Below are 72089 nucleotides of genomic sequence, written 5' to 3' on the forward strand. Positions count from 1 at the left end.
AATCTTCCTATTAAAGAGACTGTTGTTGATTTCTTTTTTTTCTGTATGCCTGCTTTTATAAATTCATTCATGCTATCAAAACCTTCTCAAGGGATAAAATCCAAGCAATCTCTGTAAGATAATGGTGTTGTTACTCTCACAGTTTTATCCATGTGGGACATTTACAACCTGCTTTAGTAAAATTCTAACTGCACCTGGAGCAGCAGAGGAGCATGTTTTCTACAGACTGGTGTAATCCTTTTACATCACAAGCTATTAAAAATTGCCAAACTCACTTCTGCATTTTAAACTTTGTTTACTTTCAACCAGAAACATCAAACTATTTTAGAAGCAATCTTCATAAAAAATCAAAATAACGTCTTATGGCAAGCTAACAGGTTCATGCAAAATTCCAATGTTAAAAAGTGTGAAGAATAAATAACTTAAGTTCCCTTTATTAATATTTTTGTGCAGAATGAATATATAAAAATGATACCAAAACAAACAAACAAATAACTGTTCCCATTGCCTAAGGACTAAAAATCCCCAGGAATTGAATAATTTGATTTATAAAATTTTAACAGAAATATCCTAAATATTTATAACCTAATACTAGCTATCAATGGATTTACTTATTTTTACTTGCAATATATGTCTCTAAAATTTGTTTTAAAAATCTTTCAAAACAATGTAACACTTGTCTCACCCAGTATATACTTTCACTAAGAAATTATTTTCATTAATTACTGCCAGTTTGCATATTTCCTTCTCACAGAACTTCTGATTCCTAAAACTCTGAATTTTCTCTGAAGGTCATATTCTCGAAGACAAATTTTATGTTTATGGTATTGGCTGTGTGGATGATTTCACAGGTGTGTATTTATCTGAGCTCATCAAATTGTATGTATTAAATACATTAAACTTGTTGTAAGGGCTACCATACCTCAATAATTGTTTTTAAAAAGTAAGCAGAGAGTGCCTGTTTCTTTGCCATGTTATTTCTAGCAGCCTTTGTCTATTTACCATAATCAGACAAAACAGTTCTTATCCCAAGACATAAGCTTATAGGCTAAAGAGTTCAAACACATTAAAATTTTTAAAAAGTGTAAATAATACATAAAGCATTAAGCAAGATTATTAGAACACTTTGATAAATATAATTTCTATAAAATATTCTCAAAAATGACAAGAAATTATATTTTTAAACAAAACAGGGTTAAGAAGTCATACAAATATCCAAGTAAAATATGAGTTATGCATATAACAATGATTGAAATAAAGAGCAAAGAGATGTGATGCAATAGAAAAAAATATGAGCAAGATGATCAGTGTGAGTAACTCTCTAAGAAGGCAAAAGAAAATAATAAAAAAGTAAAGTTTAAGATATGTGCAGACTAGAAGTAGAGCAAAGTAAAGGTCATATACAAATAATGTGAGTTCCAAAAGAGAATGGAAACAAATGAATAAATACATATATATGTATATACACACATGCATATATATGCTTCAGTTCAGTTCAGTTCAGTCGCTCAGTCTTGTCCGACTCTTTGCGACCCCATGAATCGCAGCACGCCAGGCCTCCCTGTCCATCACCAACTCCCGGAGTTCTCTCAGACTAATATCCATCGAGTCTGTGATGCCATCCAGCCATCTCATCCTCTGTCATCCCCTTCTCCTCCTGCCCTCAATCCCTCCCAGCATCAGACTCTTTTCCAATGAGACAACTCCTCATGAGGTGGCCAAAGTATTGGAGTTTCAGCTTTAGCATCTGTCCTTCAAAACAACACTTAGGGCTGACCTCCTTCAGAATGTACTGGTTGGATCTCCTTGCAGTCCAAGGGACTCTCAAGAGTCTTCTCCAACACCACAGTTCAAAAGCATCAATTCTTTGGTGCTCAGCCTTCTTCACAGTCCAACTCTCACATCCATACATGACCACTGGAAAAACCATAGCCTTGACTAGACAGTCCTTAGTCGGCAAAGTAATGTCTCTGCCTTTGAATATGCTATCTAGGTTGGTCATAAATTTTCTTCCAAGGAGTAAACGTCTTTTAATTTCATGGCTGCGGTCACCATCTGCAGTGTTTTTGGAGCCCCCCAAAATAAAGTCTGACACTATTTCCACGGTTTCCCCATCTATTTCCCATGAAGTGATGGGACCGGATGCCATGATCTTTGTTTTCTGAATGTTGAGCTTTAAGCCAACTTTTTCACTCTCCTCTTTCACTTTCATCAAGAGGCTTTTTAGTTCCTCTTCACTTTCTGCCATAAGGACAGTGTCATCTACTTACACACATACAAATAGGAAGAGACATATGATCAAATGATTATAAATGTCAAATAAAGAAGATTAAGTGTCTCAGATTTACATTATTCATAGAATACAAAGCATTTTATATAAAGAGAAACTAACATACACTTGTAAACTTAAAATAAAAACTTCCAGAAAAAAAAAAAAGAAATGTTACCTACAGAGCAGTGAAACTCTGACATCACAATTCTCAACAGCAATCCCAGATGTAAAAATTAAATTGAATAATATTTATAAAGTACCTGATGTGAAGAGCTGACTCATTGGAAAAGACCCTGATGCTGGGAAAGATTGAGGGCAGGAGGAGAAGGGGACGACAGGGGATAACATGGCTGGATGGCATCACTGACTCGATGGACATAGGTTTGGGTGGACTCCGGGAGGTGGTGATGGACAGGGAGGCCTGGTGTGCTGCGGTTCATGGGGTCACAAAGAGTTGGACATGACTGAGTGACTGAACTGAACTGATAGAAAATAGCTTTAAATCTAGATTTATATATCCAAATGATTTTAAGTGATAGGTACCACAAAAGACTCCAAAATTTGGCATTCAAAAACCCACTTTGAAAACAAAAATTCAAGGAAATGCTCCAAAAAAGTAAAAATGATTAAGTAATTGTACAAAGTATATTGCTGTCTAACTTGTCAAGTAAACATTCATATAATTATATATATAAATATATATGTATGTATACATGCTATTTAGTCGTTAAGTCCTGTTTAACTCGTTTGCAACCCCATGGAATATATATGCAAAAAATTTGTTCAGAACAACACAGAACTATATTTCTAGACAAAAGAAACAAGAAGAGATATGAAAATGGAAAAATTGTGAACATGTTAAATAAATAGTGTTCTTCTGGGGAACAAAAAGAAGTAGCAGGATATGATATAAGTAAATGACAGATATGAAGTGCCCTTTATGCCATGTTAAAACAATACGGGTTTTCTGAAGCCTTGGAAAGATTTAAGTGGTAAAGGATTTTGATGTGTAGATTTTTAAAATGATAATTCTTCAGTAATTGAGATGAACTTGAGCTTTATTGGAAGAAGCTATAGTGAAATTAAAGTTAAGAAGTCCATTTATTATACTATATCATATCATATATCATCATATCATATTAAATTACACAAATATATTATTATATCATATATTATACTAGCTTTTTTGGTAGGCAACTTGGCCAAAATAGAGCAAAAGCAGTGAGAATGTGTAGGTGAGAGACTGGGAGATCAGTTGGTTTAATAAATGAATGGTATTTATTAAAGATATTGACTTATCTTCGACAAAGGAGGCAAGAATATATGATGGATTAAAGACAATCTCTTTAACAAGTAGTGCTGGGAAAACTGGTCAACCACTTGTAAAAGAATGAAACTAGATCACTTTCTAACACCGCACACAAAAATAAACTCAAAATTGATTAAAGAGCTAAATGTAAGACCAGAAACTATAAAACTCCTAGAGGAGAACATAGGCAAAACACTCTCCGACATAAATCACAGCAGGATCCTCTCTGATCCACCTCCCAGAATACTGAAAATAAAAGCAAAAATAAACAAATGGGATCTAATTAAAATTAAAAGCTTCTACACAACAAAGGAAACTATAAGCAAGGTGAAAAGACAGCCTTCGGAATGGGGGCAAATAATAGCAAATGAAGGTGAAGGTGAAGGTGAAGTCATGCGGTCGTGTCCGACTCTTTGCGACCCCATGGACTGTAACCTACTAAGGTTCTCCGTCCATGGGATTCTCCAGGCAAGAATACTGGAGTGGATTGCCATTTCCTTCTCCAAATAGCAAATGAAGCAACTGACAAACAACTAATCTCAAAAATATACAAGCAACTTATGCAACTCAATTCCAGAAAAATAAACGACCCAATCAAAAAATGAGCCAAAGAACTAAATAGACATTTCTCCAAAGGAGACATACGGATGGCTAACAAACACATGAAAAGATGCTCAACATCACTCATTATTAGAGAAATGCAAATCAAAACCACAATGAGGTACCATTTCAGGCCAGGCAGAATGGCTGCAGTCCAAAAGCCTACAAGCAATAAATGCTGGAGAAGGTGTGGAGAAAAGGGAACCCTCTTACACTGTTGGTGGGAATGCAAACTAGTACAGCCACTATGGAGAACAGTGTGGAGATTCCTTTAAAAATTGCAAATAGAACTGCCTTATGACCCAGCAATCCCACTGCTGGGCATACACACCGAGGAAACCAGAAATGAAAGAGACACGTGTACCCCAATGTTCATCAGAGCACTGTTTATAATAGCCAGGAACTGGAAACAACCTAGATGTCCATCAGCAGATGAATGGATAAGAAAGCAGTGGTACATACACACAATGGAGTATTACTCAGCCATTAAAAAGAATACATTTGAATCAGTTCTATTGAGGTGGATGAAACTGGAGCCTATTATACGGTGAAGTAGGCCAGAAAGAAAAACACCAATACAGTATACTAACACATATATATGGAATTTAGAAAATGGTAATGATAACCCTGTATGCAAGACAGCAAAAGAGACACAGATGTTTAGAACGAAATTTTGGACTTTGTGGGAGAGGGAGAGGGTGGGATGATTTGGGAGAAAGCCATTGAAACATGTATACTATCATATAAGAAATGAATTGCCAGTCTATATTCGATACAGGATACAGGATGCTTGGGGCTGGTGCACAGGGATGATCCAGAGAGATGATATGGGGTGGGAGGTGGGAGGGGCGTTCAGGATTGGGAACTCATGTACACTTGTGGCTGATTCATGTCAATGTATGGCAAAACCAATACAGTATTGTAAAGCAAAATAAAGTAAAAATAAAAAAATAAACAAAACACCCCCCCCAAAATAGTAAAATAAAGATTGACCCATAGATATAATCTGTTTTGACATTAAAAAAAAAAAAAGACATTGACTTAGAAAAACATTAGAAAACCAATGCAGGGTTAAACCCTTGGTTTCTTCCTTTAAAAATTCAATTCTAATTTCCACTTATTCTCTCACATAAGGGTCTCATTCCAGAAACCCATAACCATACTCATGTTCCGGTTGTCTTGACATTCAGAGGGACACCTTCCTGGCCTGGAGACCATGAAGCACTGGAACCCGTGACTGGACAGTCCTGTCTGGGCTTCCAATTTGTTGAGAAAGAGACATGGACATGGACATCTATCTAGTCCATAAACAATGGCCTGAGGTCACGAGAAAATGTGGGGGGATGGAGACAATGTTTTAGGAAAACTTAAGGACTGAGAGATCAAAAAGCGGTATAAAATTGACAAACTCTGCATGATGACTTTAAACTGATTGGTCAGGGATTGAGTACATTGGGACCCCTGAACATCCGAAAGCAAACAGATCAATATTGGCGAAGATATACACTGTTGTGATTCTCGCTGTCTCGGGGCACTTTTCCCCCCTCAGTGTCTATGCTGGGAGCTTTGTTCTTCTGCTCTCTGGAATAAAATTCTGCCTGTGTGAGTGTCTGCGTGTCCATGGATTCCATTCTTCAGCTTCATGGGCAAGAGCTCAGATTCCCATTTCAACATGACATTGCAAAGACTGGTTGACATTAGAGGAGGTGTGGAGTAGAAATACTGAGTTCTTAATATTTTGTACTTTATGCTTACAAAGCCTGTGAAAAAGTCAAGTTGACTTTTCTCTAAGCCATCTGGAGGTCAATCAGAGTGGTGCAGATGTGAAATGTAGGTTTGACAACCTTAAGGCAGAGTGGATAGAAGTGGATAATTACTATCACAGTAAGCGACTGGTCAGCAAGGAATGTGAAGCAAGAGAACAAGGCTGCAGGTGGGAGCCTAGAGGGTATACATGCATTAAGGGTAGAAAGTGGTAGTTGCTCAGTCTTGTCCAACTATTCATGACCCTATGGACTGTAGCCCACAAGGCTCCCCTGTCCATGGAATTCTCCAGGCAAGACTATTGGAGTGGTTAGCCATCCATTCCCTTCTCCAGGGGATCTTCCTGACCCAGGGATTGAACCCAGGTCTACTGCCTTGCAGGCAAAGTCTTTACCATCTGAGCCACCAGGGAAGCCCTAAAGTGAAAGCAGCAATTACTCAGTCAATTCACGATGAAAGTGGAGGGTTAACAGGTAGAGGATGGACCCTGCTGTATCACATCTACTTCCACTGCAAAGTCAAGTCATGAGTTAGAGACTTTATCAGTTTTACTCCGTAGAACCTGGAGTAGTTCCTGGCACAAGTAGTTTCTCAATTAATCCACCTGCTGTCAAATGGAGAAATGAATGAAGCCAGATACTCAGGGGAAATTCTCAAAAATACAGATATTTTTTATAACATACAAATGAAAGACACATTCTTTGGTTTTTTGTTTTTTTTTTGTTTTTGTTTTTTTTTTTTTTCATTTTAACCTTCAGGAATATCCACCTTTATAATGCAGGTATGTAAGGAATGCATCTTTACTTTTCTCCCTTTCCTTTCATGTCAGCCAAGTCATTCAGAAAACAAAGGAACTGCAACAGGGAAGTTAAGTTTTGGGAAGTGAATTACTTATGGTGGACATTCTCAGTTTGGAAGCAAATGGTGAACTGAAGCCTTCTACTCCACTCCAGAGCTCATCTAATTTATTTTAGGTTAAAAAGTTTCTTTTGCACTAAACTTATTTGGTTAGTTTTATAATTCTCCCTTCCTGGCAAATAAGAATACAGTATCTCCCTAAAGGGAAACAGAAAGTGAAGGTGTCCGTGTCTCAGTCACGTCTGACTCTTTATGACTCCATAAACTGTGGCTGCCAGGCTTTTCTGTCCATGGGATTCTCCTCTGTCCAGTGGGAATGGCTACCCGCTCTAGGCAAGAACACTGGAGTGAGTAGCCAGCCATTCCCTTCTCCAGGGAACTTTGCAGACACAGGAATCAAACCGAGGTCTCCTACATTAGAGGCAGGTTCTTATAGTCTGAGCTACCAGGGAAGCCCAAAGGAACACAAACCACAGTTAATTTCTCTCCTAAAATGAGTTAGAGAAATTAATGTGAAAAAGACATTCTAAGGAATACACTATAAGGCTTTAATCTATATAAACATGAAATGTAAATATGGTTAAATATGCCAAGAAAACTAATAAGCAGTTCTTACTGAAATAATTTTTCAGTTCAGTTCAGTCGCTCAGTCATGTCTGACTCTTTGCGACCCCATGAACCACAGCACACCAGGCCTCCCTGTCCATCACCAACTCCCAGAGTCCACCCAAACCCATGTCCATTGAGTCGGTGAGGCCATCCAATCATCTCATCCTCTGTCATCTCCTTCTCCTCCTGCCCTCAATCTTTCCCAGCATTAGGGTCTTTTCAAATGAGTCAGCTCTTAGCATCAGGTGGCCAAAGTATTGGAGTTTCAGCTTCAACATCAATCCTTCCAATGAACTGAAATAATTTTTAGGGCATTGTTTAATCTGCTAATATCCATAGGAATTTTATACATATATGTTTCTAAAAAGTAGTAATAAAACCGATTGATATCATGGCATCAGTTTAACAAAGGATTAGAATCTTAGAGTCTATTTACTAAGGTTGCTAATTCATGTAGAGATGACTGGCTTCCAGGTAAGAAAACATGAATATTTAACATAGTGTAGAAGTGGGCCATGTTTTTGTTTTCATAAGTATATTAAACTAGTATTTCAAGATAGTGTATAGTCTGTATAACTGATGCAATATTTAATAATATTATTTAGTGATTTAGCAATGTACCCATCTTAGCTACAGAGCTGTTCTAAAAAGTTGATCTTTACCAATATTTAAAAAATTGTTACATGGATTGTAACTGGGGAAGAAAGAAGCATGGTTTGCACTGATATATGCAAACAGGTGCTCAGCATTGCTTGCAGACACAACCAGAAAAGGTGTAAATCTGCAAAGGAGATGGAAGAATACCTTGAAATGACGTTAATTGCATATATTACTAAAACAGAAGCATTCATCCTAAATGTTCATGGACAGAATTGATCTTCTCCCCTTTCATGTACTCCCTCATCCTGCATCCCTAGTGTATTCATCAGTGCGAAAGACTGGGAGAAGAAATAGGTTTCAAAAATATGATTGTAATACCTCACCATCCTTCAGGGGACCCATGAGAAAGCATGGAGCAGAGGATAATAATTATGCATTTAAAATGATTAAATGCTAATGCTGCAAACCTCACAAGTGATGAAATGATGAAATAAATTACTGGTACTTTAATCCAGACACATTTAGATTAACAGGATGTCTGTAAGACAGTTTGATAAATGCCTTGTTCTTGCTCAGTACAGCACTGCCCAGAATTCAAGAGCCTTTGCCTCTGGTACCCTCTTTATTAACTGGCTGGTTTCTGTACATGCGTTAGACCGTGTTGTGAAGTTAACAAAACTTCTTATTCAGACACACATAAATAATTCAGAGTTTTAAAATTTGTCAGAATGGCACAGTAAAAATAATAGATATGCTTTGGACATTAATAATAATTTTTAAATGGAAAAATGCTTTTTCTCTAAAAGATGTGTCTGCATCAGAGGAAGTTATAATTTAGATACAATAATGAAATGTTAAGTCAGCTTTTCATTAAATTTTACTGTTAAACTATTATATCAAACTTAGATATATCATAGTTTATGTAACTTTTTACTATAGACATTTATCATTTAATACAGGATGAAAACAGCTATAGATGAAATATACTTTCTTAAAATTTTCTTTTCAAGTTGACATTAAAACTCTACATTACCACAAAATTCTTCTGAGACAAATAAACACTCTTGGCTTTTGTGCATTGTGGGCAAATACTTAAAATATTTCAAATAATCTTACATTGTCAGAGGTTGCATGTGATAAAGGAAGGAAAGAAATTTCCCTTGATTCCAACACCAGATGTACATCCTTATTCCAAAGCCACTTCATACCAGCCAGTCAGTTCAGTTCAGTCGCTCAGTTTATTTGACTCTTTGAGACCCTATGGACTGCAGCACGCCAGGCCTCCCTGCCCGAGTTTGCTCAAACTCATGTCCATCGAGTCGGTGATGCCATCCAACCATCCATCCTCTGTTGTCCCTTTCTCCTTCTGCCTTCAATCTTTCCCAGAATCAGGGTCTTGTCCAATGAGTCAGTTCTTTGTATCAGCTGGCCAAAACATTGGAGTTTCAACTTCAGCATCAGTCCTTCTAATGAATATTCAGGACTGATTTCCTTTAGGATGAACTGGTTGGATCTCCTTGCAGTCCAAGGGACTCTCAAAAGTCTTCTCCAACACCACAGTTCAAAAGCATCAATTCATCACCACTCAGCTTTCTTTACAGAGATTAAAATCATACTCTACTTCAGTTTCTACATCTACAAAAGAGACCTATCACATTGCATATAATGATTAACTTCATTACTTTATTTGTTGTATTTTTCTATTCATTTTTACCAAAGTGGAACAAAACATTGCTTTAAACAAAGTTGTATATTTATTGTCTAGCTGAAAAGTATAATACTATTTTCTTCAAAGAAAAAGAACAAAAATCCCCTTGAAATGATCCAAGAAAACTGTGAGGAATAAGAAACTAATTTAAGTGCTCTTTTTCCCCTAAATAGAACAAGACACACTCCTCATCCTCACTTCCATGTCCCAGCAATGATATATACTAATATTCTTCGTGCTGCCAAATGCACATTTATCCTAAAGAACAAGATACAGCTTGTAAGTAACATGCCCCCACCTGACTTCTGGAAAGCAATTTACCTGAGGTTTTTACAAATCTTCTAAAAAATTATCTCAATAACATATCAGAACTAGTAATCCAATAGGATTTAAGCATTGATTGATGCCTGGATAGATTAGCAGGTAAAGTGTCATACTAGTCGTCTTGGATCACTTGTACAAATGATTGTCATTGAAGCACATCATTAAAATCATTAAATTTGTAATTATCAGTAGTTGATAATTTATCAATACTTATAATTTTGAAAAATTCATTTCTCTAAAGTACTATAAGAAACAGAGACAATTACTCCAATAAAGAAGAGAGATGGGCAATATTCCAAATGTTTTTGATGCTAAAGAAATAGGCTTAATTTGCATTTGTTCTTTCTGCAAGTATTTTATCCTTCACCTCTCTCCCATGCTTCAGCTTCTGCAGGACAAACTGGACTGAGTAGAAACAATTATCAGACACATGACCGCTGCTTCTTATTTTCTGAATGTACTCGTTCCTTGAGAAAGGAAATGACCCTGAATAGGGTCAAAAGTAAGGCTTGGGGGCATTTTCAGAACTATATATCTTCTGCTCTTACCTCCCACAAGACTGTAGAGCTTTACATTTTGCTTCACTTCAATACTCTATTGCTTCTTTTCCCACCCTTATCTCTCTAACTTTTCTATGATTTCTGGCCCCCTCACTTCCTCAGGCTCCACCACGCAGACATCTTATTATTCTATAAGGATGGGCAAGGGTTGCTTGCTTTCAGTCTTTGAACTAGAAATGATGACTTCAGTCCAGAAAGCTCTTTGCCTCTTACCACCTTTCAGTATTTAATTATCTGTTTGAAGTCTGCTCAAGTGTCACTTTCTGAAGGAAGCTACTCTGACAATCCTATTTAAACCATAACCTTCTCACTTGCTTCTGCTCCTGAACCCCTTTTCCTACTTTACACTTTTCAACAGCCTCAGAACTTTCTATCTTATTAGAACTTTATTTTATTGTCTTTATTTATTTACTATCCAATAATTTGGTCACAGGTCATGTGAAGAGCCAACTCATTGGAAAAGACCGTGATGTTGGGAAAGTGAAGTGAAAGTCGTTCAGTCATGTCCAGCTCTTTGTGACCCTATGGGCTAATGGAATTCTCCAGGCAAGAATACTGGTGTGGATAGCTGTTCCCTTCTCCAGGGGATCTTCACATCCCAGGGATCGAACCCAGGTTACCCGCATTGCAGGCGGATTCTTTACCAGCTGAGCCACCAGAGAAGCCTGATGCTGGGAAAGTTTGAAGACAAAAGAAGAGGGCGGCAGAGGATGAAATGGTTAGATAGCATCACCGCCTCAATGGACATGAACTCGAGCCAACTCTGGGAGATCATGAAGGACAGGGAAGCGTTGTGTGCTGAAGTCCATGGGGTCGCAAAGAGTTGAACATGACTTGACAACTACATTAGATGTGTCTAGATTGTCTATTTGATATGTCTGCCTTAAATCTTTCAAATTCCTAGAAGAGGGTCAAGCTCATAATGAAAACTCAAAAATACTTCTAGAATAATGAAAGACCTAGCTAAACTCAAAATGATAAAATGAGCACAAAATCTATTATAAAATACTAGAAACTTTAGAATGTCTCAATTGTATGTGATTGCAGTTACCATTTATTCCACTTACTTATTTTGTAGCTAAAGCATCAGACCTTGTGAGGTTAACTGATTACTAAGAATCAACAAGCATTTGACTTTCAGTCTAGGTATTCAGGAAACGTCCAATTTCCTAAAGCACATTACTCAAATCACAATCATGTGTATTCAGTATTGAAAATAACACAACCTGTTATTTTAAACTTATTATAGCAGATTTTAACACATTTCCACCTGGGTTATTTTTAAGCATCTCTTTTTTTACCTTTAGTTGTAAGGTTTCTTTATGTTTTGGTATTTTTTAACCTCTTATTTTACATCTAGTAAAATCCAAGATTGCTTCTCCCCTTGATTCTATGTTCACTAAGAGAGCATACCCAAATACACACCTTGTCTACACAGCAAAATTCCATTTTCTGGAAATTGTTTATATTAATTAAAGTTCATAAACATAGAAACTGAGTTTGGATAGTAAACATAAACATAGCAGTGTGATAAGCTGGACTCCGGTGAGAGCTTCAGCTGTGCATACGGAGGGCATGAAGAACACAACAGGTGCCAGGAAGACCTATAGTTTGGGATGCTGGATTATCTGCTAAGAGATACACACTGGTTTTTCTGCCCTTAACTTCATCCTCTGTAGTAAACTGTAAGAAAGGAGGCAGAAACAATTCAGGAGAGAACTCCTTTGCAGCAAGTTGCCAGAGTGATGTGCAGTCTGGAGTGGGAGGTGGTGTTCTCGTCTCTAGGATGAACGAGAGGGACTTAAAGGTGATTGTTCAAAGACATACATGACAGGAATCACCTGAAGGCTGAGGTTCAGGGGGCCTTGTAACTGACCCACACGTGAGAGCCTGAGGCTAGGACTGTGGCTGAAGCTGACTTGGTGCAGAATAAAGGAAGTTACATTGGAAGGTACTGTATTTCCATTGAACGAGGGCAAAGGTACTAGTACTGAAATCTGATTAGTGTACAGGAAGGCTGCTAGTGTGGGAAAGCTCGAAAGGGATTGTCCCAAAGAAACAAGCCAAGAGCCATAAAGGTTACAAAACAAAGTCACATAGATACTGGAGCTAGAATGAACCTTGCACTTTTTGGCCTACTGTGAAATTAAATGTTGCACAATATATTTCATTCTCACAATACCTCATCCATTTACAAGTGAAATAATGAGAAAAATGTGAAAATCTTTTGATAATATACTATTAAATAAAACCTTTAAACATATATTGTTTATAGGTCAAGATTCAGACATTTGTCATATAACCATCATTCCTTCATTTATGACAATTTTCTGTTTGATAAGCTGCAACTATATTCCTAGGTCTTGATACCACACCCGCTTTTCTTATTTCATCCCAAAAGAGTTTATATAAGATACAACAAGAGAAGAAAACAAATTATGCATAGTTGTTACTTTCTAACATTTCTATAATAGAGGAAGCCCACCTGTCATTGTCCCAGTTACATTTGTATATCGTCAAATAAAAATCATTTAGGTCGTAAATCATGGAGTCAAAACATCTCATGTCTTTGAAAGCAGTAATAAAGTTGTATCCACAGAGCTTGACTATGAAACAACAGCATTTGTCTCCCCTGTCTGACCTTGAATCAATTTGAAACAAAATTAAAGAAATATCAGAGACTGAAAACAGAAACATCAGTATTATCTTCAGTAGGAAAAAAAAGTGGGGGATTTTTTAAAAAAATAAGCACTTTTAACCAATTATTGCATGTTCATTCTAAATGATAATCTCATCACAAGATGAAAATGTTCTGTTTATTAATTATAAGAAAAGCAATATATGGCTATCATTTATGATACTTATCAAAATTCTAATAAAAATACAATATTTTATCATTTTAGGATTTATTCAGTGACTTCTGTTAGTGAGGCTTTCATATATAAAGCATACTGGCCTATTTATCATTTTTCTTCTCTTATCTGCTAGTGACTTTTATTTTTCTCTTCTATAAGTATTTTTATTTTATGACCAGTTTTTTTTTTTAATTTGAAAGCTATACATGGACAGAACAGTTGCAACAATAATGTAATGAACTTCCGAATATCTTTCACGCACTGTTATTACTTTATCTTCTTTGCTTTCTATCTCTGATAAAAGTAATACAAATATAACAGTAAGTACTATTACTGTGTGTGTGTGGTTTTTTATGGAGCCATTTATGTTGCAAATTTCATGGCCTTTTATTCCAAACACTGTAGCACATGTTTCTCAGGAATAAAGATATCCTCATTATATTTGTAAGCAACAATGGGCTCCTACTTGCTGAATACTAAAATTAGACAAACATCCATGCCTAGTCACAGGCTATAGAAGGTCTTTTTTTCAATTGGCATAAAAGTGCTTTACAATGTTATATTGGTTTTTGCTATACAACAAAGTGAATCAGTTATGTTGTTTCTGTTTTGTCACTAAGTCATATCTGACTCTTTGAGATCCCATGGACTGTAGCCACCAGGCTCTTCTGTCCATGGGTTTTCCCAGGCAAGAATACTGGAGTGGGCTATATGTGTATGTATGTATGTGTATATATACATATATATGTGTCTTCTCCCTTTTGCACCTCTCTCTCTCCTTGCCCATCCCACCCCTCTAGGTCATCACAGAGCACTGAACTGAGCTCCCTGTGTGTACAGCAGCTTCCTACTAGCTATCTATTTTACGCATCACAGTCTTTACCACTACATTTACAGGAGGTAAAATTAAGAGCTCATCCACTCTGCAACAGGTTCAGAGGAAGAGAGTTAAGGAGAAGCCAGCTGCACATGCCCAATTTCTCCTTCTTAACTTGACAGTATGTTAAATCATGGTTTAACCCCTTGGCAAAAGAGTATGAAGGTGGTGAGCTGCCAGAAGGGTTGTGCAGTACATTAGTGGAGGTATGTGGATAAAAACCTCAATAGCATGAAAGAAGCTTGTGTTAAAAAATGTATCATATATTTTCAATGTTGTAAAGTTTTAATGTGTTGCTGCTGCTGCTGCTAAGTTGCTTCAGTCGTGTCCGACTCTGTGCGACCCCATAGACGGCAGCCCACCAGGCTCCCCCGTCCCTGGGATTCTCCAGGGAAGAACACTGGAGTGGGTTGCCATTTCCTTCTGCAATGCGTGAAAGTGAAAAGTGAAAGTGAAGTCGCTCAGCCGTGCCCGACTCTTGGACTGCGACCCCATGGACTGCAGCCCACCAGGCTCCTAGATCCATTTTCCAGGCAAGAGTACTGGAGTGGGGTGCCATTGCGTTCTCCTTTAATGTGTTGAGGAGGCTAGATATATGAAAATACCTTTCACTAAAAAAAAAATATGTATGGTCCTTAACCACAGGTAAGCTACTAGGTCACATTCATAATAAAATAAATGTAAATCAAAATTGCACTATGATACCATTTCTCACCTGTTAGTTTGGCAAATATTAAAACTTTGAAAACATACTCTGGTGACATACCAGTGGAAATATAGGCATTAATACATCACCAGAGGGAGTACAAAATTTGCACAGAAATGTCACATTGTCCATCAGAATTACAGAGCCTTTTACTCTTTGATCTCACTTCTAGAAACATATCTCAAAGATGTACAAGCAAAAGTACCACCAAGAACATCATCTAGAGACAAAAAGACTTGAAAAGAAATTATCTGCTTTGGCGTTAGTGTTGCAAATATCATTTTGAGTGTGTTGCAGATATTATGGAATAATGCAAATGACTAATAATATTGAGAACTAAGATGTTCTATGCAGAAGTACAGAGGAACAGATGTAAGATTAACAATATTAAGTAAATATCCTTTAGAATTTAATTTGAATTATAACTATCAGGAATTAGTAATATAAATCTCATGAAATATGTGTAGCTCTTAATATATACTCTCTATTATATATTACAGAAAACAAGTCTGATTTGGAGATATATTAATATAGCATGAGCTTGGGACATCTTTTCACACCAGAAAGCAAGTCAGATAAATTATTTGAGCTAACAGAAACTATATTCACACTCTTCTGCCTAGCTCTCAGGATAGTAATCCACCACACCCACTACCAAACAATCTGAGGAATCCTCATTAAAAGCCTGCTGTGCTGGACTACAAACAATGGGGGAAGGAAAGAGAGCTACAGAGAGTTGGACATCTGGCCGTGTTCTCAGGTAGTTTTATCTGATGAAAGATGTTAACAATTAGACCATGCTTTTAAGACAACACCATGCCTCCATCACTTTCTGGGAAAGATTTGGCAATAATGAAAATAACGTGTAACTAGCATTTCCTTTGCCTGGAAAATCCCATGGACGGAGGAGCCTGGTCGGCTGCAGTCCATGGGGTCGCTAAGAGTCGGACACGACTGAGCGACTTCACTTTCACTTTTCACTTGCATGCATTGGAGAAGGAAATGGCAACCCACTACAGTGTTCTTGCCTGGAGAATCCCAGGGACGGGGAAGCCTGGTGGGCTGCCGTCTATGGGGTCGCACAGAGTTGGACACGACTGAAGTGACTTAGCAGCAGCAGCATTTCCTTTGTGCAAGAGGGTTTTGAAGACTTTTCCTATATCTACTAATCTAAAGCTCACACTGACCCTGGACTGTTAAACATTATTATTATAATCACTTTACAGATGAATAAGCTAAGACACAGATAGATTAAGTAGTTTACTCCAGGATATAGCTAGTAAGTGGCACACTCAGGTTCTAAATCCAGGCGAATGCAGAACCCATACTGTTAATCATCATTCCATACCACCATCCAGCACCTCTCAGTCATGCTTTATGAGGAGCCATCGACCCTATGCATGCCATAGGAAACACTCATCACTTGGGAAAGAAGGTCGAGAACTGTAAAAAATGCTTTAACCTAGTGCCGTGAGTAAAAGAATAGTTATCACTGCCATTCTTTCTCTGTTCATAACACTCTCACCGCAACACATACACACAAAAGTCCCTTCCTTTCTAAGAACTTCAAACACATATTATTTAATTAAGAAAAAACTTCTGGGTCAATGGAAAGCATAGACTTTAAATCAAGTGAACTGGTATTTAAAACTTTGCAGAGAATAGAGATTAACTAATTCACCAACTATCACCAAGAAAGAAATTACCATAGCTGAGATTTGAATCTGTGGTTATAAGATACTAAAGTCATGCTGCTGCTGCTGCTACTGCTGCTAAGTCACTTCAGTCATGTCCAACTCTGTGCAACCCCATAGACGGCAGCCCACCAGGCTCCCCCGTCCCCAGGATTTTCCAGGCAAGAACACTGGTGTGGGTTGCCATTTCCTTCTCCAATGCATGAAAGTGAATAGTGAAAGTGAAGTCGCTCAGTCATGTCTGACTCTTAGCAACCCCATGGACTGCAACCCACCAGGTTCCTCCGTCCATGGGATTTTCCGGGCAAGAGTACTGGAGTGGGGTGCTATTGCCTTCTCTAAAGTCATGCTGCTGCTGCTGCTAAGTCGCTTCAGTCATGTCCGACTCTGTGCGACCCCATGGACGGCAGCCCATCAGACTCCCCGGTCCCTGGGATTCTCCAGGCAAGAACACTGGAGCCATTGCCTTCTCCAACTAAAGTCATACATATGTTTAAATACTGCTACATTAACCTCTTACTGTGAATCAGTTGCATATTCTCTCCTATTCCACAAGGATGTTATAAACAGAAATGGATATAATAACTCCTACCTAAAAGACTCAAATGCACAGTAGTATTACTTTATCATTTTCACTTTTTTCCCTTTTATCATCATTTTAATGTTCAACCATCCATTTATTCACATTTTGCCTATTAACTTACAATGATGATGATGATGGCAATGGTAGTAACACTATAAAAGGGTATAAATAAAGAAGAGAAGGCAAATAGAGAGAAAACATGTTAATCTTTCTTTTTTTGTGTGTGTTACTCCTACATAAGAAAGAAGTTTTTTCACTATGAGGAACCAAATAGAGGCTGTAAAAGAGGAATGCAAATACCAAATGTAAAATGATCATGTTCCTGTGGCCCCTAGATAATTAGACATTTGATTTACTTATTTTAATAAAAATAAAGATTTGAGTACTGTTGCCTTTCTCCAGAGGGTCTGATGATTTCGTTCAGTTACAGTCCTGTGCTGTGACAAGAGTAAGCCTGCTTCATCTGCTGCTACAACAGTGTCTCGTGCATGAGATGGCACCAGTGATTTTTTTCCAAAGTTTGCTTCTATAGGAGAAATATCTTTTAAGAATGGTCTTTCATTAGCTGTTAACTAACAGCTAATTTTTGTCTCAAACAGCTTTCTGCAGGTTGAGCTGTCTAGATTTTATAAACTAATAAATAAATATTTATGAAATAATCTCTGCTTGCTTGTAAAAATAAAATTTGAGTGGATGAGTAAATTGGGTGAAAGATTTTCCAACCCTTATATATCCTCTGAGAGTAGTTGGCTCAACTATTTTCTAAAATGCATGTTTCCTTTACATCCATTTTGATAATTACCTTTTTACTTTCTATGATATAGAAAATCAGTTCAAGTGTAGATATAGTCTAGCACTTATGTGACAGAATCCTAAGTGTTCCCAAAAGTAGATTGAAGCTTCAGTTAATGCCACTTATCTCTAGAGTGTAGTATATTCTTTATATAACAAGCATCTTCTGGCAGCTTTATAAATGGATTATATATAGTAATAGTTCTGTCTATAAAAATAACAAATGAGACTGGAAACTTTTGGCATATCTGGAAGCCTCTCTGTCTCTAATGCACCTCAGTGATGATAAACTGATTATTCTCAACTACTTAATATAAGAATCCATTAGAGTATAACTGTAAATGTTGTGATCCTGAACATATTCTTGATATAATTAATGTTTCTGAAGTTTAACAAAGATATTACAAATCTTGTAACCATGCCACTAATGTATACATGGGCAACATGTGACACAACCAACAGGAATTTGCTTGGTACCTTGGTCCGTATAGAGTGTGGCTTAGATGTCTAGTCCATGCTGGTCTACAAATCAGCCATTCATTGCTTGTTACCACATGCAGATGCCTATGCATAAATCTCCTGAAGATTTTCTCTACTTAAATACTTAATAATGAAAAGATTGAGAGTGATTGAACCATACCATGGAATAAAGCCATAATTTGAATAGAGAGTTCATTTAGAATAATTAAATACAAACATATTAGAAATAATCTCCAGTGTGGTTTTTAACTTTCAAAGCCTTCACACTTGGTGTAAAGAAACAATAAGATATACCTGAGAAACACATTCTTATCACTACTCCATTTATGCCTTTTTCTCCAATCAGTGTCTTAATTATATGAAAAACAAAACAGTTCTTGGTCATTTACTTGGGGATAAATTACAACTGGGCATGTTGAAGTAATCCTCACTGTCTAATAAGGAATTGTGAAGTCACAGACTAACTTTGTAAAATAAAGGAATTTATGGATCACCTAATTTGCAACTTAAGGAGTAGTAAAATATTACCAATATTAATTGGCTTTAAGTTGCAACGTAATAGGAACAGTGAAATAAAGCAAGTGTGCATTGAGGCTTGAGCAAAAACTACATTTGGGCAGCAGATTTGAGTGAACTTGAGAAAGATATATTAAGAAAATTAAAATCAATTGATATTAAATATGTTTAATATATACATATAAATATAAATGCATTTAGAGCAATGCCTGGCACAGAGTTAGTGCTCAATAAGGATTCATGTTAGAAAAGACTTGTGTCAGATATCATTCAGTTTAGGAAAATAGAAATTGTTTTTGGTATTTCAGGCACAAAATAAGTTATTAGAGGAGGTCAGGCACTCACAAACTTATTGGAAAGACTGGAAGTGTGAAATTAAAAAGGATGCCATAAAGGGTTTAGGTCATATCATTGAAGTTGTATTTGAGAGGTGAAGAATGTGCTCTGCCACTCTGAATTCAGAAATATTCAAGAATCCACCACCAAAATCATAGCTGACCAGAAGCTTTGCAACTGGTGCCTAAAAAATCAAATGTAGGGTCTGATTAGCCATTACAGAGAGTCTTGGCAGCCAAAGTCTTTAACAAACACTAAGCACTGCCCATTGCTATAAGAATTAGCCGTTGTTGTTGCTCAAGAAAGAATGTCTTCTAATTTTTTATCTTTCAAATATTTTGCTATTGTATTTGTTTATTTTTCTAGATTCCACATGTAAGTGATAACACACAGTATTTTTCTTCCTCTTTCTGACTTATTTCACTAAGCACTAGTTTCCCTCACTCCTGACTCTTGCTTTCTTCTTGGCTCAGTTGCACTTCCTATAGGGTAGCTTGAAGAAAATTATTCTTGATGTTTTTCTAAATATGATATATTTCAGATGGAATTCCTATACATAAAGACCTGCAGTTAGAAATATCCTTAATATCCATGAAATAGTTGAGTTCAATCTTTGAATCTCAACATCAGGCCTGCATAGAGCTTTTGCTTCAAAGGTGAGCAATGAAAAAAAAAAAAAAATTCTGAAGCTTATTAACAATAACAATGAAAACACTTGTAAGAGGAAATTCTTACCCCTAATTAATAAAAATTAATTAAAAATAAAACTCATTTACCATAGTAACATAGTATAGAAGGCCAAGAAATCTCTAAAAGAGAAATGTATATGTAACACATAAGCAGAAAAGTACAAAGTTTTTCTTTTGAAAGATATAAAAATATAAAATATGTGAAGAAACATCAAATGCCTAGAAGAAAACATTAAGTATTCCAAAGAAAAATGTTCTTCAAGATATGGTATTCTTCAAAAAGAAGAAAAATATATGTCTTCTAACTCTGGATCCATACTGAAAAGCTGCTGCTGCTAAGTCACTTCAGTTGTGTCTGACTCTGTACGACCCCATAGATGGCAGCCCACCAGGCTCCCCTGTCCCTGGGATTCTCCAGGCAAGAACACTGGAGTGGGTTGCCACTTCCTTCTCCAATGCATGAAAGTGAAAAGTGCGAGGGAAGTCGCTCAGTCGTGTCCGACCCTTAGCATGGACTGCAGCCCACCAGGCTCCTCCATCCATGGGATTTTCCAGGCAAGAGGACTGGAGTGGGGTGCCATTGCCTTCTCCGATACTGAAAAGAGACGCCCTCAAATGGCATGTGTTGGCTTTGTGACAGAGAGAAAACAGCAGGATCGCTGGTCGGAACCTATAAAGGCATCTAAAGCTTGGATGTTGTCAAGCAGTGTTTACGCACAAACACAGTATCAATGGGTTGCAGGTACACACTTACTGCACACAAGGTTTAGCAAGTCACAGGTCAGTAGATGAAGATGTACAATCCTCTGAGCTGAAGAAAGAATGCATATTGGGGATGAATAATGTAAGCTACATATTTCATTTTTATCATATTTAAAATCAAAATTTATAAATCCCCAAATATTTTAACAAGAAAAGGAAAGGCATGAAATATACCAAGTATTAACAGTTGCTTTTCCTTGATGGGAAATTACTGGTAATTTTTCTACTTTTAATATTCTCTACATTACAGAATTTCTTAGAGTGCACATACATTTTTATAAATGGAAAAATAAAAATGTTATTTATCAGGTCATTATTTAATAGATTTCAAGACAATGTAGTAAATTTTACATTTCATTGACCATCAAGAATCATTTTCACTGAAGGTAAATATTGACTCTCTCTTTGAATCTATAAATCATGATCCATTGCTCAAGAGAAGTCAATATCTACTGTTTCTCTAGACTCCAAATGGAAGTTTTGATGAATGTCTTTAAAATTTTCTCTCAAGTTTCTGATGAAACATTCTTTAGCAATAACCATAATTACTGAAAAGTTGTACAATTAATCATAAGACATCCTCATATCTTAGAAGGAAATGTACCAGTAAGCAGTAAAGGGATGAATGTCTGTTTTCTTCTTCACATATTAATGTATTTTTTAACACATTACAAGCTAATACAAAAGAGAGAAATTACCACTTTTAAAGGATTTTGTTAAACTAGAGTCTTTAATATTCTAATGATTTCCTGAAATCTGATGGTAGAACATGTTCTAATACTATCTTTATTTTTCTCTTATTTTATTAATGTAACTATCAAGAATTCCTCTGTGATGATATGGCACTAGATAAAGGTAAGCATTTTGAATCTATCTTTTTGATTCTAAAAGTGATCATTAAAAGAAAAGTACACACACATACAATTCAAGTAGAATTACTTTTACTTGGGACAAATGTTCTAAAGTAATAATCCACAGACATTACTAATACGATCAGTTTGATATTTATTCTTTTAATGTTGATATTATATTTAAAGTATCATTTAAAGTTGCTTGTGGGGTGAGTTACTAAAACCTGTCTTAATTTAAATTACTTTAAGGATATTAATTGTCATATTGTTGGTTAGTGTTAAAAATGTTTCTCATAGACAATTCCTTTAAAAATACTGTTCTTATTTTGTAGCATTTTAAAAGTAATTCTGTTATTTATATGTTTTAATGCTGTTTACTTGCATAAGCTTTTTTATTTCTTAGGTCATTTTTACCTCCTTTTTTCTTTCTTTTGTATAGAATGAGAGAAATAGTTTTGTTGCAAAAGATAGCCAATAGTTTTGTTGACCTTGTAATCAGTAGGTCAGAAAAGTCACTGAGTGTAGGGATTAGATGAATGATTCTCATAAGACCATGTTACTGTCAGCTAACAAGAAAGCCAGTCAGGGTAAGAGTTCTACCATCTCAGCGCAGCCCTGCCACACAGAACATACGCAAGGCCAGATTCTGTGTTTTATATTGTGTTCTTGCTGTGTTCCTTTGCCATGAGCATGCCTGTTCCTCTCCTAGGTAACGCTTACTGAGGCTTCTGGATTTAATGCAAACATAAACTCCTCCAGGATGCCTTGGCTGGCAAATTCCCTTCCTCAATATATGTGTAATATCATTTCCAACTGTTTCTATGAGTTAACTTAGACCCTGCCACTTTTATTTATCAAGCATTTTCCATACTCATAATAATAGACATTTCATTAATTTTTAACTTTTCTACTAGCCCATCAGGAATAAAAGTTTCCTGAAGACTATAACTGCAATATTTATCTTTCCATCTAAAATATTTAATATTTTGTCAATAGCATGTAAGCTATCAGTGAATAACTATGGAAGTTTGGCTGAATGAGCTAAATTGCATTTCAAGGTTAAGAAGCAATATAGCTTAGTGATGATGAACACAGACAATCCAGCCTGCAAGGTTTGATTCTGCAACTCTGCCATTTACTAGCCATATAATCATGAGTTGTTTAATCTTTCTGTGCCTTGGTTTCTTCATCTATAAAATAAAATTTGTATTATTATGATGCGATAAACATTATAGGAGTTAACATGTGTAAAGCACTTAAATGATTGCGTGGAACATAACAAGCTGTAAATAATCATATACGGATACAACAACTGTTGTGATGTTAAAATTTTACACTCCAAAATGATAAGGTAAACATGTAAATATTCCAACTCAGTCCAACGTGGAACATGAAACAAATCTAATTTCTAAAATAACATGTTGGCAGGTAGATTCAACATTTTTACTATTTTTTCCAGATGGTTTCCTGGCTGGTTCACACTTACCAAGTTATAATAATTATGCAGTTGAAAATATATAGTTCAGTTCAGTCGCTCAGTTGTGTCCCACTCTTTGCAACCCCATGAACTGCAGCACGCCAGGCCTCCCTGTCCATCACCAACTCCCGGAGTTCACTCAAACGCATGTCCATCGAGTCGGTGATGCCATCCAGCCATCTCACCCTCGGTCGTCCCCTTCTTCTCCTGCCCCCAATCCCTCCCAGCATCAGAGTCTTTTCCAATGAGTCAACTCTTCACATGAGGTGGCCAAAGTACTGGAGTTTCAGCTTTAGCATCATTCCTTCCAAAGAAATCCCAGGGCTGATCTCTTTCAGAATGGACTGGTTGGCTCTCCTTGCAGTCCAAGGGACTCTCAAGAGTCTTGTCCAGCACCACAGTTCAAAAGTATCAATTCTTTGGTGCTCAGCTTTCTTCACAGTCCAACTCTCACATCCATACATGACCACTGGAAAAACCATAGCCTTGACTAGATGGACCTTGGTTGGCAAAGTAATGTCTCTGTTTTTGAATGTGCTGTCTAGGTTGGTCATAACTTTCCTTCCAAGGAGTAAGCGTCTTTTAATGACTGCGTGGCTGCAGTCACCATGCAGTGATTTTGGAGCCCAAAAAAATAAAGTCTGACACTGTTTCCACTGTTTCTCAATCTATTTCCCATGAAGTGATGGGACCAGATGCCATGATCTTCGTTTTCTGAATGTTGAGCTTTAAGCCAACTTTTTGACTCTGCTCTTTCACTTTCATCAAGAGGCTTTTTAGTTTCTCTTCACTTTCTGCCATAAGGGTGGTATCATCTGCGTATCTGAGGTTATTGATATTTCTCCTGGCAAATATATAATTCATTAATAAATTTATTTGGAAAATACTCAGAATGTCTGAATGCACCAATCACAATTATATACCTTGAGAATGGAAGAGTGAACAAAACTGATTAAGTTTTGTGCTCTGATGGAGCTTACATTCTAGTAGAGAGATGCAGTCAGTAGAAAATGCATAAATACTCAAGAAATATCAGGTAGGGACTTCCCTGGTGGTCCAGGGTTTAATATTCCATGCTTCCAGTGCAGGGGTTGTGGGTTTGATCCCTGGTCTTTTTGGGGGAACTAAGTTCCCTCATGCCATGTGGTGCAGAAAGAAAGAAAGAAAGGAAAAACAGAAAAATGAGTTGTGGTTAAGTGCTACTCAAAGACTTAGATTAATTCAACTCAGTGGCAATCACCTGGGTGGCTACCACAGTTTGAGAAGATAGGGAAGGAATCTGATACACTGATGTTTAACAGAGATCTGAATGGCAAGAAGGAGACAGTCTTTAGAAAGTTAAGCAGAAGTATATTTTAAGCAGAGAAAATAATTTCTGCAAAGACCTGAAGATGGGGACAAGCTTGCTAAAATCAAGAAACCAAAATCATTCCAGTAATTTGGGCACAAGATATGCAAAGGAGAGAATGATTCACTCTGAGAACTGAGCGTTTAGCAGGAACCAGTATGTGTATGAATTTTAAGTCTATAAGGATTTTGACAATGATTCTAAGAAAATAGTAAAGAATTTTAAATAAGGATTGGTGTGATCTTGTTCAACTTTTAGGCCATTATTCAGATCATACTGTGGACAAGAGAAAGAAAGGGCCAAAAGGAAAGCAGAAAAAATTCATAAACAGGCTTTTAGCATGATCTCGCCAAGAAATCATGATGACTTAATCAGGGTAAAAATAGTGGGAATCGTAAAAAGTACATGGAAATACACATGGATCTACATGAGTTGCTCACGGGTTAGATAAAAGAAGTGAGTAAATGAGTATAATCAGATTAGACTCAAGTTTTGTTTAAGCTGTGATAGTCTTACTGAAATGGGAGACTGAGGCAGAAGGATGTTTAAGGCCTAAAGGTAATAGTTCCCTTTTGGTTACATTAAATTTGAGATAGTACACATCCATGCAGAGACTTTATATATGGTTATATTATGAGTCGAGTTCTGATGAGAATTTAGGCTTAAGAGACACACCTGGGAATTAGGATACAAGCTTAATATTCAAATTTGGGAGTTATCAGCATATTGATTTAATGCCTATGCTGTAGCTCCTGTATTTAGTTAAAATACTGCTGCTGCTACTGCTAAGTCACTTCAGTCGTGTCCGATTCTGTGTGACCACATAAATGGCAGCCCATCAGGCTCCCCCATCCCTGGGATTCTCCAGGCCAAGAACACTGGAGTGGGTTGCCATTTCTTTCTCCAATGCATGAAAGTGAAAAGTGAAAGTGAAGTTGCTCAGTCCAAGGCATGAAAGTGAAAAGTGAAAGTGAAGTCGCTCAGTCATGTCCAACTCTCAGCGACCCCATGGACTGCAGTCTTCCAGGCTCCTCCGTCCATGGGATTTTCCAGGCAAGAGTACTGGAGTGGGGTGCCATTGCCTTCCCCATAAAATGATGCAATTAACATCTAATTTACTTCATCTTCATTCTAATTTCATATAAAATACTGCTGTGTGGGTGCTTACGAGAGTTACTATAATACCAAAATTTTTTCTACTTCTATAATTCAAGTACTTTATATCAAAGTCGGTATACTTCAATTTCAGATATTTTTTCACTATGACATTTTATCAATAGTCATCTGGCGACCAGGCTTTTCCAGCTATGAGAAGGAAATAGATAATTCTAAAGTTACCTGTGACAGATACTGTATTGAATTGATTAATGAGTTCATCCTGCTTTTCAGCTCACTGTGAGCTCTAATTCATCATCATGGAGTGCCATTAAGTTTACTAAAAATTCTACTGAAGAATGTTTATATGTGAGCTCAATGATCAACTCTAGTCCTGCAGATACATAATTTAAAATATGATGTCACTGTATTGGGAAAATACCAATTTAGTTTTAACGTATTCTCAGAATTAGATAGTAAGATATCCAAGTCTCATTTTCTCATTAGAGTTCCAAATAAATACACACTTTCTCCAAATCCAGAAATAAGAAAATGACCTCCTTAAATATAATTTGTTGTTGATTTTCAATAAAAATAAGATTGGCATTTTAGCTAACCACATTTTGCTTCATATATTATTCATTTAGCAATTTTTGCCATTATCTGCAGATTCTTAAGGAAGAAATATGGCAAAATATGTCGGGAAGAATTAGAAAGGAAGAGGTATTTTGAAATAGGAAATTTTAAAAGGAAAAAAGGCTAGAAACTTGCAGTAGCACAGAGGTAGAAGTAATTTTAAATAATGATTTATTTTTGAGGGAAGTTTTGGAGGAATGGTTGGACACTGCATCAGGGCGCTGGGGAGAGCCAGAGACCTGATTAAGAATTGCTGCTGCTAAGTCACTTCAGTCGTGCCCGACTCTGTGCGACCCCATAGACTGCAGCCCATCAGGCTCCCCTGTCCCTGGGATTCTCCAGGCAAGAACACCGGAGTGGGTTGCCATTTCCTTCTCCAATGTGTGAAAGTGAAGTCGCTCAGTCGTGTCCGACTCTTAGAGACCCCAGGGACCACAGCCTACCAGGTTCCTCCTTCCATGGGATTTTCCAGGCAAGAGTACTGGAGTGGGTTGCCATGATTAAGAGTTAGGGTTAGGGAAAGAAAGTAAACAATGAGCATGAAGGACTTTTCCCTGGTCTCCCCTAAGGTTTATGTTACAAATTATGATTATATATAAAATATTTGGGCTTTAAAATGTATTTGGGAGATTTACATAAAGTGCATTTCATTCCCTAATCTATTAAACTCACTTGCAACTGCATACCTGAGGAGTGATCATGAGATTCATTCCTGTCAGGAGGGTCAAAATGATCCCTATTTTTGAGACATGTACTCTGATTATATCCCTATATTTGATTTTGAAAAACAAGGATGCTGTTTATAAATTTAATGCATCATAAAACTAAATATTTTCATTGTGTTAACCTTACCATTTTCACTTTTTCAACAACTTGGGAGTTTTGTATATGTGCCAAGCCAGAGTATAAAAGGGCTTCCCTAGGGGCTCACATGGTAAAGAATCCACCTGCAATGTGCAAGACCTGGGTTCAATCCCTGGGTTGGGAAGATCCCCTGGAAAAGGGCATGGCAACCCACTCCAGTATTCTTGCCTGGAGAATCCCCATGGACAGAGGAGCCTGGCAGGCTACAGTCCATGGGGTCACAAAGAGTTAGATACGACTGAGCAACTAAGCACAAAGGATGAAAATTCCACAATTTCAAACAAGAATACTACTCTCACACAGTATGTTGTATATTAGACAGTTACATTTAGGTTTAAGAGCTTCCCTGATGGTTCAGCAGGTAAAGAATCTTCTTTCAATGCAAGAAAAATGTGGATTTGATCCCTGGGTCAGGAAGATCCCCTGGAGAAGAAATGGGAACCCACTCCATTATTCTTGCCTGGGAAATTCCAGGGACAGAGGAATCTGGCAGGCTACAGTCCAAGAGGCTGCAAAGAGTGACACAACTGAACACCTATGCACAAGCAGATTCAGGTTCAAAATAGTCTTTTTGACTCTCCTGATCATGCTTCTGTTAATGCAGCTTTAAAAGCTATAATCTTAGGAAGAAATACTTCCTTTTTAAACATTTCTTCCTTTAGAGAACCACATCTTTTCATTACGGCATCACTCTGTGCATTAGAAGCTAAATCTGTTTGCTTCATGAGAACAAAGGTGGGGATGACAGAGGGGTATAAAAATTAACTGCTAGTTTCTAAGCAATAGCACTAATACCCCAGTGAAACTCAAACTGTTTAATTTCTTGGCAACTGAATAGACAGTTACCAGCAAGTGATCCTCATTTTTCCTGACATCCGATTTCTGACTCTGTTCCTATCACCTACCACTGTGAATTTATAATTGCTAACAAAGCATTGCAGTACATTTGCCAGATTTAAATGGATTTCATGGCACACTGATGCAACTACATGCCCTTTCCTCAAAGGCTAAATGTGTGTCAGCTCCACAATGCACCACATGGCAACAGACGGTGATATTTGACTGACTGGTCTACTAAGTTAGTGAAGAGTGTCATTCTGCTCTCATATACTTCTTCCCAGACTGGCAGAATTATTTTACAATGGAAAAGAAAGAAAGGACTTTCGTTCTGCAGGTTTAATTACTAGGAAAGGTCACACAATTCTTTTCAATCCAGTGCAGATTAACGAACATGGCTGATTTTAGTCAAGTCACATAAACACTCTTATCTCACTTTATTTATAGTTGGAGATGCTAGGACTTCAAGGTCTCCTTTATAGATACCAAGTTCTCGTTGTGCAATATTAAAGGTTAAGCAGTCTTGCAGGTCTGTGGGAGAGGAATCAGTAAACCAGAGAGCTTAAGCAATTATCTACAGTCCACAGGATGTAATATACAAGTTGTTACATTGACAGAAACTGTTTTAGGAGCTAAATGTGTCCAGAGAAGCCTATAACAGGCCTGGTTCAATTATGTACCCATAAAACCTCAGAAGCAGGGCCAGAGACCATTGCTTGGGACAACTGGTCACAACTAGTTTCCTGATTTGCTCTTCTCTTAGGCAGTATCATTTCTTTGTTCATTATTCCAGGCTTCATCAGAAACACACATAAAAGTGTTATTACTTGCATATATTACTCTCAAGGTGACTTTGGTGTTAAACCAGTATTTCTTATATGATTGCTTGAAAAAAAAGGTCAAATTTCTTCCTCCATCCATCCCCAGGGAAGTAACACAAAACTGAAATACTGGCAGTTAGCTAGGTACAAGCATCTCTGCTGGAGCCACGGTCCTGACTACAGATCACTAGCTGCTTGGAAATACGTACAGAGAAATTCCACCATTTTGCTTTTTCTTCAGCTCTGGAAATGTGGCTATAGAGTAAGTCTAGTAAATAGTTTCTTTGCATCAGTAGGAAAAGAACAGACATATATTACAAATATAAGTTTTAAAAGATCTGTTAACAACATTTCCATGCACATAGGGAATATCCAAAATTTAAATTATTTGCTATCATTATCTTTGTTTTACTTTGAATAAAAATAGCCTCTTTTTCCTAGTTCGTAACCATTAGTTGAGGCTGTAGTGATGCATTATGATAGCTTTAGTCATGTAATTTACCAGACGTCTGAGATCATAAAAGTTCTCCACAAGAGAACAGAGCAAAAGAGGGAAAAAAAAGTTCTTTCTTGATCTACCTTTTAGAGATACCATGCCACATTGTACAGTATCATACACATAGTATTCAGCCATTTATTGAATCAGATTCCTGCTACAGAAATTTAGAAATTAGAGTATTATTATTGTTTCTTAATTTACTTGACACCTAAAACCAATAGGAACATGAGAATGAAAATGACTGTGTTTCTGCAGCAACTCCTCATAAAGGTACTCTTTGTGATCTGTTAGCTATCTTTTCCTCACTTCTTGATGCACCATTAGGCAGATCTCACAGTGTTTTTTCTTATTTCCCACTCATATTTCTTTTTTCCACCTGATAATGTCTATGTAAAGGAAAAGTCCATTTCAGCACTTTCTCTATCAGAAGATCCAATCCAAAGTAAATCAAAACTTTGTTTATTTTTACATCCAGCTCAGTTCAAAGCTTTTTCCTTGACCCATCTTCCCTCCTAACTCAGGTCATCCCATGCCTAGTGATTTCATATTTCAAAGCACTGAAGCAGTCACGTAATCCATAGGTAAGGAATACACTATAAAATAATTCATTTAAGTTGGCAAAAAAAATTTTTCAGTATGCACTGAGTTTTACTAAATCTTATATGTATCAATTTACTATCACTAGTAAGTTTTGGAAAATGTATATGAAATGGTATATAGAGTATCTTTAAACTTTTCATTTTGCATAAATAAAATATACGAATAATGAAAGGGATACAATAAGATGCCTATATCTTCCTTCCACCAGCTATTTAATTCCAACTGACAGTTTCTTTCCCAAAAGTAATGGCTATAAACAGCTCTTTCACATTCTTTAAAATATATGTACATATATATATTTGAAATACACATTTTATATAAAGTTTATTCAAATAAATGTGATAATATAAACAGTGCTATGCACCTTATTTTTTTCTCTTTTATGCATCAATGTATTTCTGTTTTTCATATTAGTACATTCATTCTTATTAATCTCTATATAGTATTCTATGATATAATTACTTATTAAACAGGTTTTTTGTTTATTCTCAAGTTTTTTTAAGTTAATTTTTGAGAAGTTTTAGGTTTACAGAAAAAAATGAGCAGAAAGCACAAAATTTCCATGTAACTCATCCTCTCCCTCTAGTTTCCCATGTTATTAATATCTTGCATTTGTTGTAGTTCATAGGCCAAGACTGCTACAGTCTTAACAGCTTAAGTACCTAGTCTACATTAGGCCTCACTCTTTGCACTGTATGTTGTACGGGTTAAACACAGGTATAGTGCATATGTCCACAATCACAGCATCTTCCAGAATAGTTTCACCACCCTATGAAAATCTCCTATGCGCCTACTATGCATTTCTACCTCTCTCCCACTGAACTCCTGACAACTACTATCTTCACAGTTTTTCCTTTTCCAGAACGTCATATAGATGGAATAAGACATTATATAGGACTTTATGAAGGTTTCCTTGGTAGCTCTGCTGGTAAAGAATCTGCCTGCAATGCAGGAGGCCCCAGTGCACTTCCTGGGTTGGGAAGATCCCCTGGAGAAGGGCATGGCTACCTTCTCCAGTATTCTTGCCTGGAAATTCCACGGACAGAGGAGCCTGAGGCCTGCAGTCCATGGGGTCACACACAGCTGGTACAGCCCAGCAGCCTTTTTAGACTGGCTTCTCACTTAGATATATACATTTAAAGTTCCTCCATGTTCTTTCATGGCTTAATTGCTTGTTTCACTTCATAACAGAATAATATTCCATTGTAGGGAAATAAGGGCTTCCCAGGTGGCACTAATGTAAAGAACCTGCCTGCCAATGCAGGAGACATAAAATATGTGGGTTTGGTCCTTGGATTGGGAAGATCCTCTGGAGGACGGCATGGCAACTCACTCCAGTACTCTTGCCTGGAGAATCCCATGGACAGAGGAGCCTGGTAGGCTGCAGTCCATGGGATCTCAAAGAGTCGGACACAACTGGTGACTGAGTACATGTGCGCATAGGGAAATACTCCAATTTGTTTATCAATTCACCTACTGAAGGCATTTTTGTTGCTTCCAAATATTAGCAATTATGAATAAAGTTCCTATTAGCATTTGTGTTCAGGTTTTCATTTAGGCATAAGTATTCAGCTCATTTGGACAAATAGCAAGTACCATGATTGCTGGGTCGTTTGGTAAGAGTACGTTTAGTTTTGAATGAAACTGCCAGTCTTCCAGAGTGGCTGTACCATTTTGCACTTTCACCACCAATAAATTAGAGTTTTGGTTGTTCTAGATTCTTACCAACATTTAGTGCTGTCAGTGTCCTGGATTTTGGCCAGGAACCTCATTCATGATGATGGACATGTAAATATAGAATCTTTTGAAGTCTTTGTAAGGAGGGTGCTAAAATTTGCCAGTGTTTGCCAGAAAAATGTTTTTATTCAGCCCTTAGTTCGATCAGGTTTGCACTTCCAGGTCGACCTTTATTTTCTTTCCAAAATTTGAAGATTTTATTTTGGATAGCAAATATTTCATCATGGCTTTTGAATTTGTTCAAACAGACATACTTGTTTTGTAAATTCTTCCCACAGACAGGTGCTTTTAAAGTTATACATAATGATAATTTTTTCTACTTTTGTGGCACAGATCATTTTGTCTCCCAAATTCCCAACAGTTGGGGATTGTTTCTTTGTAATAGACTGACCATATATAAAACTGAAGCTATTGGACCATTTTCAATCTATTTGAAATGGTTCAACCTAATATGTTATCTATCTTTTCTTTTTACCTACTTCAGATATCAACTCTTTTACATTAATGATATTCATTTTCACCCTGAGTTGTAATTGAAAAGATTTAATTTCTCCTCCTAGAAATATACTGTTACTTTTATCAGATAATTTGTCTATTTTCAGTTGTAAAAGTGGCATATTTAAATATTTCCTCTCTACTTTTTTATCCCCTTCTAGATTTCCAGTTAGATGAGAAAACTGGACCTTCCTCTCTTCTTTATGTACCTTAACATTACTTTTTTTTTTAACACCTTGTCTCATTGTTTTGCATTTTGTGTAATTTATTTATATCTCTCTCAATTTATGAATCCCCCTTTTGGCTGTGTATAATTTGTTTCACCCTTTAACAATATCTCTGCTCTAGTTAGTTTAATTTTTTAAGAGCTCTCTTTCAACCTTAGGCAAAACTATCTGGTAATTTTTTTTATAGCCACCTGTTTTAATTCATAATTTCAATTGCCCTTTTACTTTTTACTCTTTAGATACATACTTTATATTCGGCATCCAATGATTTCAATATCTGAAAGTTTTGTAGTAAGATTTTGTTTATTTTTTTTTTCTGCTGGCTCTTTTTTATGGTCTTTTTCCAGCAAAGACTTTTGGCAAAAAGTTCTAGGTCACTTTAATTGATTCTTTGAGACTTATTTTTAAAATGACTTTCTCCAAAGAAGATTTGCATTTTCTTCTCCCAGGCATCTCAGGGAACAGGCAACCTAGAACCATGCTAAAACAAACTTCATTTTGAGGTTTCTCAAGACATTGCTACTTTATGGATTCTGCCACTAGCTCTAAGATATGTGGGTCAAAGGAAGTTATTTTAATAGGAAATATTGTAGCAATATCAGTAGCTTTGAAGTAATACATTATTAGGTGATTTTTTTTCACCCTTGTGGCCAGAGATGAATGAGCAAGAGGGAGAATAGAAGACAATTTAAAATAGTCAGAAAGTAAAGCAACAGAATTATGTAGTTCATGCAGGTAGTTTTAAGATTTTTTTTTTCCAATTTTGAATGAATGAAATGAGAAAAGCATGGAAATGTTTGGGAGGCAAGGATAACATGATTAGACTTTAATTTTTACAATAAATTTTTACAATACTACATTGTGAAGAATGTAAGAGCAACAATGAATGTGAAATTACCATTAGAATTTTGCAAAAATCTTTGTAAAGAATAACATTGAATTTACACCAAATGTTAGGAGTACAATAAAAGGATGGAAGTGAGTGAAGTCGCTCAGTCATGTCCTACTCTTTGCGACCCCATGGACTGTAGCCTACAACGCTCCTCTGTCCATGGGATTTTCCAGGCAAGAGTACTAGAGTGGTGTGCCATTGAAGTAGTCAGAATATGTACATATTCTCAATGTAGATTTTACAGACATTTGCTTTTGGACTGCACGTTGGATGTGATAAAATTTGTGAAAGCAAGAGTGATTTCAAGGTTTTACGCCTGATTATATGAATATATTTGTCATTAACTGAGACACAAAGTTGCAAAACAAATAGATTTTAAGAAGTAAGACATCAGGAAAAGATTTTTAGGCATGTTCCTTTTGAGTTACATACTAGATATATGCAATAGAAAATTTGGAGTTCAGAGGGAAGTTTAAGCTGGAGATAAAAATTTGCAAATCACCAGAATTAAAACAACATTTGTAGTGATAAGCCTAGATTAAATACTTAGGACATGAAAGAATCTATGTTTAAAAGTCAGAAAAATGAGAGCAATCAGCAAAGAATCTTCAGAAAAAGTAGAAAATGATTGAGGAGAGAAATAGAATTGTCTTAGAAGAAAACAATGAAGAAAATATCCTTGAATGTGAAAGTCTCTCAGTCGTGCCCGACTCTTTGCGATCCCATGCACAGTCCATGGAATTCTCCAGGCCAGAATACGGAAATGGGTAGCCTTTCCCTTCTCCAGGGGACCTTCCTAATCCAGGGATCAGACCCAGGTCTCCTGCATTGCAGGAGGATTCTTTACCTGCTGAGCCACTAAGGAGTCCTTATGTGTATCAAATGATTAACTGTATCAGTGGGTGAATAAAACAAAAATAAGCAATTTGCATTTTAAATGAAGGAACTCACTGGTAACCTTGATGTCTATTTAAGAACTGTAGGAATAAAAGCATAAAAGATGCAGGTTCAAAAGAAAACTGAGTGAGGATAAGCAGATATCAAATAGTAACAACTCTTTTAGATGGATAGCCATGACAGAGAGCAGAGAAATGGGATAACAGCTATAAGGAATGTGGATCGAGGGAGGTTGTTTTTTTTAAGAAATATTGTAGCAGGGTTTTTTTTTTTTTTTTATGCCAATGTAAACAAGCCATAAGAAAAAGGGTGAAGAAGAAAATAAAGCAGAAATAAAAAGAGAACAAACGCAAAGCAGCACCAAGAACCAACTTGAGATGAGTAGTCATGAAATTAAAATGAGACCTTTCAGCAGAATTGTGCATTTTTCTCTAGGATTGTTCAGCTGTTCAGGCATAGGTTCAGCAAAGGCAATGAGTTAGTTTAGTCAGCATGATTACTCAGCACACAAACTGAATAAAATACAGGGAAAATGGGGAAAATAAATTGAAGAAGTAAATGCAAGGATACACAATGGGACCTAAATTGGGGAAGGAGTGGTGATATGAGGTTTGTGAGGGATAATGTAGAATCAGTGATAAAGCATGTTGTAGAGACAAGGAGTTATTTCTCTAAGCACTGACAAAGAATTGCTGGAGACATGGTACTGTAAATCATGAATGACCTAGAAAAAGAGCAGGTGATGTTTGGGAGTGGAATGCTTCAAGTTATGATTACGAAAGAGGTGTAATTATGAGCATTCACTTGGGAATAAGTGCAAGAGATAGGTTTTAGTATAAGATCATCCTTGAAGAGGAAATGAAGAGACAAGAGGGACATTGAAAAGTGAAAGTGTTAGTCACTCAGTCGTGTCTGACTGTTTGCAACCCCATGAACCCCACCAGGCTCCTCTGTCCATGGAATTCTCCAGGCAAGAATACTGGAGTGGGTTGCCATTCCCTTCTCCAGGGCATCTTCCTGACACAGGAATCAAACCCAGGTCTCTGGCATTGCAGGCAAGTTCTTTACCTTCTGAGCCACTAAGGAAGCTCAAGAGGGATAGTACATGGATAGTAAAATGATCAGAATCTATGGTGGAATTTGTGCTAAAATTCAAAAGGATTGAAAGAAGTGACCCACTGCTTTGTAGATGACTGCAATAAGGAAGAGACATGGGCAGTGATATCTTACAGATTTATGGAAGCTGAAAAATTAGAGCAACTCTTATTTCATCCGTAGTAAGACATATAGTTTCTTCTGCATATTCTAAGATCTCTGATGTTAAGGATTTGTCTTACACTTTACAGCATCTTGCAATCACTGTCAGACAGCAGTTCTAAACCTAATTTTCATTAGCTTTTACAAAATGCCTGAAACTTGGTTCTTTTTCATGATTGCATGAAGAGACCACTGCAATTCTATCCTGGTTCAATCAACAAAATAGTTGTGCTACATTTGAAGGAATATGGTTCCTTGCTGTTGCCAAAAAGCCAATTAAAGGTTTATAGTAAGAGCAAGAACACTTCAATATCAAAATTTCAGAAAAGGTGTCAATACTTCAAAATAAAACCTTTTAGAAAATAGTGATCACTGTTTCAAGACTTCACAGCTGCAGCTCTACCGAGGGGGTGGAGCCCCAATGCCATTGAGGGCACGCAGCATGACACTGCGCAAAAAAATTGAACTTCATTTTATATGAGTAGGAAAGTGAACTGAAGATCAAACTCTGAATATGAAAATTTTAACAACATCCTAAATAATTATTTTACTTTTATTTTGCTTTCTTTGTTTACATAATAATGATATATGATAAAATATGAGATTAAATAGTAAGTATAAACCTATCATTTTAATATCAATAACATAAAAACTCAGATATAAGTAAACATTGTATCATAGCATAACTAGCAGAGAATATTTTCCTTCGTGACAGTACCTAAAATAGTAGTATATCTTCCAATCCATGACATTTAGACATGATAAAATATGGTAGCATATTTTCATATATATTGCAATATTTTTAGTTTATCATTTTTAGTATTTGGTTGTCTTATCATTCACTCTGACTCCTTAGATGACTTCACAGAAAGAAATATACATATATTTGAAGTGGTAAGTATGGAAAAAATGAAAAAAATGTACCTGATAAGTTCCAATATAGATCATAGTTTTGATAAATGGTACCAATGGTCTGCAAAGGTCCAGGGATCTCAGAAACATCCTTGGATCAGCAGTGATCACCATCACTTAGTCACTTATGGCAGATGCAAATTCCCAGCCTCTCTCTCAGACCTACTGAGTCTAAAAAACTGGAATGGGAGCCAACCATCTGTATTTTAACAAAACTTCCAAGTAATTCTGATTAATTCTAAAATTTCAGGACACTGGCTGATACTATCTGGTTTAATCAAGTCTTCTTGCTTTTTACTTTTATCCTTTTTCTAATATGGTAAAGTTGGCTCACCCTCCTGGCCATTTACTCTCCTGGCAATAGATAAAGGAAGAGGAAGTAGACAGGGAAAGTCTCAGATACACAATATGTTCCAGTGAAGTGATCTGTCTCAGCAGAGAAACTTGGCCTGATTAATGCAATGGAGTCTGATCAGTCAAGTAGCAACAATCCTCTTCTTAGAGGCAGGCAATAGTGAGGGTAAAGGACGGAGGAGGCAGACTGGTACTATCAATACAAGTATTACAGAGTTGGAGGCTTCAGACAGAGAGCTGTAATCCAGGAGGTCAATGGGGAGACCAGAGACCAGCAATCTTGCTCATTTAGATAGCAAGCAAAACTTTGGAAACTACCACTTCAGGCTTAAGTGCAAAGCACTATTAAAACGTAGATGCAGTCTCAGAGGGAGAACGGTACTGTTCCTGCAAGGTGAAACCAGCCTTCTCAAACAGGTTTAAGGGTGTCTGTAAGGAGTTTTCTGCAAGGAGGCAGGTGCGCTCATCAGTGAGTCACAGGCGATTGCTATTTGATTGACTGTCCTGAGTTCTGTAACAAGTTCATTATTGCATATGTTCCTACCCTTGATTCACTAAGAAAAACCCACCCAGAGGAGGGCAAAACCACATGCAGATTTGTTTATAGTGTTGATATAATGAGTTTGGGTTTGGATGCTGTACATGTTAAGTTACTTCATTCATGTCCGACTCTTTGAGACCCTATGGACCATAGCCTGCCAGGCTCCTCTGTCCATAGGATTCTCCAGTCTACAAGACTGAAGTGGATTGCCATTTCCTTTCTCCTGGGGATCTTCCTGACTCAGGGATCGAACCCGTGTGTCTTAAGTCTCCTGCATTGGTAGGAGGGTTATTTACGACTACCGCCACCTACTGGAGGTTATCCGCCGGTCTAGTCTGGGAATGCGCAACCCCAGGGAAGCTCTCTTGCGTTACAGTGCTCCCTCTTTATCAAGATCAGTTGCCCGCCACCTGACCATAGTGTCACCTGTCCTGGGTGGGACCGAGGGGAGGTCTCCAGATGGCTGGGTCCTAACTGGACTATTCCCCGCTGGTCTCTAGCCGCCATCGCCTCTTCAATGCTAGTGTCAGAGGAGAGTCTCCAGATGGTTGGGGCTTAGCTTGATTATTCCCCTCTGGTTTTTATCTGCTTCTGTCACCTCCTTTCTATTAATGTCTAACTACCTAACACAAGGGCTAGAACCAGAAAACTCATATCTGCTAATAATAATAGTTCATTTTGAGGCTAACCATTTTTTTTAAGTTGCTGGATTTATGTGTTTCACATGATGCCCTGCAATCCTCAAAATAAACCTGCAAAGGAAGTAGTAGTATTGTTTTCAATTTAATTAAAAGTAGTTGAACCTTAGAAGAAACTATATCTTAATATTTACAGATGAATATGAGTATAATTTGATATCTGGAACTGCCCTACAAGGAAAAATTTAACTCATGCTGTAAGAACTGACTCTGGTGACACTGAAAAATGATCCACAATCATTATTCTCCTTGTTTCCATTTTAATTCCTCTCTAGTTTTTAGGTCAAGTGTTGATAAATGGATAACTTTTTGTGTGTTATATTAAGACTAACTACACCTCCATGTGTATTCATTGAACTACTTCTGTTGCAAGCAGTGGAGATCAACTGTGTCTAACTTAGCTAAAAAGAAACCTGTGGCTCAATCAAAAATGTGGCTTGAGAACTAGGTTCATTAAGGCAGCCAGCCTCAGCATTCTGGGTAACTGGAGCTGACTGTTTTATATGTACTATATGCACTTTGTTTTTCTCCATTTTTGTGTCTCTACCTCTTTTTTCTTCACAGAGAGCCTCTCCTAGATCAGACACAGAGGGCAGAAGAAATCCACATGCAGGAAAGCATGGTATCATTCAGAAGGAGAGCAGTGCCTGCCAGAGGTGATGCAGACAGCAAATAGCTACAGGCCACAGGGTCACAAAGAGGCGGACACGACTGAAGCTGCTGAGCACGCATGCACACAGTATTTACCATCAGTTCAGTTCAGTTCAGTCACTCAGTCGTATCCAACTCTTTGAGACCCCATGAATCGCAGCACGCCAGGCCTCCCTGTCCATCACCAAATCCCGGAGTTCACTCAGACTCACGTCCATCGAGTCAGTGATGCCATCCAGCCATCTCATCCTCTGTCGTCCCCTTCTCCTCCTGCCCACAATACTTCCCAGCATCAGAGTCTTTTCCAATGAGTCAACTCTTCACATGAGGTGGCCAAAGTACTGGAGTTTCAGCTTCAGCATCATTCCTTCCAAAGAAATCCCAGGGCTGATCTCCTCCAGAACGGACTGTGGTTTTTCCTGTGGTCATGTATGGATGTGAGAGTTGGACTGTGAAGAAGGCTGAGCGCCGAAGAATTGATGCTTTTGAACTGTGGTGTTGGAGAAGACTCTTGAGAGTCCCCTGGACTGCAAGGAGATCCAACCAGTTCATTCTAAAGGAGATCAGCCCTGGGTGTTCTTTGGAAGGAATGATGCTAAAGCTGAAACTCCAGTACTTTGGCCAACTCATGTGAAGAGTTGACTCATTGGAAAAGACTCTGATGCTGGGAGGGATTGTGGGCAGGAGGAGAAGGGGATGACAGAGGATGAGATGGCTGGATGGTATCACCGACTCGATGGACGTGAGTCTGAGTGAACTCCGGGAGTTGGTGATGGATGGGGAGGCTTGCCGTGCTGCAATTCATGGGGTCGCAAAGAGTCAGACATGACTGAGTGATTGAACTGACTGACTGACTGACCGAACTGACTGACTGACTGACCTTGGGTATTTATTTCTGGGCTCACAAGAGTGGAAGAGTAAATTCTGTGTTCTTTTCTTCATTCAGCAAATGTTTACTGCATGCCCATGGTGAGAAAACTGAGCAGCTTCAGATATGAAAGGAAGCAAAACCACGATGATCTCAGGACCTGAAGTCAAATTTGCAATGACAATACATCATGGCCTTAAATTGGCAGTTGCAGAGTGTAATCAGTGTTCCAAGAGAAGTTTGTACAGTGTTACTACAGGGGATGTGAGTGAGAGGAAACTTCCTGATAGAGGGGTTTTTTTTTTTTAAGAAAGGGTTCTCTGGGTAAGAGAGAGTTAACAGAAATTAACTTTCTTCAATTTAATGTTATTTCCCAGTGATTGACTGTATGTAAGATAGGAATCCAAGGGAAAAGCAACTCTCTAATTTCTCAAAACTTCTTCCCTTCCATTCTCACCTGAAATTGCAGTCCTGGTGTCGCAATCAGTGGAGCAAGATAAGTGAGATTCAAGATGTAAGTATATCTCTTTTCTATCACTTTCATAAATTTGAGTTCAGGCATGTCCTTACAGTGATAGCAGGCTCAGTCTCCATATAGCATAAAGTTGTGACTGATATTAAATAAACACGGATTATAAAATTTTAACATAGAAAGTCACTGTAGGTAAATTTTAGATACCATGTCTACTTAAAAAAAAAAAACTTTCAGTTTAGATATTCCATCATTATAATTTATCATATTTCTAGCATTCATGCTCTTTCCTCTTTCAAAACATCTTACAGTTGCTCTTATAATACACATTTAATGGAAAGTAATAGATTAAAGCTACAAAGATCATTTCTTCCAGTTTCTGCAGAGTGTTCTTGGTCCATTGATAGCTGACAGTCTTTGCTGTATTGTAATGTCCCTTTGGTCCCAGTTCTGTAGCTATAGTCAAAAATGGTTTAATGTGATGAAATCACTAGTTCCCAGAAAGTTTATTTCTTGAAGAGTTTGTCATTCTTGAAGCCTACTAGGAAGTCAGGCTTTTTCTAGTAAAGTGATACATTTTCTTATAGGAAATAAGTTGGTTATTATATCAAAGTGGAAATAGAAAGCAGAGGACAGAAGAGAAAGAATGAGAGAGAAAGGGAGAGGGAGAAAGAATCTCAAATATGCATACAGTGCAGAAATAGCCAAAACTGATACACTATTGACCAAATTAAAAGGGGCCATGAGGAATCAACAGTATATATTTTCTTTCTCAAGCACTGTAGCAGTAATGAGTAACTGATATAACTTGAAGTAGTAATTTGCAGCAGGCAGGGAAAATTCCTAGTTTGTAAGAAGGAAAAACAACAACTATATTCTCACAGATGGGAAGGGGCAGCAGTAATGAAATAAGACTTGAGTCAAGCACCATCATTTTTCTCCCATGACAGGATTCCTTAAAAGAATAGCAGGGCTTTGAAGCAAACCAATAAGTAAAGAGGGGAATGTAATAAGCCTATTATTAAATCATTAAATCAGCTTCTCACAAGAGGATACCTCTCCTCCTAATTTGCAATTAATTAGTGACAGAGGAATATTTTTCTAGGGAAGAGAACAAGCCCCAAAACAAGTGCAAATAATGGAGATGCAAGAAAGTCAGAAAGAAATTGAAAAGGAAAACTCTCAGATAATAGCATAATAAAGACAAAATTTCATGTCATCAGAACTAAATCTTTTTTAAAAAATCAAGAACTAAGAAAAAATTAAATAAATAGAAACTAGGATGGAGGGAAATGCTCATCATTTAGTTGTTGTTCAGTCACTAAGCTATGTCTGACTCTTAGTGACCCCATGGACTACAGCACACTAAGCTCCCCTGTCCTTCAGTATCTCCCGGAGCTTGCTCAAACTCGTGTCCATTGAGTTGGTGATGCCATCCAACCATCTCATCATCTGTCGCCCCCTTCTCTTCCTGTCTTCAGTCTTTCCTAACATCAAGGTCTTTTCCAATGAGTTGGCTCTTCCCATCAGGTGGCCAAAGGACTGAAGCTTCAGGTACTACCAATGAATAGTCAGAGTTGGCTTCCTTTAACTGGTTTGATCTCCTTGCAGTCCAAGGGACTCTCAAGAGTCTCCTATATCATCACAATTCAAAAGCATCAATTCTTCTGCACTCAACCTTCTTTTATGGTCCAACTCTCACATGACTATTGGAAAAAACATGTCTGTAATATCTGTATTATGTGGAAGCAAAAACACAGCCAGGTATGTGCCACAGATAAAAATTCATAAACACATAATCATAGCATAAATTGTATTAAAAATTCTACAGAAAAAATAAAAGAACTGTGAAAACAGATTTTAAAAACCGTTTTGTATGTTCTCCAATATTCTTGCCTGGAAAATTCCATGGACAGAGAAGACTGGAAGGCTACAGTTCATGGGGTCACAAAGAGTCAGAGAAGGCTGAGCACACACACACACACCCTCCAAAACTGATGGCAGATTTGTACAATAATCATTTTTCATGGATAAAAATTGAAAGAGACTGGCTTACACAGTTAAAAGAGAAAGATGAAAACAAACCTGGAACTTCTAATGAAATACATTTAGTCAAAAGTCAAAGAGATGTGTATAAGTAGAAAAAAAATCTGTCAACTGAAGAGCAGATAACACGCTAAACTTTCTTATTTTTAAAGAGTTCTTAAAAATCAACAGTAGACAAAACACAATATGAAAACAAGAGACATCAACAGAATGTGCAGAGAATAACAAATAGTTTTTAAATATATAAAAGATTCTCATCTTCACTTATATAATGGCAAATGAAACCAAAAAGTATATACAGACTACTAGAATGTTAAAATCCAAGTCTGATAACGTGGAAAGCTTGGGGAATCAGGCATTCTTAGATTTTACAAGTGGGAGTGAAAATTGCTACAGTTCCTACAAAAAGGAACTTAGCACTATATAAAAATTTAAAACATGATTTTTACCTTATAATTCTACTTGTACAAAATAATACTTAAAATATACTTTCAGTTCAGTTCAGTTCAATTCAGTTCAGTCACTCAGTCGTGTCCAACTCTTTGTAACCCCATGAATCGCAGCACGCCAGGCCTCCCTGTCCATTACCAATTCCCAGAGTTCACTCAGACTCACGTCCATCGAGTCAGTGATGCCATCCAGCCATCTCATCCTCTGTCGTCCCCTTCTCCTCCTGCCCACAATCCCTCCCAGCATCAGAGTCTTTTCCAAAGGGTCAACTCTTCGCATGAGGTGGCCAAAGCACTGGAGTTTCAGCTTTAGCATCAGTTCTTCCAAAGAACACCCAGGGCTGATCTCCTTTAGAATGGACTGGTTGGATCTCCTTGCAGTCCAGGGGACTCTCAAGAGTCTTCTCCAACACCACAGTTCAAAAGCACCAATTCTTCAGCGCTCAGCCTTCTTCACAGTCCAACTCTCACATCCATACGTGACCACAGGAAAAACCATAGCCTTGACTAGACGGACCTTAGTCGGCAAAGTAATGTCTCTGCCTTTGAATATGCTATCTAGGTTGGTCATAACTTTCCATCCAAGGAGTAAGCGTCTTTTAATTTCATGGCTGCAATCACCATCTGCAGTGATTTTGGAGCGAAAAAAATAAAGTCTGACACTGTTTCTGCTGTTTCCCCATCTATTTCCCATGAAGTGATGGGACCAGATGCCGTGATCTTCGTTTTCTGAATGTTGAGCTTTAAGCCAACTTTTTCACTCTCCTCTTTCACTTTCATCAAGAGGCTTTTTAGCTCCTCTTTACTATCTGCCATAAGGGCGGTGTCATCTGCATATCTGAGATTACTGATATTTCTCCCGGCAGTCTTGATTCCAGCTTGTGCTTCTTCCAGCCGAGCGTTTCTCATGATGTACTCTACATATACACTAAATAAGCAGAGTGACAATATACAGCCTTGACGTATTCCTTTTCCTATTTGGAACCAGTCTGTTGTTCCATGTCCAGTTCTAACTGTTGCTTCCTGACCTGCATACAGATTTCTCAAGGCAGGTCAGGTGGTCTGGTATTCCCATCTCTTTCAGAATTTTCCATGCTTTATTGTGATCCACACAGTCAAATGCTTTGGCATAGTCAATAAAGCAGAAATAGATGTTTTTCTGGAACTCTCTTGCTTTTTCCATGATCCAGCGGATGTTGGCAATTTGATCTCTGGTTCCTCTGCCTTTTCTGAAACCAGCTTGAAGATCTGGAAGTTCACGGTTCACGTGTTGCTGAAGCCTGGCTTGGAGAATTTTGAGCATCACTTCACTAGCATGTGAGATGAGTGCAATTGTGCGGTAGTTTAAACCATCTTTGGCATTGCCTTTCTTTGGGATTGGAATGAAAACTGACCTTTTCCAATCCTGTGGCCACTGCTGAGTTTTCCAAATGTGCTGGCATATTGAGTGCAGCACTTTCACAGCATCATCTTTCAGGATTTGAAGTAGCTCTACTGGAATTCCATCACCTCCACTAGCTTTGTTCGTAGTGATGCTTTCTAAGGCCCACTTGACTTCACATTCCAGGATGTCTGGCTCTAGGTGAGTGATCACACCATCAGGATTATCTGGGTTGTGAAAATCTTTTCTTACAGTTCTTTCTTGTATTCTTGCCACCTCTTCTTAATATCTTCTGCTTCTGTTAGGTCCGTATCATTTCAGTCCTTTATCGAGCCCATCTTTGCATGAAATATTACCTTGATATCTCAAATTTTCTTGAAGAGATCTCTAGTCTTTCCCATTCTGTTCTTTCCCTCTATTTCTTTGCATTGATCACTGAAGAAGGCTTTCTTATCTCTTCTTGCTATTCCTTGGAACTCTGCATTCAGATGCTTATATCTTTCCTTTTCTCCTTTGCTTTTCACCACTTTTCTTTTCACAGATATTTGTAAGGCCTCCCCAGACAGCCATTTTGCATATTTTAAAATATACTTTAAAATATGTCAAATGAAATGTGCAGCCAGTAGTTAATTATGGCATCAATTCTTCTTTTTTCCCTTCCTTTTTATATACAACTTGTTAAGGTGTAATTCACATACCATAAATTTCACCTATTGTAAGTGAATGTACTACTTAAGATTTTTTGCCAAATTTACAGTTTTCCAACCATCAGGAAAACCCAGTTTTAAAACATTCTTATCCTGCCCCTCTAAAATTCCCTTGAGCTTGTTTGTGGTCAATTCATACCACTAGCTCAACTCCATACAAACACTGGGCTGTTTTCTGTCTCTATAAATCTGCATTTTCTGTACATTTTTTTAAAATTTTTTGTAACATGAGCAACTCAATTTATTATGACTGATAATGCATAAGATACTTTCATTATTTAAATATAAGAACCTATAATCAGGATCAATAAAAATGATGTTCTAGTGAGTTTGTAAATCTTATTCCAAATATACAAGGTTGTTTTATGAGGATTTTCCTTTGTTAGTACAGGGAGATATTCATTTGATTGCCTGTAATAAAGAATAAAAAACATTTAAATTAAGAAAGACTGATAATCTCTTATATAATCAGATATACCTGACACTACACACCATACCCCACTTGTTTGTTCTTCTTTAGGAACATATATGCGTGTATATGTATGTATATAAATATATATATGTATTTTTAAATTTTTTGTTGACATACAGTTAATTTACAATGAGTGTTAGTTTCAGCTCTATAGCAGAGTGATTCAGTTATACATATATATATTATTTTTCAGATTTCTTTTCAATGTTAGATTATTACAAGATATTGATGTAGTTCCCTGTGCTATACAGTAGGCCCTTGCTTATCTATTTTATATATAGTAGTGTATATCTGTTAATCCCAAATTCCTAATTTATCCCTTGCCCCCTCTTCCCTTTTAGTAACCATGAGACTGTGTTCTATGTCTGTGAGTCTATTTCTGTTTTGTAAACAAATTCATCTGTATCTTTTTCTTTAGACTCCACAAATGAGTGATTTTATATTTGTCTTTTTCTCTGTCTGACTTACTTCCCTTAGTATGATCATCTCTAGGTCCATCCATGTTGCTCCAAATGGCATTGTTTCATTCCTTTTTACAGCTGAGTAGTATTCCATTGTGTGTATGTGTTGTGAGTGTGTGTATGTATATACAAACCACATCTTCTTTATCCATTCATCTGTTCATGAACACTTAGGTTGGTTCCATATCTTGTCTATTGTAAATAGGGCTGCTGTGAGCACTGGGGTGAATGTATATTTTCATATTAGAATTTTTGTGTTTTCCAGATATATGCCCAGGAGTGGGAATGCTGGATCATATGGTAGTTGAACCCCATACTGTTCTCCATAGTGACTGCACCAATTTACATTCTCATCAACAGTGTATGAAGGTTTCCTTTTCTCTACACACTCTCCAGCATTTATTATTTTTAGACTTTTTGATGATGGAGAAAAGACAGTCTCTTCAGCAAGAGGTGTTGGAAAAGTTGAAGAATAAATCAACGAAGTAGAATACTCTCTACACCATTCACAAAAGTAAACTCAAAATGAACATAAACGACCTAAATGTAAAGCATGACACCATAAAACTCCTAGAATGAACATAGACAAAATATTCTCTGACATAAATTGCAGTAATTTTTCTTTGGTCAGCACCCCCAGGCAATAGGAATATAAATAAAAATAAATGGAACCTAATCAAACTTACAATCTTTTGCACAGCAAAGGAAACCATAAGCAAAATGAAAAGACCACCAGGGAAAAATATTTGCAACGATGTAGCTGACAAGGGTTTCATTTACTAAAGACACAAATAGTTCATACAGCTCAACAACATAAAACAACTTAATTGAAAAATGAACAGAAGACCTAACTAGACATTTCTCTAAAGAAGACATACAGATGGCCAACAGGCACATAAAAAAGATGCTCAACATCAGTAATTTTTATAGAAATGTAAATCAAGACTACAATGAGGTATCACCTCACACACATTAAATGGTCATCATCTGTCTATAAATAATAAATGCTGGACATTTTTATATAACTGGATCATAGAATATGCAATCCTTTGCATGTGGCTACTTTTACTTGCCATACTGTTTTGAGATTCTTCTATGTTGTAACAAGAACATTATTTTGCTCTGTTTTTATTTATAAATAATATTTTACTGTAATATTATATGTACATATTTATTCTATATATAATAGAACAAAATATTCTAGAATAATATATATAAAGTATTATATATAAAATAATATTCTATTATAAAAAATATATACCTCAGACATGGAAATGGTACTACCCTTATGGCAGAAACAAAGAGGAACTAAAGAACATTTTGACGAAGGTGAAAAGGAGAGTGAAAAAGCTGGTTTGAAACTCAACATTCAAAAAACTAAGATATGGTATCTGGTCCCATCACTTCATGGCAAATAGATGAGAAACAATGAAAACAGTGACAGAGTTTATTTTCTTGGGCTCACAAATCACTGCAGATGGTGAATGCATCCATGAAATTAAAAGATCCTTGCTCCTTGGAAGAAAACTATGGCAAACCTAGACAGCATATTCAAAACTAGAGACATTACTTTGCCAACAAAGGTCCATCTAGTCAAAGCTATGGTTTTTCCAGTAGTCATGTATGGATGTGAGAGTTGGACCATAAAGAAAGCTGAGCGCTGAAGAATTGATGCTTTTGAATTGTGGTGCTGGAGAAGACTCTTGAGAACCTCTTGGACTGCAAGGAGATCCATCCAGTCCATCCTAAAGGAAATCAGTCCTGGGTGTTCTTTGGAAGGACTGATGTTGAAGCTGAAACTTCAATACTTTGGCCACCTCATGCAAAGAACTGACTCGTTGGAAAAGACCCTGATGCTGGGATAGATTGAAGGTAAGGGGAGAAGGGGACGACAGAGGATGAGATGGTTGGATGGCATCACCGACTCAGTGGACATGAGTTTGAGCAAGCTCCAGGAGTTGGTGATGGACAGGGAAGCCTGGTGTGTTGCAGTCCATGGGGACACAAAGGGTCTGACACGACTGAGCAACTGAACTGAACTGAAATATTCTACTGTATGGATATATATCTTTTTCTTAGCCACTTCCTCAGTTGATAAACATTTAGCTTGTTTACAACTTTTACTATTTAATTTGTGTGAATATATACTTTCATTTATATTCAGTAAAGTTCTAGAAATTAAATCACTGAGATGTAAGTTAAGTTTACATTTAGCAGTAAAAAAGTATTTTGCAAACTAGCATTCTTTATTTTTGAAGAATAATTTTGTTACATGTAAAATTTTTGGTTCATGCTTTTCTGTGGAAAGAATAAATAAACAATGAGGCAAAAGTCCTCAAATACAAGAGTAGTACTACTGCAGTTAAGTTGTGGGGTCTACATAGAAACGTAGAGTGAGAATATATGAACAAGACCTTCAAAAGTTCTTTGTGGGAGAATCCTGCCCTAATAAAAAGCAAGTATCAAATATGTGTGTGTACAGTAGAAGAAGTTATGATTATTGGCTCAGCAAACAACACAAGTGTTAAAGTTTGTTACAGTTTGAAGTAACAAGAGAGACTTTTATAATGTGTAATAAGAAACATTCCCAGCTATGATATAAGTGTCTTGGGGAATACAGAACTTGGCAAAATAGCGCCCTGCTATTTGAGACTGGAGTGGGAAATGTTGAGTGCAAGTAATGGACCTGTTTCAAGGCAGCAGGTGAGATGCATAAAACATATGGTTTAACTCTTTGACCTTCCCATAAAGCCCCACATTGGAGATACAGTCCAACCAGATCTTCACGGTTAAACTCCTAAATAAAAAATCCTAGTATGAAATCCAGGACTAAGATAATAATGCTATGCGTGTCCTCTCTTTAAACTATTATAACCTTCTTGCAGTATAATAGACTTTATATAATTAAACATACACTGGGTAATTATACTTTAATTGTACCTCCCAGGGAACCATTTATTCTGTTACTAGTAAAAATTCCTTGAACCATCCATGATGTATATTAAATAAACAGAATACCCAGGGATAGAACCCAGGTCTCCTGCATTGCAGGTGGATTCTTTACTATCTGAGCCACTAGGGAAGCCCAAGAATATTGGAGTGGGTAGCCTCTCCCTTCTCCAGGGGATCTTCCTGACCCAGGAACCTAACTGGGGTCTTCTGCATTGCAGGTGGGTTCTTTACCACCTGAGCTATCAGGGAAGCCCGTATAATATACTTTACTTTTTCCTTCCAGGGAACTATTATTTCTTCTACTACTAGTGAAAAATTACTTGGACTATCCATGATGCATATTAAATAAACAGAATAGAGAGCCAGAAATCAAAAATATTTCCAGAACATTTTGTATATAATGGAGTTATATTTAAAATCTTCAAGTATATTATTTATTATTTATTGTTAATACAATGAGCTGGCTACTTTGGAAATGAAATCTAGATTCACAGTTTACTGTTCAGTTTAAAATAAATTTCACATTCATAAAAATGACAATATAATAAGAGAACACCACAAGAAAATGTTGAACATGTTTGTATTGATGGAATACTAAAACTCCAAAATAGAACCTGAAACAATATAGTTGAAAGCCAATATATTTGACAGTCTAAATGGAAAGATTTTGTCACAATAAATAAAACATATATAAGTAAAATATTAATCATTAGCCTCTCTACTAACAGATTTTATCTGCTTTTATTTGAATAATAGCAATAGCGAATCTTTTCATGATATTTTGCTAATTGACTTAATCTGTTGTTGTTCAATCACTAAGTCATGTCCAAAACTCTTTGCAACCCCATGAACTGCAGCACGTCAGGCTTCCCTGTCCTTCACTGTCTCCCGGAGTTTGCTCAAACTCATGTCCGTTGAGTCGGTGATGCCATCTAATCATCTCATCCTCTGTTGTCCCCTTCTCCTCTTGACCTCAATATTTCCCAGCATCAAGGTTTTTTCCAATGAGTTGGCTGTTTGCATCAGGTGGCCAAAGTATTAAAGCTTCAGCTTAAGCATTAGTCCTTCCAATGATTTATTTGTGAAAACAGTGTATGAGAATTTTAATGCTTTCTTTGATATTTATATGTATTTTTACATATATTTGTATTTTTATTACTCATACTTCCTTTGATATTTGTATCTATCAAAGAAAGCATTAGCATTCTCATACACAGCTTTCACAAGTAAATTATGAACTTAATTTAAAACATGACAAAAACGGGCAAAGAATAAGATAGAAAACTTCTAAATTAAATCAATTAGCTAACAAACATGGAAAGATATTCACTGTTGGTGATACTCCAATAAAGGCAAATAAAACTTGTTAGCAGAAATTAGTATAGTCTTACTGCTGCTGCTGCTGCTAACTCGCCATCAGTCGTGTCTGACTCTGTGCAGCCCCATAGACGGCAGCCCACCAGGCTCCCCCATCCCTGGGATTCTCCAGGCAAGAACACTGGAGTGGGTTGCCATTTCCTTCTCCAATGCATGAAAGTGAAAAGTGAAAGTGAAGTTGCTCAGTCGTGTCCGACTCTTAGCGACCCCATGGACTGCAGCCGGCCAGGCTCCTCCATCCATGGGATTTTCCAGGCAAGAGTACTGGAGTGTTGCTATTGCTTTCTCTGATAGTCTTACTGGTAGCTGTTTTTTCAGCTTATATAAAAATATAAACTGCATATAATTTTTGATCCTATGAACTCACCCTAGGAGTATACACAAAAGGAGAATAGATTAATACAAAAAGATATGCAACAAACAGTACAGTTTCTCATAAAAAGTTGGAAAGAACCTAAAGTGCATGAACATATAACTGATTATATAAATTATAATATAAAGATACTTTAGATACTATGTAACCATTTTAAATGGTGTTTATATAGCGATTCAAAAATCTCATTAGAAAACAAATTCAAGAAACCTTTTTTTAAGGACTTAGTGAAAAATTCACTTTCAATTTGTTATCTTACAGAATGCAATAAAGAAATGGCTAAGAAAATAGTTTCCTCTGGAAAAGTTTTCTTTTTAACATACAACAACAAAGACGATAACTTGAAAAGAAAATTCAGCATCAAAGGTATTTAAACCACACACTCAGTGCGCACGCGCACACACACACACACACACACACACACACACTTTCATCTACTACATAGTTACATATGCATGAATCTCTGGCAACGATCTTGACTTGCTAGTTATTTACTAGTTGAAGTCTTCTATATGTAGCCTATAGGTCAGCTGAGTTTTGCCTGTCCTGACAGTTCTTAAAAAAAAAAAAAAAAAAAAAAACTTGACTTGCAGGAAACACCCCGTGCCTTAGAGACAGTCAGATTTCTCCTCATAATACAATCTTGCAATCTGATTTCTTCTCATGCCTTGTCTATAGCACTTGCATTCCACATGCCTCTCCTACATTTCTCTAATATCAGACAGGATGTAAAATACAACTTCTCTGCAGTTTTTAAAAAAATTAAATTGCAATAAGCATTTTGTGAATTTACTAACTTTACTCAAGTTTTGAAGATTTACATGGAGGTCACCTTTTTCAGGGTTTGTACTCTGATATATCTCTAACTCTTACCTCTTTACAGAGTTAAAGGCTTCCTCTCATACAGAGTAGTGATTTTTTTCCCCTAGTCATCCACAAATTAGATATACCTAATGCTGCTGCTGCTAAGTCACTTTTTAGTCGTGTCTGATTCTGTGAGACCCCGTAGACGGCAACCCACCAGGCTCCCCAGTCCCTGGGATTCTCCAGGCAAGAACACTGGAGTGGGTTGCCATTTCCGTCTCCAACGCATGAGAGTGAAAAGTGAAAGTGAAGTCGCTCAGTCATGTCCAACCCTCAGCGACCCCATGGACTGTAGCCTTCCAGGCTCCTCCGTCCATGGGATTTTCCAGGCAAGAGTACTGGAGTGGGTTGCCATTGCCTTCTCAATACCTAATGCTGGAAAAAAACAAAAAAACATATATATATATATATATATATATATATATATATATATATCTCCCCAGAAAGCGGTTTCTCCACAAAAGCAATTTTCTACCAGATGCAGCATTTATCAAATATTTTCAACTTTTTATTTCTGGAAATAGGTGGCCCTGCCTCCATGAATCTTAATCCCGTGGTTTGCTCAAGTGTGAAATTTCAGCTCTGACATTAGACACTTCCTTTCTCTCTTGCCTTCCTTAACTAGGTGGAAATGAAGATACTAACTTTCCCAAATCCTCATGCAGTTAGGGCTTACTATATGACCCAGTGCTCACCATGAGATTAAAAAAAAATCAGTATGTTGGTGGAGCTTCTTCCCAGAAAGCTTGTTAGGGAGATGAAATGGCACATTAGCCATCAGCTCTCTCACTCTTTACACTTCTTCCTGCTTGAAAAGCAAATGCAATATCTGGAAGAACAGCATCAACAGTGACTCTACAAAAATGAAAGTTCACACACCAAAAAATAGGAGGCCAGGACAGCAGGAGGGTACTAAATCCCAGATGTTACTAAACTGCCATACAATCCCAGAACTAGCTCACCCTGACTTCTTGATTAAAGAGACAAATACATGCTTCCAGCTCAGATCCATGAAGGAGATTTCCATAAAATATGTGATGGTCATGATGTCAGGTTTCGTATTTATAAGGCAGTTTCTAGTTTCTTTTTACTTCATAGTTAAACTGGATATTCCATTTGTATATCGTATTTCATTTAATTAAACTTCTCCTCATATCCATAATACCAGATATCTTATTACACGAATTTGCTTGGTTATCTGATTATTAGCATATAAAAAGTATTCATAAATGCATTCATAATATAAGGTCATATGTGATCATTACGTAATGATAAGCTTCACATCATTTCAAATGCAACAAACTTCACTGACCTACAGAACCTCGTAAAACTGTCCTCATTGGTTAACATATTGTCAGTTATTCATTGAAGTAGGCTTGTAATAAAGACAAAAATAAATCAAAGCCTAGTTTGTTATAAGATTCTGATAACATTTGTACATCTATCTTCTCCAAAGCGTAGTAATTTGAATTATAACAAGGAAAGAGCCAATATTGTACTGGCAAATCAGGTCTCCTTTTCACCTCTAATTTTTAAAAAAAGTCATCATCAAAACACCTAAATGTCACAGTATACTCACATCACAACCTATGATGAATTGGGTCAGATGCACAATGTGTCAACATTTAGGAATCTTATCTCCTTTCAGTGTGTTATGCTGACTCTGTTCTTAATATTGAAGTTAGAAAATCATATTACAAAAGGAAGCCAATACAAAACTCATTTTTCTGAAATATATTTACCAGGAAAAAAAAAAAGCCATGTCAAAACCCTAGCATGTCTTTGAGAATAATCACACAATACACACTGAAACTGAGGCGGGGAAATGCATCACCATGTCACCAAGTTGCTCTGTTCTCAGTGTGATCAACACAATCCTTACTGCAGGATGAAGCTTTAACCTTCTAAAGATTTGATAGTTTAAGAACTCTGGCTTACTTTTTTCTGAGGTACTTAAATAAAAACACTTTTGTGTTGGGGTACAGCTGATTAACAAACCATGGTTGGGATAGTTTCAGGTGAACAGCAAAGCACTCAGTCACACATACATATGTATCCATTCTCCCCCAAACTCCTCTCATTTAGGCCGCCACATTGAGCAGAGTTCCATGTGCTGTACGGAATGTCCCTGTTGGCTGCCTAGTTTAAATGCAGCCGTGTGGACATGCATGTCCCTCTCAGACTCCCTAACTATCTCTTCCCCCACTCCTCCCCCTCAAAAGCAAGAAGTTCATTCTCTAAGTCTGTGAGTCTCTGTTCTGTAAGGTCATTTGTATCATTTCTTTTTAGATTCTAGGGTAAGGGATGTCATACAATGTTCCTCCTCTCTGTCTGACTTACTTCACTCAGTATGACACTCTCTAGGTCCGTCCATGTGGCTGCCAATAGCGTTGTTTCATTCTCTTTAATGGCCGAGTAATGTCCCATTGTATAACTGCCCCATCTCCCTTATCCGTTCCTCTGCCGATGGGCATCTAGGTTCCTTCCCTGTGCTGGCTATTGTAAGCAGTGCTGCCTCGAACACTGGGGTGCATGCGCCCCTTTGGATCATGTTTGTCTCCAGATACATATGCCCAGGAGTGGGATCACAGGGTCATACGGTAGCCCTCCTAGTTTCTTCAGGGGCCTCCATACTGTCCTTTCTAAAGTACTTTTTTTGTTATTCTGTTAACTGAATCCTTAGGATTCATTCTTCCTATACTAAAATTACCCAAGTATATATGTAGTGAGACATAGATGGAAGTTTGCGTGACAGACATTAAATTAGTTTTACTTCCTCAAGCTCATTTCCCCCTGTTTAGAAAAGATAATACACAGAAAAGAATATTCCTGAAGATGTATTCCAGGACTCTAAGCAGAATTAATATTACTTTCAGATGGTGTTCTGTGCATAAAATACCCATGGTATATATTACACCTAGAGAAGAGGTTGCTGCTGCTGCTGCTGCTGCTAAGTCGCTTCAGTTGTGTCTGACTCTGTGCGACCCCATAGACAGGGGCCCACTGTCTCTGGGATTCTCCAGGCAAGAACACTGGAGTGGGTTGCCATTGCCTTCTCCAATGCATGAAAGTGAAAAGCGAAAGTGAAGTCGCTCAGTCGTGCCCGACTCTTAGTGACCCCATGGACTGCAGCCTACCAGGCTCCTCCGTCCATGGGATTTTCCAGGCAAGAGTACTGGAGTGGGGTGCCATTGCCTTCTCCGAGAGAAGAGGTTAGTTTGCATAATATTGTGATTTATTCTCCTGTGTATTTTTTTCTCAGTAATACTGTGAGCTGTGTGTTTTTTAATTTAAACTAGATTTTGAAGTGATGTTTCCTTATTCAAAAATATAACAAAAATAGTATTAATTTATTGGCCATAAAGTCCAAAACAGTCTTGAAAACATGCTCACCTTCCTAGACTTTTGTTCACTATAGATGACCATTTTAATTCTGGGATCAGGTATTTGAAAAAATATAATAACTGTTTGGTATTCCAAAAGTCTGGCTTAGAATATCAAAAGCAAGTCTTCAACAAAATATAGCCAAAAGTTTATACTATATACCAGAGCTTCTCAAAAACTTTAGCAAGAGCAGAGTTACATTCTAAGAATGGGTCATAAATATACCTGGAAATATTATTGGCTATAAAAGTTTTAGAGTGATAAATTAATAGTTAAACAACAAATTTAATTTTTCAGCCATTCACAAATTTCCAACATTGAAATAATAATAAAAATCTATTTATGTGACAATTTCCAACCATGAAGAAATGGTATCTTATGTGATTGCCAACTATAAATAACTACAAAATCAGATAAAATATATGAGGGTTTTTCAGTGCACTGAGCAACAGACAAAGCAGTACTATGATTTTTAAGAGAAAGGACACCGCAGTGCTCTGAGGACAGATACTTTATTTACTTGTATTGGGGAAATGGGGCCCAAGTGATGCGATACATTGCCAAGCTGGGAAGCAGAGATCAGAATCTAGAGAGCTGAAGAGGATGGAATTTTCAAGGCAGGTTCCTGGAAAGGAAGAAGTTGAATGAAGGGGCCAGAGAAATTTCTGTGACGGTTCACCATGAGATTTTGGCTGAGAGCTAAAGCCTGTATGCTCACAGAAGAACCCTACTAGCCTTAGCAGAAAGAAGGTACTGCTGGACTAGAATGAATGGAGATAACAGTGTTCACCCAAGGATAGAAAATATTGCAATTACAGCCCATTTGGAAAGAAGACACATTGCTGATGATTTCAGATATTCAACTGAGAGCCCAGAAAGGACATTCCTTTGGAATAAAGGTTGTGCTGTGCAAAAATAAAGCTGTGCTATGCTTAGTTGCTCAGTTGCGTCCAACTCTTTGCAACCCCATAGACTGTAGCCCGTCAGGTTCCTCTGTCCGTGGGGATTCTCCAGGCAAGAATACTGGAGTGGGTGACCATGCCCTCCTCCAGGGGCTCTTCCCAACCCAGGATCAAACCAAGGCCTCCCACATTGTAGGTGAATTCTTTACCATCTGAGCTACCAGGGAAACCCAAGGATACCGAAGCGGGTAGCCTACCCCTTATCCAGGGGACCTTCCCAACCCAGGAATTGAACTGGGGTCTCCTGCACTGCAGGTGGATTCTTTACCAGGTGAGCTACCAGGGAAAAAAGGCAACACCCTCTGATTAAGGATAAAATCAGGTAGACCTACCTTGAGGAAAACTAAAACCAAGACTAGCAGAATCGGTAAGAATCCACAAGTAATTTGGTTCATTAGTTATGACAAATATAACATGCTAACGTAAGATGCTAACGGAGGAAACTGGGTTTGGGATATGTAGAAACTCCCTGAACTATTGCTGCAGCTTTTCTGTAAATCTAAAACTATTCAAAATTAAATGTTTTCAAAAATAAATTAAGCAAAAAGGAATATGCAGCAAGTGGCCACAGTATAGATAAATCACACCATGGCTGTGAGAGTAGCCCCCAAACAAATGCCCTTTCCTTAAGGTTACCTCCCTACCGCCAACCTGGAATTAGGTGGTCTTTGGAGATTTAAGAAAAAGGAATAGGAGGGAATCACATTAGTCCTAAAACTCACTATTTTAAACTGGAAGAAGGTAATATAATTTGATTGTCAAGATTATTCTCTACTGCTAAAGGAGAATCACTGCTTAATTCATCTATGGGTGATGAAATAATGCTCATTTTGGATTTTCTGGTTAGTCATAAACTTGAAAGTGTATAGTTCCCGAGACATCAAAAGGAAAATTGATGAAGGGTGCAAAAATGGAAAGTCAAAGGTACTATAGAGTAGAACACTGAGGGTTTACCCACTCTGGTGATTCAGTAAAGACCTCTCTTATTTGATGGACAGAAGAACTTAGGTTTAGCAATAGATGCACTATAGTGAGAAAGCATAAATGAAATAAGCATATCAAAATGACTCAGAAAAGCAGAATTAAAGGCATCTAGTAATATAACTGGGTCTTTCCCGGTGACTCAGTGGTAAAGAATCCATCTGCAAGGCAGGAGACACAGGAGACGGGTTTGGTTGCTGAGTCAGGAAGATCCCCTGGAGGAGGAAATGGCAGTCCATTCCCGTGTTCCTGCTTGGGAAATCTGATTGACAGAGGAGACTGATGGGCAACAGTCCATGGGATCATAGAATCAGACAAAACTGATCACGCAAGAGAAAGAGTAATATTAATATAATTGGGGGCAATAATCTGCTGATGTGCAGCTTTAGGAATCCAAGTCTATGGTAGGGGGAAGCAGATTGTAGTTTTAGATAGGGCAATCAATTAGAACTCATGGAGAACACATTGGAACAGAAAGTTCAAGGAGATTAAAGGGTTAATAACATGGCTCTCTGGAGGGAAGAAGGATCAGCCAATGAAACAATGGTAAGTCAAAAGTGAGTCTGTCATGTTTAAAGAACCGCAACCAGAGCAGTGTGACTTAAAGAGAGCAAGCGAGAGAAATTAGTAAGTGATAAATTCAGAGGTATGACAGTGGCTAGTTGCTGCCAGGCATTAAAGTACAAAGTGAAAATTTTAGCTTTCTTCCTAGGTAGGAAGGCACTCAAGGTTTTCTCTGGAGGAGTGACAGAATCTAACATTTTAACACAATCATCCCAGAAATGATTTGGCTTGGTTTAAGAAAATATATGTGCAGAACAAAGAAACAACTAGGAGAGATTATTTTAGAGTGCACATAATATAAACAGGGATGTACTTAACTATATGTATCCTGAAATATATAAAATTTAATTTCCATTCAAAGAGACACATTTCCAGGAAATAAGAGGAACAATTGCTTCTATGGATATTACATTGCTCTCTCTTTCACCTTAACTAACTCTGCCAATAATTCCCTGTTCATTTAATAAGCATTTGTATATCATAATTGCAAATAACACTAGTAAAAATTAATTTCTTCTTTAGAGTGTATTTAGTCGCACCACCACATATGAGGATTTATACTGAAGAAAGTTGATGAAAAATATAAAGCATACATAGAGGCTGAGAGTGTGCCCACATGAAATCACTGAAAATAAATAAAGATCCTCTAACACAATAGCAAATTGGTATTTGGGCAAATAGGGAATGTACAACCACCCATTCTGAACTAGCAGTCTAACCTTGGGTTCTAGTTCTTACCTACCTTGAGAAATCTATTCTCTTCAGGTGAGACAAACCAGGACAGAGCATCTCCATGGACAGCTTCACATTGAAGCCCCAAGGAGGATCTCATTTTCTTTCCTGACTACCGAAGGCTCAGAGCCTTCACTACCGCATGTGTAAGACTGCCTGGTACACCAATAAGTAGGCAGGTGAAGAGTGAACTTTTTCCAGTAAGTAGCCATGGGTCTCCCTGTTCTCACACGCTTCTATAGGTCAGGAAACTTAGAGAAAAGAGGAAGAAAAATGCAACCCAAAATTACATGAGCAGCAAGCCATTAGCTTTGTTTTTGCTTTCTACTGAACTAGTCCAAGGTAAAACTGCCTACTATATAGTACATTAAAGCATACAAATTTTGTTCTATATTCTGCATTTAACATTTACCTCATCACTATGAAGAAGGCATAACTAAATCAAATTTAAATAAAGTTATTGCCACTCTTTGAAGAGGTTTATCTAGAATTTTCCCTCTCCTACTTAATAATGTTACAGCTGTCATTTCCATCCTGAAATTAAATGTATTTCCATTAGTCTGTGTTACATTCCCAGCTATATTTAGAGATAATACATTTAAGCTTACAAGTTTAGCTCAATATTTCAAGTTGCCACCATAATAAGCCCCAACCTAAAATTTTACTAGAGCATCCCTCTGAAGTTTCTAAGATAATAAAATTATTTCCTTGACAGTTTCTCCAAAAGGAATAGCACTTTTTTCTGCTTGTCTTGTTTTAATTGAATGAAAGAGTCTTTAAATTCTGCAGTGACTCTTTTCAAGTTGTACTGTTCCTTGCTTGAACCTTGAGGCTGCTGCTGCTGCTGCTGCACGTGAGCTTAGTCGTGTCTGACTCTTGTGACCTCATGAACTGTAGCCCGCCAGGCTCCTCTGTCCATGGGATTTTTTGGGCAAGATTACTGGAGCGGGTTGCCATTTCCTCCTCCAGGGGCTCTTTCGATCCAGAAATCGAACCCATGTCTGCTTGTGTCTCCTGCATTGCAGGTGTAACCTTAAGGCTGAACATTGGAAACTTGATGTGGGAAGCAATGATCAGGAGAGGCAGAGCTAGATGAACCTTCCATTGAAAGTTCATACATATTAAGTCTATGTTTCAAAGGGTGTGTATATATATTTCCTTGTGAATCGACTTTTAACCCACAGGAAAACAACTTCTTTAAATTATGAGTCACTATGATTACTAAATGATGCCCAAGATCAGAGTCCCACTTTCACCAATTATTTACATGGAAACAAATTCTCAAAGACAGCAATTTTTAAAACAGAAGTAAAACACTAAATTTGGGAGTAGGAGTTGGTTAATAAAATACTTTAAAAATCATAACTGGAACAAATCTTTGTGCTGGAAGGAGAAATATGAACCTACAGAGTTATTAGCATTCTCTATAAAGAGCCAATGGACTATGGGATTTAACACACAATTTATTTGATGAAGTATTGTATTCTCAAAAAAAAATTAGTATCTCACTTTCATTTCTCATCTCTCATGAAGAAAAAGTTGAATGATAATCTATCTGGACTTTAGTCAGCTTTTTAAAAATACATGCATTTTAATACACCTTTAATCATGATGTTACTAGTCAACTTTCCCCATATATATTCAACTTTTTAGATATACTACTTTTTCCATAACTTTGAAACAAACATTAAGTTTTCATCTCTCAAGCAATCATATCTACATTAGTCAAAATGAAGAAATAATGTAAACTGATGTAACTGATGTTCTTAAGGTCACAGAGCAATATAAAGGCAATAATCCCAAAGTATCCCATGCTTCACACATCCTGCATGTCTGACTCCTATGTCAGAGTATTGAAATAAAAGATGAAAGCTGAAAAATTAATTGAGTATGAAGTAAAGATAAAACAATCACCAAAATGAAGCATCTAAACTAATGGTACTTATGTTCAATGAGGGGATAAAGGGTAATACATAAACAAACAGCAAAAGCATTCCAGATAAAAACTGGGCTTTTAAAAAATTAAGCATGGTAATTCTTAATGCATTTTTAATTAAATTAAAAAAATGTTTAACTGGGTTTATAAAAAATTAAGAATTATAAGCATGCCCAAGGAAAGACAATGCCAAAGAATGTTCAAACTACCGCACTATTGCACTCATCTCACATGCTAGCAAAATAATGCTCAAAATTCTCCAAGCCAGGCTTCAACAGTATGTGAACCGTGAACTTCCAGATGTTCAAGCTGGATTTAGAAAAGGCAGAGGAACCAGAGATCAAATTGCCAGCATCTGCTGGATCATCGAAAAAACAAGAGAGTTCCAGAAAAACATCTATTTCTGCTTGACTGATTATGCCAAAGCCTTTGACTCTGTGGATCACAATAAACTGTGGAAAATTCTGAAAGAGATGGGAATACCAGACCACCTAACCTGCCTCTTGAGAAATCTGTATGCAGGTCAGGAAGCAACAGTTAGAACTGGACATGGAACAACAGACTGGTTCCAAATCAGGAAAGGAGTACGTCAAGGCTGTATATTACCACCCTGCTTATTTAATTTCTGTGCAGAGTACATCATATGAAATGCTGGGCTGGATGAAGCACAAGCTGGAATCAAGATTACTGGGCTAAATATCAATAACCTCAGATATGCAGATGAACCACCCTTATGGCAGAAAGTGAAGAAGAACTAAAGAGCCTCTTGATGAAAGTTAAAGAGGAGAGTGGAAAAGCTGGTTTAAAACTCAGCATTCAGAAAACTAAGTCATGGCATCTGGTCCCATCACTTCATGGCAAATACAAGAGGAAACAGTGGAAACAGTGGCTGACTTTACTTTCTTGGGCTCAAAAATCACTGCAATTGGTGACTGCAGCCAAGAAATTAAAAGATGCTTGCCTCTTGGAAGAAAAGCTATGGCCAACCTAGACAACATATTATAAAGCAGTAACATTACTTTGCCATAAAGGTCTGTTTAGTCAAAGCTATGGTTTTTCCAGTAGTCATGTATGGATGAGAGTTGGACCATAAAGAAAGCTGAAGAATTGATGCTTTTGAACTGTGGTGTTGGAAAAGACTCTTAAGAGTCCCTTGGACTGAAAGAAGATCAAACCAGTCAGTGCTAAAAGAAATCAGTCCTGAATATTCATTGGAAGGACTGATGTTGAAGCTGAAGCTCCAATACTTTGCCTACCTGATAAGAAGAACTTAATCCTTAGAAAAGACCTTGATGTTGGGAAAGAGGAGAAGGGGATGACAGAGGATGAGATGGTTGGGTGGGATCACCAAGTCAATGAACATGAGTTTGAGAAAGCTCTGGGAATTGGTGATGGACAGGGAAGCCTTGGCATGCTGTGATCCATATGGTCGCAAAGGGTCAGACAGGACTGAGCTACTGAGCTGAACACTATATCTTACAGATATAAGTTCACTTTTCACTGAGGATCAATAAAATAACCTCTTCCTAAAATGCACGTCATATGTTTTAGTCTTTTTTTAATTGGAGGATTATTGCTTTACAATATTGTGGGGCTTTTTGCCATATATCAACACGAATAAGCCATTGGTCTATGTATGTTCTCCCCCTCATGAGCCTCTCTTCCACCCCCAGCCCAGCCCATCCCTCTAGGTTGTCACGTCATATTTTTAATGAAGTAATGCAAATATAAATCCAACAAACCCCTTTGATACGAAAAACTAGAAAAATGTTTTTCTAAACATTCTTTATTCCAGAGGACTGAAAAAGTGTTAGAAAGATTGTTAAAAGATTAATGGAAGGAAATTTAATGACCACATATTTTTGACCTGTGGACTTGCTTGGGAATGGTTCATTCAATCCCAACAAGATATTCCTCTCAGTAGGACAGAATCAAACTTCATGAGGAAAAAATGGTGATTCTAATGTCTATATTAAGAAAACACTGTACACAGATGTTTTTGGCGATTTGAACAAAGCATCTGTAAAAATTTTTCTTAAAAAATTCCCAATTTAACTTTAATATCTACATAAGGATATTGCTTTGTGTACAATTCAATAAATTATGATATGTGCCATTCTATCATTTAAACCAACATATGTATTTTAAAAGTCTCATATGAAGCCTATTGTTTATTGTGTAACTGTTACCAGACAATCAATCTTTATTTAGAAAGCTGTTTTAATTCACATCACATCTTAAAGTCTGCGGAATAAGAGGCATAAAAATACCAATGACAGATAAAACAGAGAAAATTGCTCAAACAAAGTCTTGTAGAATAGTGTGGTGCATATAAATTATGAAAACACTAAAACTTGATCAAAAGAGAAAGTCTTTAACTTTCATTTAAATGCATGAACAGATGCAGCAGACCTAATGTCAATGCATATATGGGCCCAAAATGTGGAATATGAGAAAGAGATCTCTCAGTGTTTTTAAACTCATGCCAGGCATGGCTGGATTCCGCTAAGAGTAAATAAGTCAAAGACCTGGATTTCATATAGGGTAGTTGTCTGTAAAGGTTTACAGGATGTTGGCCACTAAAAGCTTTAGCTAGTGGTGTGAAAAAATGATTATCACTTAAAAATTAATTTGCTGCTTCCTAGCTACCTGTGCCAGAGAAGGCAATGGCACCCCACTCCAGTACTCTTGCCTGGAAAATCCCATGGATGGAGAAGCCTGGGAGGCTGCAATCCATGGGGTCGCTAAGAGTTGGACAAAACTGAGCAACTTCACTTTCACTTTTCACTTTCATGCATTGGAGAAGGAAATGGTAACCCACTCCTGTGTTCTTGCCTGGAGAATCCCAGGGACGGGGGAGCCTGGTGGGCTGCCGTCTATGGGGTCACACAGAGTCGGACACGACTGAAGCGACTTAGCAGCAGCAGCTGCAGCTACCTGTGCATAAGAAGGCAAGTTGAGCCTCACTTCTAAAATTAGTGCCATGTGAATCCACTTTGATTTATGCCCCCAATTTTATTCCTATAAATAGCTAAAGCACTATGAAAATTTGCCTGTAACTCTACTACTTCAATAATTCCTTCAGTTTAACCTGATTGTGCATGTGTGTATGTAAACATGTTCTCTTTTCTGGTAAAATTTTAAAACTCGGTCGATATGATCAGATATTTTAAGTATACAAGAAGTTTGAGTTCTGTGGAAAAACTTATCAAAACTTATCCTACAAATATACTAGGATTATTATGACAACCTCCAGACAAATATTCAAAGATTGCATTTTAAAATACAAGTTAAAAAGAAGACAGAAGTTATATTTTGTAGGACAAATATTAATTATGTCTTTAAAGTCGTTGATTATATAATCTCAAATGGAGATAACAACTGAAAATCATACAGAGCTTTATATCTTACCAAGTACTTTTATTCAAATATCTCATTTCATTTGTAGCATCATTTTGTGAGGTTTTTCTTACTGCAACTCAAACAAACCCTGTCAAATTGGAGCTTTAGTATTTGCCACAAATGTTCCTTTCCTCCGTCTTCAGTGCTGTGGTATTAGTTCATGAATCTGATTTCTCACGCAGACTACGACAATAGTCTACAAGTTACCCTCCCTGCCCGTGGTTTTATAACATTCCATTTTGTCTTCCACACTGATAACCTTTTCAATACGAAAATCTCTAAAAAGCAAAAAACAAACAAAAAAAAATGTCCAATGACCACAGAGCCTTTATCTAGCCTCTCCTGCATCCCGCCCTCCAATTCTTCTGCTCTAGCTATAACTTTTGTGAGTAACTTAACAGATAATGAATACAGTATTATTTCATACCTCTATTCTCTCCATCATTTTCTTCTCTCCACCTAAAATGTCCCTCACTCCACGTGTACTTCATACCTTCCGACAAGCAATATGTATTGCTCTCTGAAGTTCTAAACAAAAGGTCATATTCCCACAAAATGTTCCCTTCTCTGCACACAGAACAAACCATTCTGAGTATGCCTACTGAAATAAGCACACTTATATCAGACCTCATAATCCTTAGTTATATGAATTTCTGTTTATCCCTCTATCTCCACTATGTAGCTCCTTGAAAGAAGGATCATATCCCTTTATCATTGTACCTTAACTTCCAAACACAAAGAAAAAAAAAATTCAATCTTTATGGAATATAGGAATAAGTGACTGAAAACCAGAATCATTTGAATTCAAAGATCCATATTTCTCCTATATCACTGTAAAAATAGGTTATACTTATTGAATATTTACTTAATGCCCAAAATTCTTTTAAGCAATTTATATTTTATTTTACTTTTACAATTCCTTGTAAGGAAAGCACTATATTAATGTCCATTTTACAGATGAAGTAACTAAGTCTGAGTTTACTAACAAAGTAACTAAGTCTGAGCTGTTAGTAAAATTGTGCAGGGTTGTATAAATAGTAAGTGGCCCAGGCTGTAATGTCAGAGCCCCTCAATTTAACTTCCATTTAATGAATATGAAAAAATTTATAACTTAAAGACACTAGAGAGTAGATGTAATGAATTTAATCTTTTGAAACCTTAACACAAAGTTATTAGCATCAAATTAGAAACCAGTTAGATCTCTCCTACCTTTCTCATATTTCTTGTCTTCTTCTATGTTGTTCTCTTAAAATACAATGTAATTTGTACAGAATTATAATGGATTCCATGCAGTGAAAAGTTGTAAAAAATGAGTAAATCTTTGTCAGCTTGTTGTTCAGTCACTAAGTTGTGTCCAACTCTTGGTGACCTCATGGACTGCAGCAATGCCAGGCCTCCCTGTTTCTCACTATCTCCTGGAGTTTGCCCAGACTCCCAGAGTTTGTCAACTTGTAAACTGCCTACTTTAAGCCTGAAACTATTCAGTTGACTTTTCTCCCCCATGTCAACAATTGTCAATATGTACAGTGTCAAAAAGTTGGCTTTATTATTTCAGGTGTAAGAACAGAAGTTTAAAAAATAATGTAACTTTTTCTTATAGCTCATCATAATTTAAGGATGTCCCTTGGACTGCAAGGAGATCCAACTGATCCATCCTAAAGGAGATCAGTTCTGGGTGTTCATTGGAAGGACTGATGCTGAAAGTGAAACTCCAAAATTTTGGCCACCTCATGAGAAGAGTTGACTCATTGGAAAAGACCCTGATGCTGGGAGGGATTGGGGACAGGAGGAAAAGGGGATGACAGAGGATGAGATGGTTGGATGGCATCACCAACTTGATGGGCATGAGTTTGGGTAAGCTCTGGGAGTTGGTGATGGACAGGGAGGCCTGGCATGCTGTGGTTCATGGGTCACAAAGAGTCGGACATGACTGACTGAACTGAACTGAACTGATATATATATATATATATATACATATATATATATATATATCTTTTTTTTCTTGTATTCTATGCTGTACTTTATATATGTGGGCTATATAGGAGCAAGTATTTGGGGGCTAAGGGAAAAAGGTGCCTTACAATATACTTAAAAGTCATGATGAAAAGTTATCAAGAACCAAAGGTAAGTACATGAAAACATATCTACAGAAATATCTGCTCAAATTAAAAATAAAGGGAAAAGGCAGGTACACAAAGGAAAAATTACAAAACAAAGTAACTCTGGGAAGTTGACCTCTGATCTAAAGAAGGTTGGTGAGAGCATTTATGTTTGACCAGAAGAGAATCTCACTGCACAGAATTATTTCAAGGGTATATGCCACTTGCATGTTTTAAAAGAAAGCTTTATTATGAAATCCAATAAATTTATTTATAGTTTAATGCGTGAGATTTTGCTTGGGATGCAGACAGGCTATCTCCCAGAGAAAGACAAATGCTTAAAGTACAGAAATATCACACTAATTTTTAAAAACTATGAATTAAAAACACTAAATCTAACTTTCCTAAGTTCATTCCTTTTTGTGTCTTCTGTTTGTCATTAATATTTAACTTTCAGTGCATCAAGAAAATTGTCACTACCATTTGTTACCTGGATCCAATGGACCTGAAAAATAATTTTATCCTTTAATAAATAATTCACAGAGGCAAAAATAAAAAGATAGTAAAAAACAACTATATTCTAAAATTTAAAACAAATTTAAACATTACAAATCTTTTTGTAACAAATAAATTTTGGCACACAAACATCATAAAAACGAATAAAGATGAAAACACCTATTTTTTAGCAAAACAGAATAGTCTAAGTCCTTACTGCAAAACATTTCCTGATGAAGTTTCTCCTATTTAATAACAACTGGATTAAATCACCTACTCCCTTTGTTCTAGGAAATATATTGTTCACACAGATATTCTAGAAAATTCATCTAAATATTATCATCTGAAAACTTATTGTCTCATTTTCTTAGATTCCACTTTACAATCCATTTCACATCCATGATCCATTTCACCATCAACATTAGAGTACTATTATTTGTCTGTTAGAATTTATCTTCCAATTCACCTAATAACTGTGAAACATCCTCCTCTGTCAATTTTCTTCTCTGTGCTATTAAGGTTAGAAAATGAAAAATTCTGATTTCTTGGTTGTGTTCAGTAAAAAGTGGCTCAGAGGTAAAGAATCTGCCTGCAAGGCAGGAGACACAGGAGATGCAGATTCATTTCCTGGGTCTGGAAGATCCCCTGGAGAAGGAAATGGCAGCCCACTCCAGTAATTTTGCCTGGGAAATCCCATGGACAGAGGAGCCTAGTGAGCTACATACGGTCCATGCAGTCACAACAGAGTTGGATATGATTCAGCAACTAAACAACAGCAACAACAAAAGCTAAAAGCAGGTTATAGAGATGGTATCTCCAGGTTTCTCTTGCATCCTCTAGAAAGATAATGCAATAGTTGGGTAACAAAATAACAAAAGTGAAGGAAAACAATAATTCCTTCACTATTATTTTGTCCTTCTAAGAGAAACATGGGTTCCGTTGTGGCTCAGCGGGTAAAGAATCCACCTGCAATGCGGGAGACCTGGGCTCAATCCCTGGGTTGGGAAGATTCCCTGGAGAAGGCAACAGCTACCCACTCCAGTTTTCTTGCCTGGAGAATTTCATAGAATGGAGAATTTCATGGACTGGATAGTCCACAGGGTCGCAAAGAGCCAGACACAACTGAGCAACTTTCACGAGAAACATAGCATAAGCAAACTTTTTCTTACAGGGCTATATAGTGAATATTTTCAGCTTTCAAGCCATATGGTCTCAGGTACAACTACTCACTCAACTCTGCTATTTAACCAAAAGTAGTTATGTACAATACATACACACGTGTGACTGTGTTCTAATGCAACTTTTTTCACAAAAACACTGGTCTCAACTTCATGATTCTCATACCCCTAGGAATCTAGATTATTCCATCATTCTTCTCATCTTTTTATTTTTATATTTTAAAATTTAACTAGGAATAGTTAATAACTATTGATGAAATAGTCCTTAAAATGATAAAATAGAAAAACATTAAAAAATAGAGAAAAAATGAAATCACCAAGATCCTATAATGTAGCTTAGATTTGGACATATGTCCAATGGATCCATAAGACAGAATGAGCTTTATTCTATTTTAAATAATTAAATTTTCACTTTGTTCTTTGAGGCATCTTAAGGCAAAAACCTGAGTTATGAAACATCAATTTAACTAATACTCAAAAATGAAACTGAATTCTAACATTTGTGCAGTAGATCCTGGTGGTATATAAAGCGTTAAGGATCTACTATATAAAGTGAAAGTGAAAGTTGCTCAGTCGTGTCCAACTCTTTGTGACACCATGGACTGGATAGTCCCATGGAACCCTCCAGACCAGAATACTGGAGTGGGTAGCCTTTCCCTTCTCCAGGGGAATCTCCCCAACCCAGGGATTGAACCCAGGTCTCTCACATTGCAGGCGGATTCTTTACTAGCTGAGCCACAAGCGAAGCCCAAAAATACTGGAGTGGGTAGCCTATCCCTTCTCCAGTGGATCTTCCTGACCCAGGAACTGAACCAGGGTCTCCTGCTGCAGGTGGATTTTTACCAACTGAGCTATCAGTTTTGGAGCTCAGACACCTATGTGTGAACACATTTTTCAGCACCTGAGTCCCAGTTTATCCCACTGGGAGCAGGGCTCGGTTAGAGCCCCGGAAAAGAGACCCTCACCAGCAAGACTGGAGGGCTGGGGCAGCCCGGCCTATGTGGCGCGCTTAGGAAACAGCTCCTCATTAGCTGCTGCCCTCGGCTTCTCCCTGTCCCCAGGTGTCAGCAATTCACAGAACTCTGCCTCCTGTCCTTCCTTCTACCTGTCATCTTTGCTTCTGAGATAAGAACCGTTTGTGTAACACCAATACTTACCTAAAGAAAGACATGCATTATGTGGTTGTAATCAGCTTTCAGATGACCTACTTACATCTTCAATGTGGAAAAGATTAAGAACAAAACAAATTCATCTAAACTTCTGGGCAATCCAGCTGACTTTTAAATGTTAAAATGGAATTCCAAACACTTGACACATTCAGCTATATAACAGAAAGTAAATCTATGGATATGGTATTTTGTGAATGATCTTTTAAATAAAAGAAAACTTTACGTTAAAAAAAATTGGAGATACTATATACATTGCATTTGGCTAAATGCCAGTGATGGTACACACATGTTTGTTTGTATTTTTCTACAAAATACAAGGCCTAGGCACTTAAAGCACAAGAGAACTACACAAGCCAGGAAGTAACAGGAAAATGTTTAAGGGTTATGTTAGGAATTTATTCACAGCTGACTGAAACAAAATTTTAATAGAACTGAACGCTGCCTAAGAAAATGAATGGCACAAGTAGATGGTGATGTCCATAAGGAGTGAGGACTGGTGCAGTTAAGGTAAGAAAATGTAAGAATTAATTTTTAGCAAATATAAAAACATGGGTCTAGAAACAACTAATAATCTCTGGCAATAGGGACAAATCAAATGTCTGGAAGTCCTTTGAGAACTGAAAACCAAAGAGTAGTTTCAGATAAACAAAGAGGAAAAAAAAAAAAAGAGATACTATAAAATGAGTTTAAGTCCAAAAAGAGAAACCAGAGTTACTTTAATAATAATAAAAAATCTTTACTTAATTTGTGAGAGATTCTGAGATATCCTCATGTTAGTACTTAAATTTGTCTTTAATTTTACCCTTACCAGGATATTTGCAAGAAAATTAATCTCTCACTTGGTGGCAATTGCCAGATGCCTGTCTATGGACTATAAGAAGTAAAGACATCCCACCCACCAGTCTAACAGCTTGACTTAAGAAAATATGAGACAGCTCTTGATGAGAAAAGATAAACAAAAACAAACCTAATGGACATTAGTCGTTAGGAAAAAAGTATGCTCAATTAATTACATGAACACTTCTCTGTAGCTTGAAAACTAGAACTATGTTCCAAAGAGTTATGGAAAAAGAAAGAAACAATGCTGCAGTGAACAACTTAACATCCATTTGCTGGACAACTTCTCAAAATGGCATCACTTTTAGGCAGTAAAACCTTTTCTGTGATGTTCTGATTTTTAAAACTCTCAAAATACATTTCTAAATTAAGTTTATAATCTTTTTGTGGAATGCATGGTTTATTAATCTGAAATATACTCCTTTTGAAGTTCTAACATAGATTAAAAAGTACATTGTGTAGAGCATCACTTTATGAGTTTTAGCCCCTTGTGCATAAGCAAAAAAAAAAAAATTTAATTTTTTGTTTTTGGCCACTGGTGCATGCTACACCTGGCAATAAGATTCTGATGTATTACACATTAATGCTGACTCTAAAGTGTTTTACAAAATGCATTATAAGAAGTAGTCATTACTAACAGTTTGAAATTAAAAAGTACATATTAGAGATACCATTGTATAACAGAGAGAAAATTTGAAGTCAGAAGACTTAGCATCTAGTTCTAATTCTGCCAACAATTAGTTGGACAATTCATTTAACATCTCTGGCCTTAGTTTTTTGTTTTTTTTGTTTTTAAATCAGACTTTAATATATTATTATAATGTCTTCCTTTTTCTCTTAGATTGGTTAAATAAAGAGAGCCATTGTTTTTCAGTAATTCCTATGTTTAGATGTTACTTTCTATTGGTTTACTCTCATGTGTACTAGCAACCAAAAGACATGTTTTACTAATCAGGACAGGCCCAAGCAACAATTTACATCATAACAGAAACTCTTCATCAACCTTGAGGGTTATATTTCTGAAAAGTTTTGTTCTTGACAAAACTAGAGCTAGCAAGTTCAAAATCTCCTAAAGTACATAGGTTAGCAGGGAAGGAATGAAATCAATATTACTGTCCTTAAATATATCTTAAAAATGAATGTAACAGAAGTTCCAGAAGGCATCTATTAAAAAAAAAAAAACTAATATGTCAGCATGGCAAACTTACTCTGGTAGATAAACTTCCTTCATTATCATCTTCATTTTCAAGCAACATCACTACAGAGTCCTAATCTGTTAAGTCACATTATTACCATAATCAAGGTATAATTAGGGAAATTGCATATCTTTAAAGATATTTTTATTATACTCATCTTAGATTGAAATAGAATGTCTTTGAACTTGTGTACAATACACTTTTATTCTCAAGATTTTCTGCTACATAACTGTTACAGATTAGAGGGACTGAATAGACAACAGTAAGTAAAGGCAATATATAACACTGGATTAGATCTCGAGGGAAAATACTATAAAGGATATTATTAGCACATTTGACAATATTTGAAAATGGATTTTATTTTAGACTTGAAACAATAGTCACTTCCTCAACAAGTCAAAATCCTGAATTTGATCATTGTATTGTGGTGATATTAAAAAAAAGGATGCCTGTTTCTAAGGCACACACACATAGTCAATTATTAGGGCTTCCCTGGTGCCTCAGACTGAAAAGCATCTGCTACAAGGCGGGAGACCCGGGTTCAACCCCTGGGTAGGGAAGATCTTCTGGAGAAGGAAATGGCAACCCGCTCCAGTATTCTTGCCTGGAAAACCCCATGGACGGAGGAACCTAGTAGGCTACAATCCATGGGGTCTCAAAGAGTTGGAAACGACAGTGACTTCATTTTCTTCCTTTCCCCGATGGCTCACTTGGTAAAGAACCCGTTTGCCAATGCAGGAGATATGAGATGTGGGTTCGATCCCTGGGCCAGGAAGATCCCTTGGAGGAGAGCATGGCAACCCTCTCCAGTATTCTTGCCTGGAGAATCCCCATGAACAGAGAACCCTGTGGGTTATGGTCTGTAGGGTCAAAAAGAGTCCGACATGACTGAAGCAAATTAGCATGCACGGAAGGCATGATGTCTGCGATTTACTGACGAAATAGATTAGGAAAAATAATAGCTCAGAGTAGTTTGTGATTAGGAAATTTCAGTGAGGAGGGGACAGCAGCAGCAGTAAGGTAGGGAGGTAAAGGAGTAAAGAGAGAAAGTAAAAGGAGCAAAATGTTAATTAAACAAATGAAGAGTAGTTATATAGAAATTATTTGTAATTGCCTCACAACCCTTCTGTAAGTTTGAAATTCTATTAAATAAGGGTGTTTTTTTAAAAGTCTCTGTTAATTGTTGCCATATCACAATGGTATTGCCTAATCAGAAATTATCTTCATTGTTTGAGTTTACATTTTTCTGAGCCCATCCTTACATTTACATATAAGGTAAACAAATAGCCTTTCCTGCACTACCAGGCAGACTCTATCACAAAGGGAGGGGCCAGCAATAATTACTTTTATTTAAGAAATAGTTTATAATCTTCAAGGGCAGTGTCATAAACACTTAAAAAATATGTTTAACATTTGCCTATACATGCAAATATGTGGAAATAATTCCAGAGAGCCGTTTCATATAGTTCAAACTGATGCTGACCAATTGGTCTATCAAAAGATCATTTTTTAAAGAAAGACTTTTATACTAAATAGTGAAATTGTTATTTCACATTAGCATACTATACTGCTTACTAACTGGAGTTAGCTCAGGATTACAGTTTTTTTGGGTTTTTGGGTTTTTTTGTTTGTTTGTTTGTTTTCTTAGTAGATAGTAAACCATAGTTGCTATAAATGCCAAAATTCACTAAGTCACCTTGATATCACAGTTTAGTAGGGCAGATTAAAATCATAAATTTATTTTTGACATTGCAATTTTAGCATGACACTCTTATCTAATATCAAATTTCAGCATCTCAGAATCTCATGCAAGGCATGATAATCAGGTTTTAAATGCAAATCCTGAAAAATGGATTTCAGCAGAGGATGAATTTGAAACTTCAAGCTGGTCATGCCTGGAAGGACATGTGAATGTTTATAGTTGAGTTATGACACACATATATTTCTTTCAGAAAATTATAGACAAAAAGCCATCATACTATATAGTTTATTTCTGACATAAAGCATGGTCCCATTAATAAAAGAAGACAATATGGTCAAATGTTACCTCTCCTCTGAATTACTCTTCAATTACCTTAAAAACCTAGGTAGATACAGAAAAGCAAGTAAAGTTTTAACTAATATTTTATAGGTGAAAATGGATTTGACA

The sequence above is a fragment of the Budorcas taxicolor genome, chromosome 5 (genome assembly GCF_023091745.1).
Source record: "Budorcas taxicolor isolate Tak-1 chromosome 5, Takin1.1, whole genome shotgun sequence".
NCBI lineage: Eukaryota > Metazoa > Chordata > Mammalia > Artiodactyla > Bovidae > Budorcas > Budorcas taxicolor.